Source organism: Chelonia mydas, chromosome 20, assembly GCF_015237465.2.
Source record: "Chelonia mydas isolate rCheMyd1 chromosome 20, rCheMyd1.pri.v2, whole genome shotgun sequence".
NCBI classification, from domain to species: domain Eukaryota; kingdom Metazoa; phylum Chordata; order Testudines; family Cheloniidae; genus Chelonia; species Chelonia mydas.
Window position 1 is genome coordinate 13,322,985 of NC_051260.2, and position 71,070 is coordinate 13,394,054.

The 71,070-nt window shown below is 57.2% G+C and overlaps 1 long non-coding RNA gene across 1 annotated transcript; it reads right to left on the reverse strand.

Moving 5' to 3' along the window:
• Positions 1–31,027: 31,027 nt before the first annotated feature.
• Positions 31,028–52,231, reverse strand: LOC122463369. Its single transcript, XR_006286646.1, has 3 exons — positions 52,083–52,231; positions 47,461–47,468; positions 31,028–31,037 (listed from the first exon to the last, which is right to left on the reverse strand). It is a non-coding gene; the product is annotated as an uncharacterized LOC122463369 (long non-coding RNA).
• Between the last annotated feature and the right edge of the window lie 18,839 nt (positions 52,232–71,070).

Consider the following 71,070-nt stretch of genomic DNA (forward strand, 5'->3'; position numbering starts at 1 on the left):
CAACCAATCTTAAATTTGGCCTTCTCCAGCCTTAACTCTGGAAACATTTGAAAATGGCTTTAAAAGTCATGCCCAACTACCTTGGGCCCACAACAGGGAAGCGTTCAGGTTGGTGAAGGGCAATGTCTGGGTACTGTATGGCACCACTAGTGGGCAGACGGCACGCCTTTATCTATCCTTCCCCACTTGCGACCATGCCGGCACCACTAAGAAGGCCCAGCACTTGGAGCTGCTCAGCGTCTGGATGAGGAATAGCGGGCTGAAGCTGAAGCTGAGCCAAATAGAGGTGATGGTGATGGACAGAGGAAAGTATTCAGGGGAGTTTGCAGCCATGGGGCAAAGGTTCCTGTCCACAACTGGGCAATTCAGCCCATAGTCCAGGAGCACTTTCGGATTCCTTGATGATGCAGATCTCTCGCATCGCAATGGCCACGGGTGACGTCTTCCGCCGTCGCCAGCTGGCTCGCACATCCCATCCTGGCGGAGGATGGGCTCGCTCCAGTTACCTGTGCCTTCGTCCGCCTTCGGCTGCCTTCCTGCAGCGGGGTTGTGGCTCCGCTCCTGTCCCTTTCCACACAGACAACGAGCCGGAGACCTGCAGGTAAAACACCCGGCGCTTTAATGACGTTCGTTGCCTTCCTGGATGGCGCAGCCTTGGCACTGCCCCCTTGCTCCCTCCCATTTCCCATGTCCTGCCTGTGCCTTGCACCCTCGGCGGTGAGCAGCGTTTTCCTCTCGCCAGCCTCCCCTCAATCGGTCGGTTCAGCCCAGCTCCCACGCCCAGGTGCGCACAGGGCAAGGAGCTGCAGTAGCAGCGATTGGAGCTTAGGATCAGCTGCTGGGCTCCAGAGCTCAGGCACAGTGACAGACCTGGGCACCAACCCTTCTGCCCCCGGGGAATGCCAGCCAGCGTGACTGCCGTGGCGTGGCTCCTCCGCAGTGCTGGCTGCCCTTCCTCTGCGCCCTGCGCTGGCTGCCTAGCGAATTTCACACCCAGGGGACAATCGCCAAAGCCTCCATGAGCTAAAACTCCGGGATGAAGGCCGTGATCCTCGATAACGGCCCAGTGGGAGTCGCAACGACAAGAGTAAAGCTGGTCTGGGCAGGAGACTGACTTTCTCGGGGGCTGGGTCCAGGCTGGAGAATGAACCCATCCCCCAAGAACTAAGGATCATTCTAAACCTCCCCACCTCCTGCCGGCCCAGAGCAATAGGTAGATGTACTATATAAATGAACAGATACAAACCCCACCAAAACATGCTGCTCCACTGCCCAAGGCTTCTCCCTCTGGGGCGAGGGTGCAGGAACAAACGCCACGTGACCAAATGCGCTGACATGTTGCTTGCTGCCCAGCTGGATGGCGCTCAGATGCCACGGGGAGGAGCGTGGTGTGAAATCCTCTGTGGACATGACAGGCTGGAGTTCAGACCGTGCCCTAGGTGCATTTCCATAGCAGAATCGGGCTGGGTTTCCGTTTAATCTTGATGCTGAATTCCTGGGGTTTCTAACACCTGGTTTGAGGGCTCATGACGACACCCCTGAGGGTTTGTTACCCCAGGGGTGCTCACAACCTTCACTTCATGTCAACATAGTTTGTAAATTGGGACTAGAGGCCAGGAGTCCTGACGCCCAGTCCTCTGCTCTAACCACTAAACCCCACTCCCCTCCCAGAGCTAGAGAGAGAACCCAGGAGTCCTGATTCCCAGCCCTCTGCTCTAACCACTAGACCCCACTCCCCTCCCAGAGCTAGAGGTATAATCCAAGAGTTCTGATTCCCAGCCATCTGCTCTAACTACTAGAGCTCCCTCCCCTCCCCTCCCCAAGTTGGAGAGAACCCAGGAGTCCCGATGCCCATCCCCCCTGCTCTAACCACTGGACCCCAGACACAGATCCCAACTCCAGCCCAGCCTGTGCCCTGCGAGTAACCTGCTCCTGCTCCTTCTCTTTGGCTTGGGTGGGTTTGGCACCAGGCCTCCTGCCAGCTCTGCTCATACCCTGGCTTCTGACCTGTCTCAGCTGTACCCCAGAAGAGGAGGGGAAACCCAGGACCACAGCGACCCCCTCCCCTGAAACCTGGCAGGCACTGACTCAGCGGGATCAAACCGGAGATATGGGTCAATGAAAACAGGGACTGGATGGTTCAGGGAGGCGAGGAATGGGACATGGGGTCTCTCCCCTCCAGGGGGCACCAGCAATCCAGGCCCAGGCAGGGGACTGGCTGGCTCAGGGTGTGGGGAATGGGAAACAGAAGCTGAATCCCCCCATGTACAGATGGGGAAACTGAGGCACAGAGCGATGCTGTGACTTGCCCATGGTCACATAGAGCACAGCCAGCTCTAAAACCCAGGCATGCTGTATCCCAGCACTGCACTGTACCCACTAGGCAATGCTGCCGCTGTGCCATACCAACACTTCATCAATAACCCAGATGTAGCGAGAACCTTTCAGGAGCCTTCCAGATAGAACAAACTGGACAGAGCAAAAGCACTCTGTGCTGAGATGCAGCCACCTCTGGGGTGGGACACAGGGGCTGTTTACACAGGGACTGTTACGCCAGTGCTGAGATGCAGCCGCCTCTGGGGTGGGACACAGGGGCTGTTTACACAGGGACTGTTACCCCAGTGCTGAGATGCAGTCGCCTCTGGGGTGGGACACAGGAGCTGTTTACACAGGGACTGTTACCCCAGTGCTGAGATGCAGCCACCTCTGGGGTGGGACACAGGGGCTGTTTACACAGGGACTGTTACCCCAGTGCTGAGATGCAGCCGCCTCTGGGGTGGGACACAGGGGCTGTTTACACAGGGACTGTTACCCCAGTGCTGAGATGCAGCCGCCTCTGGGGTGGGACACTGCCTGCCCATTTACTAGCCAACCACCAAGAGAAAAAATGAACCCCCCCATGACACGCCCTGCCCGGCTCCTTCTCAGGCCCTGCTGGGAAGCGACATAAAAGTCCTTGGTGGCAGGTGGGGAGAGGACAGCCGAGAGCATCCCATGACACCCCCGCCCCGGCTCGTCCACTCTCCGGCTCCATGGGGGCTGCTCTGAATATTTCACAACCCTCCTGAATTATTAACCACACGTCACTGACTTAATAGACCAGGGAGCAGCCGGGGCCTCTGGAGGGTCGCAAGGGAGCTAATGGGGGGGAGCCTGGCACTAGGCAGAGACGCACGAATAAAGGCTGACAGCAGGGATGTAGCGGGATGGCGGGGGGGGAGGGTATGGGACAGGGGCGGGGAGAAGGTCAGAGCTATTTAAAGCCACCTGCCTCCTTGTGCTTATTTGGTCCATGGCTGGGGGTGGGGTGTTGAATATTTGAAGGGCCAGGCTGGCTGCTGGGGAGAGGCTGGAGACGTCTGTCCTCTCGTTCAACTTTCGTACCTTGGTTCACCGTGCGGTCACACGCAGTCGGGGGGATGCGGCGCCCGGGTTTTCTCTTGCTGGAGTGCAGCCCAGCTGTGCAGCCTGGCTGGCTTTGTCCATCTAAACGCATCGGGGTGCGTGTGTGTGAATTAAACCCTACCCCTCCGCGGTGTGTGCCCTCATCAGTTCATCCTTCCCCCGGCACTGAGATGCAGCTGCTTCTGGGGTGAGACATCAGAGCCCAAGTTCCCCAGAGCCAACAGCTCATCAGGTCATTGGGTTAAGGCACATCAGTGGCCAAGCCAACTGTAGCTGAGGGAGTGAGGTGGCCGGGCTCATGTCCCACCTCCTTTGGCTGCCCTAACCAGATGGATCAAGTCTCCATTGTGCACCTGGGTGAACTGGGGCGGAGAGGGGCGGGGGCTTCAACCCCCACCCACCCTTCGGGACTGTAGCGAAGTGCTTTAACCACTCAGTCACTGCACCACGGGCATGTGGTCACTGCATATCCAGGGATCTGTTGTCCGGCGCTGTGATGCAGCCACCTCTGGGGTGGGGGGCATGGCAGCTGTTTATACAGGTATTAGCCAACTGATGCTGAGATGCAACCACCTCTGGGGTGGGCTGTTTATACAGGGATCCCTCATCCGGCGCTGAGATGCAGCTGCCTCTCAGGTGGGGCGTAGGATGCCATTGACTGTGCGGTGCCGGATGTCAAGGCAAGGATTCCTTGCGTCTCACTGAAAAACCACTAATTCTAGGGACCCGGTAGTGTTTACAGGGATACATTGCCTGGTGCTGAGATGCGGCCACTTCTGGGGTAGGATGTGGCAACTGTCTGCACAGGGTTCTTGCATCCAGTGCTAAGATGCAGCTGACTCAGGGGTGGAACCCTGCCAGCCTATTCACGGGCCAATCGCCCTGAGAAACTCCTCTGCTGTGGGGAACAGTGGACTACATCCACCCTGATCGCATTGGCCCTGTCAACACTGGTCCTCCACTTGTGAGGTAGACCCCTTCTCTTCATATGTCAGTATAACAATGCCTGCAGCCGTAATTTTCACTCCACGCATCTGATGAAGTGGGTTCTAGCCCACGAAAGCTTATGCCCAAATAAATCTGTTCGTCTTTAAGGTGCCACCGGACTCCTTGTTGTTTTTGTGGAGACAGACTAACACGGCTACCCCCTGATACGTGACAGAGCAGGGAAGTAATTTGGCCAAGGTCACCCGGCAGGGCCAGGAGGAGAAACCAGGTCTCCTGAGTCCCAATCGCTTGCTCTCTCCACTAGGCCATGCTGCTGGGGAGGCCACCAGCTGATCAGAGCCCAGCAGCACGGCTGGGATTCAGACTCTTCTGCTTCAAAACTGCCGGCCACCGGAGCTAAAAGGCAGCTTCCTGTGGCAGTGCAGGGCCTATGACACACAGATGAGCCTCAAGGTTGCTCTAGTTAATGCTCTGCTCCCCGTAAACCCCTATGGGCCCTGGGGGGCAGAGAATAGCCACAGCACAGGGTTCCCCAGCCCCGCCCTGTCCCGTCCACCTCCCAATGGGCCCTGGGGGGGCAGAGAATAGCCACAGCACAGGACACCCCACCCACGCCCCCCCGTCCACCCTTCTATGGGCCCGGGCTGGGGGGGCAGAGACTAGCCATAACACAGGGCACTGCGGCCACATCTCCAATCTACGCTGTGGGCAGGGAGCACAGAGCCACACCAGCTGGGGAGGCCCAGTGAGGGGCTGGGGGGGACATTTTCACCCCATATATGCTGCCCGAGAAGCGGGGCTGATTGAATCACCAGAACATGCCCCAGATACGGGCCAGTGTGTGTGTGTGTGTGTGTGAACAGGGGAGGGGCCTGGCTGCCTTTTCCATACGGCACCTGCTTCTTCGCCTCCTTTCTCCCGTCCCTTTCTTTCCAGCCTCAGCGGCTAGCTGTGGAATGGCACGGTGCGGGGCCTGGAGAGGCAGGGGTTAATGACAAGCCGTCTCAGTCGCTGTGGAACAGGGAAAATTGGGCAGTTAATATGCAATAAAGCTGCCCTGGGAAACTTCATTAAAAGCTGGTTAGGGCTGCAGCCCTGCGCTGGAGCGAGAGATCTCCAGGGAGCCAGCATTCACGCACACGCACTCCACACGCTCGGCTCTGGCCATGGGCCCCAGCTGCCCCCTCACCTCCACTGCCTCTGGGCCCTGGGCGTCTCCAGCCTCGGCCCAGCGAAGCCTGAGCCCTGCTTGGCAAAGCACCTCATCACCTGGGAGAGACGAATTCTTCTTTGTATCATCGTAGCACCTGGATACCCTGACTGAGATCAGGGCCCCGCCAGGCGCTGCACAGGCCCCCGACCGAGATCAGGGCCCCGTTGTGCCAAGCTCTGCACAGACCCCCGACCGAGATCAGGGCCCCGTTGTACCAGGCGCTGCACAGACCCAACTGAGATCAGGGCCCCATTTTGCTGGGCACTGCAGAGACCTCCGACCAAGATCAGGGCCCTGTTGTGCCAGGCGCTGCACAGACCCCAACCAAGATCAGGGGCCCGCTGGGGCACTGCACAGACCCTGACCGAGATCAGGGTTCCCTTGCCCTGCAGCATTGCCAACAAGAAAGGGGCCGCATCGCCCTCAGGTGAGGTCCTCAGGGACCCCCCAGGACCTGCGCAGGGGATGCTCTCGGTGACCATCCTGGGTGTGCCCAGATTGATGCCCATGGTGATCTCCTTGCACAACAGGGGCTCTGATCTCAGTCAGGGTCTGTATAGCACCTGGCACAACGGGGCTCTGATCTCAGTCGGGGTCTATACAGCGCCTGGCACAACGGGGCTCTGATCTCAGTCAGGGTCTGTACAGCGCCTGGCACAACGGGGCTCTGATCTCGGTCGGGGTCTGTGCAGTGCCCGGCACAAGGGGGCCCTGATCTGGGTCAGGGTCTGTACAGCACCTGGCACAAAGGGGCCCTGATCTCGGTCGGGGACTGTGCAGCGCCTGGCACAATGTCTGAGGAACTCCTGGGTATGTTTGGATGGTGTATAGATTTCCTGCATGGCTGATCGCGGTGCAGCTGAGCGTGCTGTGTGAATGGGTGTGTCATGCCCAGGAGTTGGGCAGGTCAAAGGGCAGTCCCAGGGTTTCGCCAGGAGATCCAAGCCAAGCAGGAGGCACAGTGCGGCGGCTGGATAAGTCAGGGTGAGAAGAACCATGAGAAGAAGAGAGCCCAGAGCCATTGTTGTTGATTCAAGGTTTCAGCAGAGTGCCAATGCTCCAGTTTATTAGGACATACCTGCACAGGGCATTTTGCCCCGTCCAGGTATTGCCTCCAGGTTTTGAAAGCCACCTTGATAGCCAGCAGCTCCTTGTCCAAAATCTCATACTCACGCTCAGCAGGGGAGAGTTTTCACAAGAAATGTGGACGGGGCGGATGCTCTCTTTGGGACAACCCTGCTCCGATACCAGCGTCAGGGGCATCGGGTTCCTAGCTGAAGGGCAGACCTGGGTTGAGGTGCACGAGGACGGGCACGGCGATGAATGTCTCTTTCAGGCTTTCGGAAGCACTTTGGGCTTTTGATGGCCAGATGAATTTGGTGAGTTTGCGAAGCAAGGAGGTGATCGGAGCCAGAATGTTAGACGAACCCTGTATAAAGTGCCTGTAGACGTTGGCAAACCCAGTACAGAGTTGGATTTCCCAAATGCTTCGCTTCTACCTTATGAGGATCCACGGGGATCCCTTCGGGGACAGTACATACCTGAGGAAATCTACGGGGTTGTTTGAAGATACATTTTCCTGTTGGCGAAGTCTTCCTAGTATTTTGTGCACATGCTGCTTGTGTGGGGCTGATCCTCAGAATAGATCATGTTATATAGTTAGGCGACCACATAGTGCTCCAACGTACCCTCAAAACATCACTGATCAGGTGCTGAAAGGGGGCAGGTGCCTTGGTAAAGCCCAACGGCATCACATGGTATTCAACATGGCCATATCGTGTACGAAACATGGTCTTCCACTTGTCCCCTGGCTGGATCCTGACCAGACTGTAGGCCTCCTGCCCTGAGATCCAGATTAGTGAATATCTGGGCTGTTCTTCCTCAGTCTAGAAGCTCCAGGATCAGGGGTAGTGGGTATCAATTTCACGTGGTGATTTTGTTTAGGACACGGTAGTCCATGCACAGCCTCAAAGATCCATCGTTCTCGTTGAGAAAGTGGATGGGGGTCCCAGCTGGAGAGGTGGACTGGCAGATGAAATCATTTTTTAGATCTAGCCATCAGTTCAGACTCAGACCTGGAGCATATTCACATAAACGGGATCTTGGCGCCAAGCTGCAAGTTGATTGGGCAGTCAGAGTCAGGATACAGGGCAAGGTGTATGCATTCCCTTTTACAAACATGTCTGCGAAATCTTGGTATACCTCATGGGGAGAGACACAGCTGACCCTAGAAGTAAGAGAGCCCATCCTGCTGCTGGACCCTGGGCACCCCGCACCATACCCAAGCCTGGGTGGGAAGTCTGGCCGGGAACTCTGTGAACTTAGGCCGGGGAGCCAAAGGCAGTGGTTCAGCCATACTCTGAGCTACACGTCATGATGGGCCACTGCTGGGAGATACCTGGGTCATGCTTGGCCAACCAAGTATCGCAGGAAAGCGTGGGGACCGGAATAGGCTGGACCGAAGGAGCTCATGATGTTCCACAATTACTGCTTCCAGAACCGTGGTTTCCTGACTGAGGGGAACAGAGGCAAGCACTGAATGTCAACTGTCTTGACGGTCAAGGTGGCCTTGGCTGTATGGGGAGACCAAGTACTTGGCATCCATGAAATTATTCCATCCCCGGAGTCAATCAAAGCCCACTGGAGGGGAACAGCTTGTCCGGAGTCCTGAAGTCAGAGGTGTAGGAGAGGAGGGATTTGAGAAGGTGGGTGGATCCCTGGAAGGGCTTGCCCAGTAGGGTTCAACTCCCTCATGGGGGCTAAGCGTATCTGCTGCCAGGTGTCGGAAGTGGCCCACATAGGACGCTGCTGACCCTGGAGCCTGATGGAGCCTCTGTCAGGCCGCCTCCGAGGTGCAGGCCCAACGTGAGTCATCGAAAATTGTTGCAAAAGCCCCCAGGAAGGAGTCCCAGGGAGCCATTGCAGGATGAACCTGTTCTAACAGAGCAGATACCCAATCTAGGGCTTCGCCAGTGAGAGGCTAATGACCAGGCCTAGGTGGCCTGGTCTGTCACGTAGACATGAGGCCAAAATATACATAGGAGTCTACACTGATTTATGAAACCACAAAACTTGCTGCAAGTATCATCATAACGCTCCTGTAAAGGCACCATGGGCTCGGATACCGAGGGAGCTGTGGGCCATGGGACTGGGGAAGGTGGCCCCATCTGCAGCCCTGTAATCCATGTCTGAAGGGTGCAGGTTTCCATCTGGAGCCGGTCCATGTTGGCCGGTAGGACTTGGTTTTCCACTTGTAGGAGGCGACCTTCTCCTGGGGACTCACTGTTCTCGAGGGAACCGGTGACGCTACCCCTGCAGGTTCCATGCCGCTTCCATGGAGCAGGGGCGAGGCCAGGAGGAGACCGAAGGGTGGTCTGAGCAAACCATAATGCCCGGGAGGCAGGTGAGCCAAAGGCCGGTCCTGGTCAGTGGTCAGAGTTCCCGCAAGGGAGCCGATGGCCAGGCGACGCAGCCCAAGCTGGAGGTACAGCGAGCGAGGCAGCTGGCGGGATCAGGTGGGTTCGAGCAGCCACTAGCGGACAACAGCTCATTGCTCAGACAAGGCCAGAGGGGAGCAGGATGTTTATATATAGTCTCCAGCCAATCAGGGTCAAGGCCATGTGGCCAATCAGGAAGCGGGTTTGGAACCCTGGAAGCTGGCCCAGGCCCATCCACACCTCTAATTCCCTGAGAATCAAGGCAGTGCTGCTGGAAAACCCCAGGGGCCTGTCCTGACTTGTGTGTGTGTGTGTGTGTGTGTGTGTGTGTGTGTGTGTAAACCCCGGGGTGGCCTGTCCAGACTCTGTGTGTGTGTGAAAACCTAGGGGTCTGTCCTGACTCTGGGTGTGTCTGGGTGCAGAGAGTGCATATGTGAATGTGTGTTGGTGGAGCAGCCATGTTGGCACATATCCCTGAGGAGGGAGGACGCATGTGGATCTGTGGAAGGGGCGGTGTGTGGGTGAGTGGGTATGAATGTGAACGGGGGTGTGTGTGTATTTAGCCCCTTGTTAGACCCTGAGCGCTGTGTCTGTCTGTGGGGGTCTCCTGTGGGTGTGATACTCACAATACCCCCAGTTACTCCATGCAGTATTCCATCAATCCCCGCCAGTTACTCCAGATGATACGCATCATTCCTCAGCCCAATACTCCCAGTTATTCCACATAATACTCGCTGTTACTTCACACAATATTCACCATTATTCAGCCAATACCACCAGTTACTCCATGCAATATTCATAGTTATCCAGCCAATCCTCCCAATTACTCCAGGTGATACTCCGCCAGTTCCCCCAGTTATTCCAGGTGATACTCAACCATCCCCGCAGTTACTCCAGGCGATACTCTGCCAGTCCCCCGTTACTCTATGCAATACTGTGCCAATCCCCCCCCCAGTTATTGCAGGTGATACTCAATCCAATACTCCCAGTTAGTCCACGTGATACTCGCTGTTACTCCACACGATGCTCAGTGTTACTCAGCCAATCCCCCCAGTTACCCCACATGATACTCACCGTTACCCAGCGCCGTACAAACACACCATGTAAATCAGCTCTGAAGGCAGTTGAATGACACCGATTCCTGCCCGTGGGGACCCCGCTCCCTGGCTTGGGCTGTCCCGTGTCCTCAGTGGCTGATGGACAGGATCCCACAGGGAGCAAGACACAACAAGCCCCCGGGTTGCCTGGCCACCTCCTCCCTCTAGGCCATCACCCGCCCAGCGCAACCAGGAGCTGCCCTGGCTCCCTCCCCACACCGGCCTCTGGGTGGCGCCACAGAGCCAAGGGGCGGGGGATAGACGTCAAACCCAGGCCAAAGCCAGGTATAATGGAGAGGCAGGAATTCTCCCACCACCCCAGAGCCACCCCTCTTCCGCTATTGACATATTTATGAGGCTCGCTCCAGAGTGAGCGGCTTAACCCGCCATCGACCTCCCACAATGCACTGTCCTTTACCTTCCCTGGCTAGGCTGTAATGAGATATTCATGAGCCAGCCTCGTCCCAGCCCGGTGCTGTTTGCTTAATTCTGTCTGGCCGGGAGCGGATGTTTTATTAATGGCTGCACGCCCCAACCCACTAGATCTTCGAGCAGGAGACAAACACACACACTGTGCGCCGACACTGATGGGCACACAGCCGAGAGCCACGCAACACACACAAACGCACCGATGCAGACCCATGTGTGCACGCACACCCATGCACACAAACACACACATCCATAGCCACACAACGCGCAGACACACACGCACACACACGCAGGGAAAATGTAAGGCAGCAGAAAATGTCTCCTGCGTTTGGACTGTTACCAAACACCAGCCCCTCGCCCTAAAGCGGTGTCGAGCCGAGGCTCCGAAGGTGCGACATTACCGCGTGTTAACTGACATGCGTGACACATCCGGCGCAGATCTGGGGCCCTCCCTGCCTTCACCCGGGCTGGGCCAGCTCAGGCCAAGGGTTCCGCGCGCCGCGTCTACACTGGGCTTTTCCAACGCTCGTTAGAAAGTGTTCGCTAAATTCCGCGATCGATTAGGTCTGACCCTGGCCCTGCATTCAACCCGGGTGGCAGCCTAACGCTAGCTCCAGCCCTCAGGTCATCCCGAACGCCAGCTTCGGATCGCCAGCCCATTGCTGCAGCTCGGCTTTCGGCACCGAACTAGGCCAGGACACCCCCTCTCATGGGTGCCCCCCGCTGGCTAGTGAAGGCAGCTCCCCGCTTAGCGCGCTGTCTTTTGTGGATCCTGTTCTCAAACGCCGTCTCTCCCAGTCAGTGTATTGGGAGCACAGGGACCTAACTCAGCTTTGTGGCTTGCGGTGGTTTTCTAGGCACTGTGGGGCCTTGGTTGCTCTGTGCCTCGGTTTCCCCATCTGTAAAGTGGGGTTCATGACTCTTGCCCTCCTGTGTAAAGTGCTTTGAGATCTATGGGGGAAAAGCACTAGAACAGGGCTTAATTTCAGACTTAATAATAGCATTAATTAGTGCTAATTATTGATGCTATTGCTTATTAATTACTCCTAATCTTATCAATTAGCATTAGTATAAATAATTATTGTTCTTAACCAATGTTGTCATCAATTCTCAATGTCATGGCTCATAATTAATTAGAAAAGTTAGTAATTATCGCAATGAGTGTGAATATTTATGAGCAGTGCTAGTAATTATAATTCGTATTAATCATGGTTATTATTGGTTCTTGTTATGGATTGTGATAATTAATTAGGGGTGTTAGGAGGGGTTAAAGCATTGCCATTCGTATGGATATTTATTGTCAGTATTAGTAATTACTGTCATGATTGTTAATCATTTGTAACCTCAATTAATTACTAATTATTATTAGGACCCTTCTGATTGTTCATTATAATTATTACTATCCTCATTATTATTTGACATAATTATAATTATTGCCATCCTTGTAATTAGCCATTATAGGGATTAGCATATGTATTGTCGTTCATTACAATTTCAATGATAAGCAACATTATTATTTGCTTTCATTCTAATTACTAGCCTCTTTATTATCATAATTCTTTCTAATTATAATGATTTTCATCCTTATTATTAGAATCCTTATTGTTCATTATATTTACTAGCCTTCTTCTTTCTTAAAAGTCTAATGACTGACATCATTAGTCATTATAATTATTAGCATCATTATCATAATTCTTTCTATTTATAATTATTTGCACCCTTTATTTATTATTGTTTGAACCTTTTATTTATGATTATTAATTATTATTCTTTAGTATCAATTATAGTCATGGGCAGCATTATTATTCTCTATTATTCCTATTAATAATAATAATTATAATTATTAGCCTTATTATTCATTATATTTTTGTGTCAGGATTATTCAGTATACTGTTAGTTATTAGAATCAGGATCATTATTCTAACTATAATTATTTGCATCCTTGTTATTAATAATAATTCTAATGATCAGCTTTTTTATTGCTTTTTTATTCTGTTTAATATAACTATTCTTTATTATAATTCTAATTATTAGCATTTTTATTATTTACCCTAACTATTGGGATCCTTATAATTTATTATAATGACCATTATTAGCATATTTATTGTTACTGGTCATTAGCATCATAATTATTAGCATCATTATTATTTGTTAACATCATAATTATTGGCATCCTCATTAGCAGTTATTGCCACTGCTATCCATTATTAGGACTGATTGTTTCACTCTTATATTGCTGTTAATTGTGATTATGGACAATTAATAATAACCCCACAGCTGCAAGCTCCAGAGCTGCCTTTGGGGGTTGCTTGGCTTAGTTGAAACCCCTCAGTCAAAACCCTGAGTTCTTTTTCTAGATTCTGGGGCTTTCCAGCGGATTTGGGGTTTCTCCCAAGTGTTTGATTGGCGTCTGGGCCATAACGAGCTCCCAGAGGGACATGGCCATTTCCCAACCAAAGCAGCACCCAGTGGGATCCAATCCAGCACCGGTCAAAACTGGGACCAGCCCGAGCAGTGTCCGTGTCCTCAGGGTACAGGCAGGCTCAGCCTGGAAGGGTGGTGCAGTGGCCCTGGATAGCCCGGGTTCACCCTCGCTCTACCCTCTGTGTCCCTGGCCAAGTCACTCGGGCCCAACTGTCAAAGGGGTTTAGGTGCTCAGCTCCCATCAGTGAAGCCCATGGGAGTTAGGTGTCTTTTGGAGGAGCTGGCCTGTGTGACTCAGCCAGGGAAGCCCCACGTTTAGCAGTGATTTCGGCCCCAGTATATAAAGGTGTTCGAGGTCTAATGGTGGGGCGAGGAGCCTAGCAGGATTTCCTCATTCCTGCTGAAATCAATGAGAGTTTGGCACATTGGAAATGCCCACTAGGCACCTATCTGCCTCTTTAGGCACCTAATCTGGGCCTTTGTCTTGCTGGGCCTCAGTTTCCCCAACTGTGCAATGGGGATAGTACTGGTGCCCTGGGTTGGGAGGGAAAATATGTGTGGTGCGGAGATAAACATTGTAGGGCTGGGGGCTCAGTACTGCCCTGAGAGAGCCAGACTCCCCTTGCCCATCCCACCCTGGGCCAAAGGAGCCCTTTGTGGCAAGGACCATCTCTGTTCTGTGTCTGTACAGTGGGGTCATGGGCCATGACTGGGCTCCCAGTGCTACCGTAATACACCTAATAAATATTGTACAGCGCCTAGCACAACGGGGTTGTGGGCCATGGCTGGGCTCCTAGTGCTACCCTAACACAGACCCAGCAGGTGTTTGACTTTCAGGAGGGCTCCTGGGGTGAGGGCTCAGCCCCCGGCTCTGTGCTGGGGGTCAGAGTGCTCAGCACTGGGACAGAGGGAGCCCTTGGGGGAGTTTGGCACCAGTGTCACTGCCCCAGTGTACAGGACCCCGCCTGGCAGCACCCAGTGGGCAGCGCAGCCTGTGCGGCCGGAGAGCCTGAGGGAACCGCAGGGTCTCACAGCTTCACTGGAGAATCCCCCCTAGAGTAAGCCCAGCTCAGCTCTGCCATCAGGGAACCCCTGTGATCCCCGTACACCCCTCTCCATCCATCCATCCATCCATCCATCCATCCATCTGTCCATCCATCCATCCATCCCCATCCACCCCCTCCGTTCACCCATCTGTCCCCATTTATCCCCTCCACCCATCCATTCCCATCCACCCCTGTCAGCCGTCCATCCATCCATCCCCATCCACCCCATCCATCCATCCATCCATCCATCCATCCATTCATCTGTCCATCCCCATCCACCCCTCCGTTCATCCATCTGTCCCCATCTATCCCTTCCACACATCCATCCCCATCCACCCCGCCATCTGTCCATCCATCCACATCCACCCCCTCCATCCCATCCATCCGTCCATCCCCATCCACCCCCTCCATCTGTCCATGCATTCATCCTTTATCCATCCATCCATCCCCATCCGCCCCATCTATTCATCCACCTGTCCATCCCCATCCACCCCCTCCATCTGTCCATGCGTTCATCCTTTATCCATCCATCCATCCCCATCCACCCCCTACCATCCATCCATCTCTATTCATCCCCTCAATCCATCTATCGGTATGTTGCCCATTTAGTCCATGCACTTCTCCGCCCCCATCCCCGCTGTCCCCCCACCCCCACTGTGCCCGTAGGACTGGGGCACTGGTGATGCCCCACTGGCTGTGCCCATCCTCGCCGTCAGGGCAGGTGTGTTTGCTGGAGGTAACTTCAGCTGCGACACTAATTCCCCTTGCACCTTCCTCCTTTTCTTCTTTTCTCTCCTTCGCCTCCCCCCTTCCCTCCCTTTTATCCTGCTCCCGGGGGGCAGGTAGAAGGGGTCCTCCCTTCCACCAGCAGGGCCCGGCCTGTCCCCCTCTCTGCTCCCTCCCTCCCTGTCTTTTGCCCAGCAGCAGAAATGGGGGGGATGCCGCCAGGAGAGGCCCTGGGGTGGCTCTGCCCTGTGCTCCCCTAACCAGCCCCATGGGGGGGGTCCTGGGCGGAGGGTTGGGGCTCCAGGCTTCCTTCTCTCCTCCCAGGTCCTGATGGCGGGAAGCCTGCAGGTCTGGGGGATGAACAAGGGCACCCCTGCCCTGTGCTTCACCCTCCACAGCTCTGCTGGTGCCCCTCAATCCCGACTTGCAGCCCCCTGCTAGCCCAGCACTAGAGGGGACAAGCTGTGTGTGTTAAGGGGGTGAAGGTGGAGCCCCCACAGCTCCAGGGAAAGGAGGGCCAGGTGTCCCTCTGCCGTTCCCCCCTCCACACACGCCAGGCCCCTCCCCGCCAGTGGGAAACACCCCAAAGCCCCAAGAGACCTTTAAAGGCTTTGGGGGAGGGAGGGTTTCCCAGGAGGCAGCAGGCCAGGTGGGAGGGGGCACTTAGAAAACACCCCATCTCTGCAGATTCCCTGCCCCCCAGCCTGGGCAGCTTCCCCAGCTGACACCCACTGCAAACTGCCCCCCACATGTGACTCCCCATGATGCACCTGACCTCCAGCCCTCACCTCCAGGGCTTCTAGCTCAGCTCTGGGGGGGGAGTGGGCTCTAGTGGTTAAAGTGGGGGCTGGAGGAGGGGAGGGTAGCGAGCCTGCCCGCCTTGGAGGAGCCCGGCTGGCGAGCACATGTGAAGAGCTATGGCTTTAATAACACCCCTCCACCAGCCACCCCGTTAGGCCCCAACTCCCTTCACATCAGCACCCCCCCACGGGACCCCTCCCCCACAGGCGCTTGCAGCTGGGGCGAAGCTGCATGGCTCCTGGGCCTGGCTGTGGGGGGGCTGGAGGAGATTTAGATCTTGGCCCGCAGCCCAGAAAATCCCTCCCCCAGCAGAATGCCCCCCACACGGTCCCCAGCCAGGGCTGCAGATTGGGGCAGTGGGGGGGTGGGCGTGACTCAGGGGAACAGATGGCCTCAGGAATCACAGGCTGCCAATGATTTACCCCCTCCCCTGCACACACACACGTGCTTGGGGGTGTGTGTGCGGGGGGGCTGGTGATGACTCAGCAGCAGCCGCTCATCTGGGGTCCTTCAGAGCCATAGGTGGGGGTGGGCCCAATTTGGGGGGATATCAGGGAGGAGCTGATCTCAGCAGCGGGAAGAGATCTCGTGGCTGCACCACGGTGGGGCAGAGGCATGAGAACACCCAGCCCCCTGCCGAAAGCCCCAGCTCCTGGAATCATGGGACTGCAGCAGACTCACCGCTTTCATAAAAGGGAAAAGAGAAACCCAACCCTACGTTTCTGGCCCTGGTGGGTGGGGAGAAGCCCCTGAAGACATGAGCAGCGCTTCCGAGTCTTGTGATCTTGGACACGTCGCTTCAAGCCCCAGCTCCCAGAGTCAAAGTGTTTAGTGGAGAATCCTGGCTTCTGCTACAAAAGAAAAGCGAAAGTTTCTAGCCATGGCGGGTGCAGAGAAAGGCTGGACGATGCGACCCTAAAGGGCTGGGACCCCAGGAGGCGAATCAACCGAACCCCAGGGATTGTGGTTTATTAAAAACCCCAGGATTTGGTGCGGGGGTCTGAGTCAGGATTTTTTAGTATTAGGGTGGGTGAGACTGTGAGTGTCACTGGGGCAGTGATGCTGCCTGGGTCTGCCGAGAGCCTGAGCCCATTGCCCTGTGGGGGGAGCTGCCTCGTGATCTCAGTGTGGGGTGAAGTTCGAACCCCAGGGCACAGTGGGGTCCAGCCAGATCCCTCCAGCAGGGGGTTCTGTGAAGTGAAGGGGAGAGAGAGCACGGCAGGGCCCACACCTGACACTCTGGCTGCTGGGGCAAGCGCTACCCTCCCTCCGCCCAGAAAAGGGACGAGTGCTCCGGCCTCTCTGGGAGGGGAGGGTCTAGGTGACAGGGTGGGGGTTTGGGGCAGGAGCAGCACTCTGGGGGTGAAGCCACAGGGGCTCACCTTCCATGTCCAATCCAGGAGGGGGGCAGGGCACTGATAAGGGGGCAGCGCCAGGGATGGGGCACCTGGGTCATGCGGGGGGCGATCGGGGACTTAGGGAGTGGTGGGGCCAGAGGAGGGGGGCTTGGGTCATGGGGTGGGGTGATCGGGGGCCTAGGGGGTGCCAGAATCAGGGGTGGGCGCCTGAATTACGGGGCAGGGTGATCGGTGGCCTAGAGGGTGGGGGGCCCAGGGGTGGGGGGCCTGGGTGATTGGGGGTCTAAGGGGTGCCAGGATCAGGGATGGGGGTCCTGGGTCATGGGGGGTAATCAGGGGCCTAGGGAGTGGAGGGGTCAGGGGTGTATTGGTCAGAGCGCTGGAGTCTAATAGGTGGAGGGACCGGTGGGGTGCTCCAGGCACGGGGTGGGGGGCCTGGGGGACATGGACTACGGCCCTGAGAGTGGGGTAGTTGGGGACCTAGGGGCGGGGAGAGGCCTGGTTGGGACCCAGTTACTTGGGTGGGGAGGAGCCATTTCAGGGCAGCTTGTAACTGGTGGGGGGGCAGGGGGAGGGATGAGTCAGAAGTGGGGACATAGCTGGGGCGGGCAGGAGAGAGCGAGTGATGTGGGGAGACTCCAACCCCCAGACAGGGCGAAGGAAGGAGGAGGGTTTCTCTGTTAGCCTCTCCCTCCCCAAGGGGCCTGCTGCTGAGTCTCCCCTTCCTGTTTCCCCCTCCCATCCCCACCTGGACCCCAGAGATTTCCCCCACCTTCCCCCATCCCCATCATGCTTGGTGCTGGGACAGACAGAGCCCAGCAAATGGGAACCCTCAGCAGGACAGACCTTCCACGAAGGCACTCACTGGGGAAACTGAGGCACAGAGTGGGGCAGAGTCCATCTTTCTCTCTTTTACTCCTTCTCCTCTCATCTCTCTTTCCTTCCACACACACCTGTATCATGTCTATCCCCATACACCCCCATCTGTCCATTCCCATACACCCCATCTATCTATCCCCATACACCACCCTTCTATCTATCCCCATAGACCCCATCTGTCCATCCCCATACAATCCCATCTGTCTACCCCCATACAACCCCATCTATCTATGCCTATACACCCCCCATCTGTCCATCCCCATACAAACCCATTTATCTACCCCCATCCACCCCCATCTCTCTCTCTCTCTCTTTTGTTCCCCTCTCTCTATCCCCGCATGCTCTCCACCTCACTCCCCAAAGCCCTGTACAAGCCCCTTGCTGGCAGTGCCCGGCTGACCCAGTGCCGCGGGGCACGTGCCCTCCCTGCCCTCAGCTCTGCACCCCGGGGACGGGGCTAGTCAGGGAGCAGAGAAGCCAAATGATAGTAAATGTCACTGTTTGGGGGCAGGGGTGAGAGTGGATGAAAGGCGTTGAGAGCATCACAGCCCCCAAAGGGTTAATGCCCCTGATCCCTGCTCCCTCCGCCCTCCAGGGATTGGCACTGACCCTCCAGCTGGGCTAATCCCCACAAAGAGCCTCAAAGGTTCCCCAGGCTCTGAGCCTCGAGGGAAGGGGGCGGAAGCGCTGACGGGGGATGGCACTGGGGGCTGGGCCACAGATTCTGCCATGGCTGGTGGGTGTCAGTGTCCCCCCGTCCGTCTGTCCCCCCCGCCCGGCAGGCAGGCCCAGTTCTAGGCTCAGAACCCGGGGGCGGGGTGCGGGGGAGGGCACCCTGTGACAAAGGGAAACTGAGGCTTGGAGCGGGGCCAGGGCGCTCCCCGGGGCACATGGCGCATCAGTGGGAGGGCTGGGGATAGAACCCAGGTGTCCTGGCTCCCAGTCCCTGCTCCCCCCGGCCGCTCTAACCACTAGACCCCCTACACATAGAGCAGGGCTCGTCCCTCCAGCAGGGGGCAGAAGGGACACACATGTGAGTGTGCACACCCACACACTCACACACACACACACACACACACACACACTGTATTGTGACAAGGACAGTGCAGAACTGCCAGTGTGCCCTGCAAGCCAGGCCAGGCAGAGCTGCCCATGTCCGACATGCCAGGCCCTGTGGAGCTGCCCATGTCCGACGTGCCAGGCCCTGTGGAGCTGCCATGTCCCATGTGCCAGGTGGTGAGGAGCTGCCTGTGGCCGTATGCCAGGCTGTGCGAAGCTGCCCTTTCACATGTGCCATGCCACGTGAGGCTACTCATGCCCCATGTGCCAGGCTGTGCAGAGCTGCCCGTGGCCGTTCACCAGGCCATGTAGAGCTGCCCAAGCCCCATGTGCCGGGCTGTGAGGAGCTGCTTGTGCCCATGTGCCAGGCTGTGCGGAGTTGCCCGTGGCTCCATGCCAGGCAGCATGGAGCTGCTCATGCCCTGTGTACCAGGCTGTGCGGAGCTGCCCATAGCCCATATACCAGGTGGTGAGGAGCTACCCATGGCCACGTGCCATGCCATGTGTAGTTGCCCATGTGCCATGTGCCGGGCTGTGTGGAGCTGCCCGAGGTTGTGTGCCAGGCTGCAGGGAGCTGCCCATGCCCTGTGTGCCTGGCCATGCGGAGCTGCCTGTGCCCTGTGTGCCAGGCTGCCTGGAGCTGCTCATTCCTCACGTGACAGGCTGTGTGGAGCTGCCCGTGCCCCACGTGCCAGGCCGTGCGGAGCTGCCTGTGCCCCACATGCCAGGCCGTGCGGGGCTGCCCAGGCCCCACATGCCAGGCCGTGCGGAGCTGCCCATGCCCCACGTGCCAGGCTGTGCGGGGCTGCCCGTGCCCCACGTGCCAGGCCGTGCGGAGCTGCCCGTACCCCACGTGCCAGGCCGTGAGGGGCTGCCCGTGCCCCACGTGCCAGGCCGTGCAGAGCTGCCCGTGCCCCACATGCCAGGCCATGCGGGGCTGCCTGTGGCCATGCAGGCAGATCATGGCTGGCGTGTCAGAATCGTTTGTTGGAAGTGTCGTCTGGGCGCGTGCCGTGCCAGCTGCCCTGGAGGAGAGGCTGCTGCCAGCTGCCCAGGCTGCCCGGGGGCTGAAGGGTCAGGGCAGTCGAGGAGGAGCGAGCCGGGCAGCTGTGGGGTGCCTGGGGCCAGCCAGATCCGGGAAGGGGCCGTGGGGAGGGCAAGCAGGCAGGGTGCAGCCTGCCCCCGGCCCCACGGGGGGAGAGGATGGACAAGCCCCTGCTCACTTGCTGTTCCCGGGGGAGGGGCTGGCCCTGGTGGTTCTGACTGAGGAAGAACCGTCCTGGATCCCCCCAGAGCCAGGCCCCAGCCCTTGAGTTGGGTTTTTGGGTGGGTTTGTTCCCAGCCTGGCTCCTGAGCCTGGTCCCAGCTCGGGTCAGGGCAGAGTGTGTGCGAGGGGCTGGGGGATTCAGGACGCCTGGGTTCTAGCTCCAGCCTCCAGCTCTGGGGGGGGAGTGGAGTCCAATGGTTAGAGTGGGAGGGGAGGGCTGGGGGGCTCAGGACTCCCTGGGGATCTGCGTGAACATTTTTCTGGGAGCCTGAGGGGTGTCACCCCCACCCCCCGGTGGAGGCGGCTGGACTGGGCTGGGGGGCGCATGGAAGGGGCTGATGGTCACAAGGTGCTGGGCCCCGGTGGAGCAAGAACAGACCAAGCTAGTGGGCTGGAAAATTGTGATTTATGGCTTGATCTGCCCAAGCTCCAACTCAGGCTCTGGGGGGCGTCCCCCCGCCACAGCCAGCTCCTTGCCCAGCTCCCCAGAGTCCTTTTGTCGCCCCCCCCAGTTCCCCCCATTAGCTTGCAGCGGGAGTGCCCTATTGACCCTCCCCAGGGCTCAGCTTCATTATCCCTCCCCCACCCCAGGGGCTGGAGCTCCAGCAGCGTTAGGATCCCCAGGGGTTAGGGCCTGTCTCCACCCTCGTGGTGTAGCTCCGGCTGCAGGGATCGAACCTGCGGCCTCCCCCTTGTCACGGGGCCCTGCGAAGCCCTGAGCTGTGGGCGCAGCTCCGCCGGGCTCTAGAGCAACGTATGTGGCCCGGCCGCTGGGGGCTGGGTGGGGGACACCGCGGTGCTGTGCGGGCCTCCTGCGCGGGACTGCCATCGCTGTCAACACCCAGCCCCCCTCCGGAGTGTCCCTTTGCCAAGCAGGAGTCGGGGGAAGAGACGCAGCTGGGTGAGCCCACACTGGTGCCCAGGTGGGGGCCGGAGGCCAGGGTGACAGGCTCTGTGGGGGCGAGTGTTTCGAGTTACCATTGCACCACGCACCACTTGCTGGTTTGCTGCCCCGCAGCATCCCTTGTAGGTACCTATAGACTGGAATTGAGTCACCCCCAACCTTCTCCGTTAAACTAAACAACCCGAGCCCCCGGGGTCTCCACGGCCGGCCCCTTTTCCAGCCCTTTCCCCGTTCTTGTGGCTCTCCCGTGACCCCTCCCCAGCTGAGCGACTCGCGCCAGGCGCTGTACAGACCCACTGCACATAAAGCACATGGCTGGCCCTGGGGCTGCCGGAAGAGATGGAAAATGTGGCCGGAGGCCAAGGACAAGAAGCCAGTGGCAATGATCCTGTTAAATGTCCGGAGTTTTAAGCCAGTCTAAGGGAGAGCCGCACCTTCCCCTTAGCGACGGCCAAATGCTCCTGCCTCAGTGACCCCTGACATGAAGACCCCCCCTCCCCCCACCCTGCTCCCCCAAACTGCCTTCCCATCAGCCTCCGGACTCAGCATCATGCTTGATGGTGTGTGTGCATCTGCCCTGGCCCAAGGGTTACAAGGTGGACTTGCCCCTCCCCCTGCAAGCCATGGGGCAGCAAGCCAAGTGCATATGAGGGGAGAGGTGGTCCTGGGTTCAAATCCCGCTGGGGCTGGGCAGATCTCAGCACTCGAAACGACTCAGTTATTATGACTTCATTCTCTCAAGGCCCAACCCCAAGCCGGAGCGAGTCAAATGCTCCTGAGCTCTTGGGAGCAGGGCTGAATGATCATAATTAATAATTGATAGTTAATAGCCCGCCCTGGGTGGGGCTGGTCTGACTGGGGCTGGTCAGGACTGGGCCATACAGCCAATGATTCTGTAATTAACACCCAACTATTGATTCTTGCTCGTTCACAAGACTCTCCCCAGAAGTAGACGGCATTTGGGCCTGGTTGCTGTTGGCTGGGCAATAAGAGCACTAATTATTAATTAATAACCAATCATCACAATAATTAACAGCCCATAATTAATAAACTCCTCTCCCCACTACTCAAGAGCCTCTGGCTCAGTCTGCTGGGCGTTTGGCAATAAGGAAGCCCATTAATCATAAATGATCACCAACAATTAGCATAATTAACACCCTCTAATCTGCAGGGTGTTGTCCCTGGGTCTGACCCTTGGGTTCAGGCCACTCGCTCCGGACCCCATAGGGACCCCCCGCAAGGGCCAGGGTGCACAGCTGCTGCTCTCTGGCTGCCAAAGTCAGTGGGCAGGGGTTGTGTGCTGCGGTAGGGGTTAGGCACCAGGCTGAGAGCTGGCAAACTCATTTCACTCAACAGTTTGCAACACGCCCTCCCGAAGGTCACCCCAGAGGGCTGAGAACTGAACCCCAAGCTCCTGAAGCCCAGCCTGGGATGGCAGCTGGGGAACCCCCAGAAGTTTGGGGGTTCATTGAGGCTCCCCGGGTCCTGCTCTCAGGTACAGACGTGCCATCCCTCCCTCCCCCGGGCAATCCTCCCGCTCCACCCACTCCAGGCAGGAGATATTTGAACAGCCCCTGGAGGCTCTGCCTCCCTGCCCTCCGGCAGCACTGGTCCGCCGCAGCCGCGGGGGAGGGGAGAAGGGGAGGGGAGGGGAGGGGGATTGGGGCAATTGGCTCTACATGGCTCTTTGGGGGGCAGCAGCAAGCTGTGCCTGCCTGCCAAGGCCGAGCCTCTTGCAATGCCCCCTGTGGGTGAGCAGGGCTGGGATCCACCTGTCACAGATCGAACAGGATTCTCCCTCCAGGCTGTGGGCCCAGGCCCTAGATAAACCCTGCGGTTCCCATGGGCTGCCCAGCCTGCTCTCCAGGGACTCTCCCTGACTTCACCCAGACAGCGGCAGCTCTGGCTGAGCTGTCCCCACCCCAGTTCCCCCGGCCCCCCAGTGCTGGGGGTTGGGGGCTGCAGGTGTCTAGGGCCAGCCCTGAGCGAGGCCCCAGCCAGGTTCCAGGGAGCTGGGGGGCTCAGGAGCCCTAGAGCTCCTGGGGTCCCAAGGTTCAGGGAGGCTGCTGGAGCACACACAACCTGCTTTCCATCCCGCCCCCTGGGATCAGATCCTGGGGCCTGATCAGAGCTGGCGCCCCCTGGAGGGGAAAGGCCCCGTGGCTCATTCCCAGCCCCCTAGCAGGCAGGGGATGGGCCTCGTCTGCTCCCTGACGCCCAGTGCTGTTCCCCCCACTCCATCGGCCTCCTCTCAGCGCCAGCCCCACGCGGGACCCACAAGCGCTGCCCACATCGCACTGGCCAGTGTAATCTGCTCGGCAGCAGGGCGGGGTGGGGGGGAGTTGGGTATGGGACCAGTCCCCTCCATCCCCCGCTCTGGGAGGGGAGTGGGGTCGAGTGGCTGGGGGGCCGTGGAGAGAATCCCTCCCCTATCCGGGAACAGATCCCTGGAGTACGGATCCCACCTGACACACCTTCTACCCCTGGGCTCCCCCACACTCCCCCCAGCTTTGCTGGTGCCCCTCAATCCCGACCTGCAGCCCCCGCCCTGGGTTCCCCCGGCCCAGCTCTGGCAGTGCCCCTCAGCACCCCCGCTCCCCATTCACCCCCTGCACCCCTCTGCTCCATCCCTCCCCCCCATCCTCCCTGCACCCCTCCACTCCATCCCTCCCCCCTGCACCATCCCTCCACCTCCCTCCTCTCCATCCCCCTCCACTTCATCCCTCCCCACTCTTCCCATCCCCCCCAGCACCCCTCCGCTCCATCCCTCCCCCATCATCCCTGCACCCCTCCACTCCATCCCTCCGCTCCCCCCGCTCCCCATACCCCCTGCACCCCTCTGCTCCATCCCTCCCCCCATCCCCGGTGCACCCCTCCACTCCATCCCTCCCCCCCATCCTCCCTGCACCCCTCCACTCCATCCCTCCGCTCCCCCCGCTCCCCATACCCCCTGCACCCCTCTGCTCCATCCCTCCCCCATCTCCCGTGCACCCCTCCGCTCCATCCCTCCCCCCTGCACCATCCCTCCACCTCCCTCCTCTCCATCCCCCTCCACTTCATCCCTCCCCACTCTTCCCATCCCCCCAGCACCCCTCCGCTCCATCCCTCCCCCATCATCCCTGCACCCCTCCACTCCATCCCTCCGCTCCCCCCGCTCCCCATACCCCCTGCACCCCTCTGCTCCATCCCTCCCCCCATCCCCGGTGCACCCCTCCACTCCATCCCTCCCCCCCATCCTCCCTGCACCCCTCCACTCCATCCCTCCGCTCCCCCCGCTCCCCATACCCCCTGCACCCCTCTGCTCCATCCCTCCCCCATCTCCCGTGCACCCCTCCGCTCCATCCCTCCCCCCTGCACCATCCCTCCACCTCCCTCCTCTCCATCCCCCTCCACTTCATCCCTCCCCACTCTTCCCATCCCCCCAGCACCCCTCCGCTCCATCCCTCCACTCATCCCCCTTGCAACCCTCCACCTATCCATCCCCTACACAATCCTTTATCCCTCCATCCTCCGGCATGACCTGCAACAACACAGTATGCAGGTTTCACATTCCCATTCCCCTGGGATCTGTACCCCATGGCACCCCCCCCCCCCAGGATTCACATTCAGCCCCTTTGCAGAGGCCAGCGTCCCCTCCCCACATCCCTCTGTCCCACCTATGGCCTTGCGCACTAGCTGGGGAGCATGGAGGGACGACGACACACAGGGGCTCCCCTCCACCCCGATCTCCTGGAAAGAGCAGCCCAGCCCTTCTCCATGCAGGGGGCTACTGCCAGGCTTGGTGCCCCAGGGTTGCCTCAGAGGCTTCTCTGGGGGGAGCTGGCCCTGCCTTGCCCTCCCCCCCCCTGCATTGCTGGGACTTCTGGGCTCTGTCCCAGCTCTGGGAGGGGGGTGGAGTCTAGTGGTCAGAGAAGGGTGGCTGTGAGCTAGGACTCCTGGGTTCTATCCCAGCTCTGGCAGGATCTTCTACTCTTTTCCTCACCATCCCAGGGTCTTTAATCCTGACCTACAGATACTTAAGGGCCTTAATTCGCTGCCCCTTTAAGAGAGCAGCCCCCCCCCATCATTCCCCTCCCCGTCCTCACTGCAGCCTGTGCAGGAGTCCTGGGGGGTGGGATCTGACCCTCTGCCCTGGCAGCCCACAGGCAGGCGCCCTGCCAGCTGAGCCCTGGCGACTCGGCGCCCGCCAGCCTCCTGGCCAAGGAGACAGGCTCAGTGCAAGCGTCGGCCATGGAGACCCAGAGCCCCCCCTCTTGGGCCCAATAGCCCCCTCCCACTTTGTGCACCTCACAGCCCCCTGTGCTCCCCACAGCCCCCCTCCCATCCTGTGCACCCCAGAGCTCCCCATGCACCCCACAGACCCCGTGCATCCCACAGCCCCCCTGTGCACCTCACAGCCCCCCTCCCACCCTGCGCACCCCACAGACCCCCCAGCTTGTGCACCTCACAGCCCCCTGTGCACCCCACAGCCCCCCTCCCACCCTGTGCATCCCACAGCCCCCCGTGTACCTCACAGCCCTCCTCCCACCCTGTGCACCTCACAGACCCCCCACCTTGTGCACCCCACAGCCCCCCATGCTCCCCACAGCCCCCCTCCCACCCTGTGAACCCCACAGACCCCCCCACCTTGTGCACCTCACAGCCCCCATGCACCCCACAACTCCCCTCCTACCCTGTGCATCCCACAGCCCCCTGTGCACCTCACAGCCCCCCCGTGCTCCTCACAGCCCCCTCCCACCGTGTGCACCTCACAGCCCCTCTCCCACCCTGTGCACCCCAGAGCTCCCCGTGCACCCCACAGCCCTCCTCCCAGCCCGTGCGCCTCCCAGACCCTCCGTGCACCCCACAGTCCCCTCCCACCCTGTGGACCTCATAACTCCCTATGCGCCTCTCAGCCCTCTCCACTCTGTGCACCTCATAGTGCCCCCATGCACCCCACAGCCCTCTCCCACTCTGTGCACGTCACAGCCCCCCCCCCACTGCACTGTGCACCCCATAGCCCTCTCCCACTCTGTGTATCCCACAGAAGCCAGGGCAGAGACCCCCAGCGTCAGTTGTGCCCCAATGCAGCTGGGACAACCCCCAAACGCCATGCTGATGTTCTGGGGCGGGGGAGCGGGGAGGCATGGGCCGAGATGGGGCAGGGATCAGAGGCAATGGGAGTATCACATCAGCGCCCCATAGAATAGACGCTAAGAGCTCGTCTACATGGGGATGTTATAGCTGATTCACTTTAGCATCCACACAAGGCTTTGGCGTCTCAGGAGGAGGAAGCCCCCACACCTGGGACTTTGTGGCTGTGGCCTAAGTACCCCACTTCTGGCAGGCCGCTCGCGCCCCTCCTAGCAGCTACAGCCCTGGCCTGGGTTCTATCCCCCGCTCTGCTGCCAGGTGACCTCAAGCCAATCTCCACCGGGCTCTGTGCCTCAGTTTTCCCCATCTGTAGAATGCTCCGGATTTTTAGTCTGTAGGTGAAGAGTGTCTCAGAAGAGCTAGGGATGAGGACGGTGATTCTCATACAACCCCCGACTTCACACCCGGGTCGGCCTTCCTGCGTTCCCCAAGTCCCTCCCAGCTGGGTGAAGCCCAGATTTTTCGGTTCTCTGGCAATTCGGAAAAAAAACAAAGCAGGGAAGGGGGGAGTTCCCTACCCCTTAGGCTGTCGTGGAGCCCTGCAGAGCTGCCGGACTCACCCTCCTCAGAGATCTCCGCCGGGCCCTGAACCCGCACGCTGAATTTCACGGCTAGATGCAAATGAGCTCATTAAATAATGGCCCATTAATCAGCTTTCACACAAAAGCACCCCTAGTTGCTCTCCCCACTCCTTGAAAACTTGCAGTGTGGCTGCTGCCCCCTGCTGGCTGGGATCAGAACTGCCGTGCTGTGTGTCATGACACCCAGACCGCGGATGGAGATTGTCCAGCCCTAGAGGGGCTGGGCTTTGGGGCAGGGGGCATCTCAGTGGAGAAGTGTCCCTGGCAGTAGGTGGCTGGCGCTGCCTTGGGGACAAGCAGCTGGCACTGTTCTGGGCTGGCACAGCAGACACTAGAGCCGTGGCTTCCCACCCCAGCCCTGAGCCGGTTTGGAGCTTGGTTTTCCTTTTCCAGGGAGGGTGGGCACCAGCCCCAGCTGGAATGGGCTGTGGAGCCCCCAGCGGGCCAAGCATTGATCAAGGCCGGGTGCTGGGTTGGCGTCGGCAGGGAGCTCATTGCCCAGATTGGAGCAAATGAAAGCTCATCTGGTGGCCATCGATCCCTCTCCCCACCACCCCGTGCCGCAGTCTCCAGGGACGATTCACCACACAGCGGCTGCCACAGCTCCCATTCACCATTGCTAGCGCTTGCGGGGATTTCGGGGCCTCACACTTTGGGCGCTGGTTCTGGCCTCACAGCCGTGGTGGGAAATCCTGGGGGAGGGAGCGAGGCAGGGCCCCCCCCCTCCCAGCTGGGATGTCCTTGTGCAGCCCACCCCGTTTGCTCAGTGATCTCTGAATCCTGCCCTGGCCTGGCCCAGTCACCTATGGTCCAATCACGGTTGTACTGCAAGAGGAGAATGCTCCGTTTCATCCCACAGGCATCAGGCTGAACCAGGGGCCTTCCCCCTCTAGCACTGGGGCAGGGAATGGGGAGGGGGGGCAAGGACATCCCAGGATGCACTTCCCACTCAGATATCCCTCCATGGAACAGAGATGGACCTGTCATGTGACAGCAAATGGGACTGGACTGGAATTGCCCAATCTGACCCATGGGGATCTTAATGAGTGCAAAGATGTGCCTATTTCACCCCAATCCCCTTAACTGCCTCTGGAGTATAAATGCAGAGATGAGTATTTCACCCCGATCCCCTTAACTCTGCCCCTGGAGTATAAATGCAGAGATGAAAATTTCACCCCGATCCCTTTAAACTCTGCTCCTGCATTGTTTATTCACGTTTCCATGTTCTTTTTGTTACCTTAAGGTCGGTATCAAGATATTTCCTGTCACAGCCCATCGCTAAGGGGCGAAATTGTGGCAATTTGTATATTTATCAGCTGGAAGGAGCCTTTGGGAGTGAAGCTCTCGTGCGTGCTGTGATTCGGGGATGACATTGTCTGCGTGGGCTACCAGGAAAAGTGACAATTCCTGCGTCTGTTGCTTGCGTTTGAAGATGCTCAACATGTAACATGCACGACAGTCAGTGTTTGTATTATGGCAGCTGTGAGGCACCAAGCAAAATCAGGACCTCATTTTGCCTGGCACTGCACAGACCCTGACCGAGATCAGGGCCCCCCTTGTGCCAGGCGCTGCACAGACCCTGACCGAGATCAGGGCCCCCCTTGTGCCAGGCGCTGCACAGACCCTGACTGAGATCAGGGTCCCCTTGTGCCAGGTGCTGCACAGACCCTGACTGTGATCAGGGTCCCCTTGTGCCAGGTGCTGCACAGAACCTGACTATGATCAGGGCCCCCATTGTGCCAGGCGCTGCACAGACCCTGACCGAGATCAGGGCCCCCTTGTGCCAAGCGCTGCACAGACCCCTAATACGAGAATCCGAGCCCCAAAGGCTCACAGGGTTAACTGACAAAGGAAGGGTTATTTATTATCCCCTTTAACAGATGGGGAAACTGAGGCTCAGAGACAGCCAGGGTCATCCAGGGAGTCAGTGGCAGAGCTGGGACTCAAACCCAGAGCTCCCCAGGCCCAACCTCCTGCCTCTCTGAGGGGTACTCAGCCCGCATTAGTCCCTCCCTGATGCTCTGACCAGCCACGGCTGGTGCTGTCCCCTCCGTGGAGAGAGCTGTGGGATGGGGGGGTTGGGAGGGCCAGCACCCTGCAATGCAGATAGGGAGGGGGTGGGGCTGCTGGATTTTAGCCCCTCCCTGTAGTGAAAACATGGAGCAGGGCTGAGAACTTCACACGCTCAGAAGCTGCCTTTATAGGCCCCCACCCCAGCTTTGGGGGTGCAGGGGCAGCTCCCCACCCCCACCCGAGACCAGCCCCATCCCAGCACCCCACCCTGGGGCCCAAGCTGAGGGAGCCAGGAGCTGGTCGACCTGGATGTGCAAAGGGGCCTGTGGCCTGGGAAACGGGAAGCCTGTAACGTGTTTTCCAGCCTCTCCTCACCCCTACCCCTTGCCCCTGGGGGGGTGGGGAGGGGTCTAATTAGCTGGAGCCCCTGGCTGTGTGGGGAAGGAGAGTCGGGAAGGGGTTCCGAGTTCCGTGGCAGAGACAGGAAGGGGGTGGGGAGGGTCTGGCTGATTTTATTTAGAAGGTAAGAAATTACTGTGGAGGGGGCAGGAACATAACAGCCCTGGCTGCCGCGCCAAGGTCCCCCACCAAGGAGCTGGGGGGGGATCTAACTCGCCTTTACTGCTCCAGCCCCCGGCAGGGCTGGGCCTCGAACCTTTGACCCCAGAGCATCCCGGGCTCTGCTACGCGCCACTGCTGGGCAGGGCCCCGGCAGCAGGGGGTGCTGCAGCCCAGCACTGCCCACCAATCCCTATGGCCAGCGCCCAGCCGGGTCCCCGCTGCCTGCAGCTGCCTGAGGGGCATGACGATGCAGGTCGGGTGCGATCGGTGGCTGGAATCAAGGCTGGGCGCCCGGGGCAGCTGAGATGGGGGCGGAGTAAAGGTGGATGCTGTCACTCTCACGCTGATGGCCCCCCTGCACCTCCCCTTTCTCTCTTCCCCCCTTCACTGTCTCCTCCCCCCAGGCTCTCCAGTTCCAGGAGCCATCAAATGTGACTGGCGGCCGAAGTGATCTGGGATCCCCACCCCGCACACGGTGCTGGGGCCTGGTGGGAGTCATCCAACCTGTCACTCCTTGTCACAGTCACTCCACTGGCCCAGGGCGCTTTCCCCCACCCATCAGCACCCAGGGAGCTTGTGTCGCAGCTGAGCCCCCTGCCCAAGAGGGCTGCGAGGGGCTGCAGTAGCAGCAGGGGGCGTTGGAAGGGCTGGGATGAAGCCACCTCTGGAATGGGGTGCAGTGGCGGTTTCTACAGGGATCCCTCCCCCAGTGCTGAGATGCAGCCACCTCTGGGGTGGAGAGCATGGCAGCTGTTTAACCATCACGCCTCTGGGTCGCCTGTCCGGTTAGGCCATGCAGCGGTGGGGCGTTGTGATGAAGTGCAGGCCATTTGGCTAGGGGCTGGCTCTGTGGACAGTCCTCCCGCCCCTGCCTGAGCTGCCAGGATTATTTTTAAGAGGGTAGAGAGAAAACCTCGAGTGGCTTCATTTTCTTCTCTTCTCCCTGTGGAAGCGCCAGCCCCGGTGCCTGAGCAGCGCTGCCTAATGAGCCACACGCCGGTACCGCAATGGGCTGTGTCCCCGGCTGCCGCCAGGCAATGGCAGCAGCCAGATCGCAGCCCTGGCCTCCGAGGGACAGAAACAAGTCCCCAAAGCCCAGCACCAAGTCCCACGGGGGCGGGGGGGGAATGAGCCGAGGGGCGGGAGGGGGGTGCTGGATTGGAGGGAGAGCTCCGGGATGGGGGGAAGAGGAGCAGGGATTGTCTATGTGACCCCCACCCCAATAACGCCCCCCACCCTGGAGCCCCCCCAGGACAGGGGAGCTCAGCTGTGTCTCATTCAGCCTCAGCATGTCTTGAGGAGCTGCTCGGGGTAGAGAGATACCGGGCTAGATGGGCCCTGGGCTCTGATCTGGGGGGCCGTGAAGTGGGACATCAGGTTAGATGGGCCCATGGCTCTGATCCAGGCTGGTGCGGGGGGGAAGATATGGGGCTGGTGAGGCTTGTACATCTGATCCAGAGCAGCAACCCCACCATTCAGTCCCACCTCATTCCCCGAAGCAGGATCCGAGCCCACGTCACCCACACAGCACAGAGAAGCTACTTTCAGGACCCGCCATCTAGCTCCCCCCAATGCTGCGAAATGATCCTCACAGTCCCCCCACTGCGGGATCCCTGCATTTACCAGCCACAGCTCCATGGGGGGGGGCACGGTTTCCCTGGGCTCAGCTCATACCCACACACCCTCCTGCCCGCTGGCAGGCGGCGTCTGATGATGGATGAGATGAGCAGACATCTCTCCCCTTTGCTGGTTCTCCCTTCCCCCCAACTTCGGGGGGGGAGGGGGAGAAATTGCAGCTGAAGCAACACCCCCCGCCCCCCCAGCCCTGGGGGCTGCAGCGCTGGCTTAGCTGTAATTTCTTTTTGGATTTGATTTGATTTTGTTATTGGGTTTGGGAAGCAAAAACTCTGGCGTGAACGGAGGGAACCCCTCCCCCTTCCCCTATTGTTGGACTGCGCCGGTGAGAAAGCCTTAATACCCCAGCTCCCTCCAGGGCAGTGCAGGCTAGCAGGCAGGGGTCTGGGCCGGGAGACCGGACACCTGGCTTCTGTTCCTGGCTCTGTCCCGGATCCTAGCTGAATTGCTCCCCCTCTGTGCCTCAGTTTCCCCTCCCACCAGTTGTCTCTTGAGACTGGAAGCTCTTTGAGGCAGAGGACTGTCCCACGCGCTGTCTCTGTGCAGCACCCAGCACAAGGGGGCCTTGATCTCAGTCGTGGTCTGTGCAGCACCCGGCACGACGGGGCCCTGATCTTGGCTGAGGTCCCTAGATGCATAATAACTGTTATTATGGCAGCACCTGGAGGCCCCACAAGGTCATGACTCCGGGGGGGGCTGGGCAGCGGCCCAGGCGGCAGGGGCAAGGAGGAGTGCGGGGGGTGTGCAGGGCAGGGGGGGAGGGGTGGGCTGGATAGAGACAGACACCGACAGATGGATCGGCAGATAAGAGACTGCACAGGGTTAACTCAGCAGCGCTTTCCCTGCCCGCTGATGGGGGAGAGATGGCCTGGAGGCATTTTCTCTCTCTCTCTTTAGTAATAAACGAGGCTTTTTTTCCTCTTGCTGTTTTCTAACCATCCCTATTTGCCAAGGCTGCTCCAGCCAGTTTTGCTGGGGCCCAGTGGGGGACCCGGGGTGGGACTGGGGCCTAGTGGGACACCCACGGTCAGACTGGGCTCTAGTGGGGCACCCAGGGTGGGACTGGGGCCTAGTGGGAGCACCCAGGGTGGGACTGGGACCTAGTGGGAGCACCCAGGGTGGGATTGGGGCCTAGTGGGAGCATCTGGCATGGCCTGGAGCCTAGTGGGGCACCCAGGGTGGGACTGGGCCTAGTGGGGCACCCGGGGTGGGACGGGGGCCTAGTGCGAGCACCCAGGGTGGGACTGGGGCCTAGTGGGACACCCATGATGGGACTGGGGCCTAGTAGGAGCATCTGGCAAGGCCTGGAGCCTAGTGGGGGACCCAGGGTGGGACTGGGGCCTAGTGGGGCACCCGGGGTGGGACCTGGCCTAGTTTGGCACCCAGGGTGGGACTGGGGCCTAGTGGGGCACCCGGGGTGGGACTGGGGCCTAGTGGGGCACCCAGGGTGGGACTGGGACCTAGTGGGAGCATCTGGAGAGGCCTGGAGCCTAGTGGGGGACCCAGGGTGGGACTGGGGCCTAGTGGGGCACCCGGGGTGGGACCTGGCCTAGTTTGGCACCCAGGGTGGGACTGGGGCCTAGTGGGGCACCCAGGGTGGGACTGGGGCCTAGTGGGAGCATCTGGCGTGGCCTGGAGCCTAGTGGGGCACCCAGGGTGGGACTGGGCCTGGTGGGGCACCCGGGGTGGGACCTGGCCTAGTTTGGCACCCAGGGTGGGACTGGGGCCTAGTGGGGCACCCGGGGTGGGACTGGGGCCTAGTGGGGCACCCAGGGTGGGACTGGGACCTAGTGGGAGCATCTGGAGAGGCCTGGAGCCTAGTGGGGGATCCAGGGTGGGACTGGGGCCTAGTGGGGCATCCGGGGTGGGACCTGGCCTAGTTTGGCACCCAGGGTGGGACTGGGGCCTAGTGGGACACCCATGATGGGACTGGGGCCTAGTGGGAGCATCTGGCGAGGCCTGGAGCCTAGTGGGGCACCCGGGCTGGGACTGGGCCTAGTGGGGCACCCGGGGTGGGACTGGGCCTAGTTTGGCACCTGGGGTGTCCCTGGGTTGTCTCGGGGCCCCTAGCAGGCCAGATCGAGTTGTCACCACTTTCACAGGGAGAGCTACCAGCAGGCCACGTGTGGGGCAGTTGTTATTAGGTGTATTGAAGTTGTGCCCAGAGGCCCCACTTGAGATCAGAGCCCTGTTGCGCCAGGCGCTGCCCAGACACAGCAAGAGCCAGTCCCTGCCCCAAAGAGCCCCCAGTCTGAACAGGCACAGGGTAGAGAGGAAACTGAGGTGGGGGGGAGTATTCGACTCTCTCTGTGGGGGTGACAGTGACCGCCTTATCTATATTTATGTGGGGCGCAGAAGGGAGGGGGAGGGGTAAAGGAAAGGGAGGGCAGAAGGAGGGAGGGGGAGGCCAGGGGCCAGAGGAGGGGAGGGAAGGGAGAGAGGATGGTGGGGGTGGGGGAAGGATGGGGGAGGAAGGGGGAATGGAGTCTTTTTGTGGGGGGAAGGATGGCCAGCGGTGGGGGGAATGGCAGAGGGGAGGTGCGGGGAAGGGAAGGGGAGGTTGGTGGAGCGGGATGGGAGGACAGGGGATGGGGAAGGGGAGGTGGGGGATGGGAGGAGAGGGATGGAGGGAGGAGGGGGATAGTGGGGGGATGGGGAAAGGGGGATAGTGAGGGGATGGGAAAGAGAGGGATGAGGGAGGAGGGGGATAGTGGGGGAAGGAGGAGGAGAGGGATGGAGGGAGGAGGGGGATAGTGGGGGAGGAGGGGGTTAGTGGGGGGATGGGGAGGAGAGGGATGGAGGGAGGAGGGGGATAGTGGGGGGAGGAGGAGGAGAGGGATGGAGGGAGGAGGGGGATAGTGGGGAGATGGGGAGGAGAGGGATGGAGGGAGGAGGGAGATAGTGGGGGGAGGAGCGGGATAATGGGGGATGGGGGAGGAGAGGGTTGGGGGGAGGGGGACAGTGGAGGGGTGGGGGAGGAGTGGGATAGTGGGAGGAGGAGCGGGATAGTGGGGAGATGAGGAAAGGGGGATAGTGGGGGCATGGGGGGAGGAGAGGGATGGAGGGAGGAGGGGGATAGTGGGGGGAGGAGGAGAGGGATGGAGGGAGGAGGGGGATAGTGGGAGGAGGAGTGGGATAGTGGGGGGATGGGGAAAGGGGGATAGTGGGGGGTGGGGGGGAGGAGGGGGGCTGTCCCAGTACAGCACAGCAGTGCGGAGGCGGTGGTGGCATGTCCAGGTGATGGATGGTTTAATATCGCTCCTTGCAACCCCCTCCCCCGCATGGCACTGCTGCTCCCTGAACGGGGTGGGAGGGGAGGGGGTTACGAGAGAGAAACGCCCCACAACCATGAGCCCGCCAGCCCCTCCCAGAGCCAGGAAGAGAACCCAGGAGTCCTGGCCCCAAGCAAGAAGGTGATCATGACAGGAAGGGTGAAGCAGCTGCAAAAGGCAGCCCCTGAGCCAGATCCTGGGGGAGGGGGTGTTGGGAACGACCAGAGTCCCTGCCTCTCCCACACTGCACCCCACACACTTCCCCACACCAACGCCACCCCCAGACACACCATGCCCCACTCCCACCCAGAGACTGCCTTCCTAAACTGCATCCCCCACCTCTCCACACATTCGGCACCCCTTAGACACCTCCCCACCTTGGACACACACGGCACTTCCACCCTCACACCAACTGCACCCCCAGACACCCCACTTCACCTCCCACCCCTCCACACACATGGCACCCTCACACCGTCTGCACCCCTCAGACAACCCCCCACATCGCCCCCTCCCTTCACACCATTTGCACCCCCACCCTGACTGCGCCCACACACCCATGGCTGCCTGCACCTGTCCGTATGTTCTGCTCTGCATGTGCCCTTGGCAGGGGCAGAGCCAACACCACGGCCCCTCTGTCACGATGGCAGGAGGGGGTGAGTGAAATTTGACCCGCCATGGAGAGAGGTCGTGGGACCACCCCTGAGCGGGCACAGAAGGCCATGGGGCCTCCCCTGGGCGGGCACACAGGTTGTGGGGTGGTATCTGCACCAGAGCTCCCCTGGGGCTGGCCTGCCTGCCTCTCCAGCCGAATGCGTCCCTGGTCTCTGCCCATGGGTCTGGCTCAGGCACCGCTGTGAGGGGTGGGGCTGGGAGAGGGGCTGGGGGTCTCACGTGGGATGCCGGGTTGCAGGCGTTTTTGGGCTGGAACCTCTGGAGTAGCCGAGCCAGAAACTGGGGCACCCTGTCCTCCCCAACTGCACCACCCCACCCCTACCACACCCCCAAATCCCCACTGCAGCCACCCCACCCCACCCCTACCTCATCCACCCCACCCCAATCTTACACCTCCCACTGCACCCACCCCCACCCCGATCATACCGCCCCACTGCACACACCCCACCTCCTCTGCACCCACACACCCCAACACCCACACGGCACTTCCCCACATCTGTACCTGCTGTGCACACATTGCACCTCCCCCACAGACCCACCAGCGCATGCGCGCACACACTCCAGGCCCATGAACACACACTTATATTCCTGTGAACACAGGTACACACACACACACACACAGAATGTTCCCAGCCCCAGCAAAAGAGTGTGTCTGGGTGTGTGTGTGTCCGTCCGGGTGTGTTTGTGTATCGTTGTGTGTCTGTGGGAGCGGTCTATGCACTTCCTGACTAACCATCAATTTTGTGTTTGGGGTCACGTTTTCAGACAACCTGTGAGAGGCAGCTAAACAAATACACCCCCATGAACACACCCAGAGAGTCCCAGACATTCACACTCACACACACACACCCAGGTAGTCCCAGACTTTCACACCCATTCAGTCCCAGACATGCACACCCTCACACAGACATTCACACTGACACACACACCCAGATGTTCACACTGACACACACACCCAGACATTCACACTGACACCCCCCAGACAGTCCCAGATGTCACACACAGAGACGTTCACATGCTCACACACAGACATTCACACTCACACACACACATTCACACTAATACAAACACTCAGTGTTCACACTGACATACAACCCCAGACAGTCCATCTTCACTCACAGACATTCACACTCATATTCCCAATCACCCTCCAGATGTTCGCACACACCCAGATGTTCACACACACACAGTCCCCTCCAGATATTTGCACCCCCGCAGATGTTCACACACCTCCATACGTTCACACACACATACAGACATTCACACACTCACACACACACACACTCTTCCCCTCGCTCCCTGGCATCACTGGCACTGAGCTTCAGGGCCCGTTTCTGTTGAGCCCCCACCCTCCAGTCCCACCAGCTGCAGCAGGATCAGGGCGCGTACTCTGGTGGGGGGGGGCAGCAGGGGGCAGCCAGGCCCAGCAGGGGCAGCGGGTACTGGAGGAGCTGGGCACTCTCAGGGTTGGGGTCAGTGCAGGAGGGGTCCCCCATGTCTTTGTGGCTCTGCCAGGCTTAGTGGCCCCTCCAGTGCCCCTCCACAGTGCCAGAGGTCTGGAGGGGGGGTGCTGCCAGGGAGCAGTCAGACGCCTCCCCACACATGCCACTGCATCGTGCCTGCCTGCGGCGTCCCTGGCACCTGATTGACGGGGTGAGTGACGGGCAGCGCCGCCCCCAGGCCCTGGGCGCACAGGCTGGGGGAGCCCTCCCGGTGCTGCTCAGACATGCAGCCCCAGTCGCCCGCCCTCACTCTGTCCATCACTGCCCGCCCGGCTGCCAGCGAGGGGAGGGGGGCAAGCTGGAGAGAGGGCTGTGGGTGGGGACGGACAGACAGAGGGGTGCAGGGGGCGGGTAGCTGGCCAGGGTCAGTCCAGGTTCCAGATTGCAGTCCAGGTGGGACGGCGCTGTGTGGGGGTCGGGGGCCAGGTATGTGAGTGGGGCGGGAGGGGGAGGGGTGCATGCAGGCAGAGCCCTGCCAGCACTGGTGGCCCCAGGCTGGATGGGCCCTTGCTCAGGGGCGGCGGGAGGGGGAGGGGGAGGGCAGCCCTTCCTGCCCACTCCCCACTGGTGTAAATGACACTGATGGGGCAGGAGGGGGAGCACCCAGCCCCCCTCTCCACCGCCCAGGCCCCTCTCCCCCAGGAATCCCAGCTGGGGAGGAGGGATGGTGGGAGATGGGAGAAAGGGCAACTGAGCAGCACCCTCCCCTCCACACCAGCCCCCCACCCCAGGGGGAGCCGGGCCCTGGGGCACAGTGCCAGGATTAACCCCCCAGCCCCCCATACCAGGGGGAGCCGGGCCCCGGGACACAGCGCCAGGATTCACCCCCGAGTCCCCAGCCCAGGGGGAGCCGGGCCCCGGGGCACAGCGCCAGGATTCACCCCCGAGTCCCCAGCCCAGGGGGAGCTGGGCCCCGGGGCACAGTGCCAGGATTCACCCCCAGCCCCCCACCCCAGGGGGAGCCAGGCCCCGGGGCACAGCGCCAGGATTCACCCCCAGCCCCCCACCCTAGGGGGAGCCGGGCCCCAGGGCACAGCACCAGGATTCACCCCCAGCCCCCTACCCCAGGGGGAGCCGGGCCCCGGGGCACAGCGCCAGGAGTCCCGGCCTGTCAGTTCTTCTCCCAAGATCTCCGAAGCCAGGGGCTGTAACTCCCCAGCGGGTGGCCCCCAGAGAGTGACAGATCCACAATCCCCGTGGGCTCCAGATGTGGGCTCCCGAAATAACTCCCGCCCCCCAGCCCCCTGCAGCCCTGCCACTGAGTCAGCCAGGTGAGATGGGGGCATCTGAGCCACCTCCAAATCACCTCATCGCAGGCCAGTCCTATCTCTGCTGCACCCCACAGGCCGTGCTGCTCAGAACTTATTTCCCTGGGCTCGGGACAGAACCCCGGAGTCCTGGTGCCCAGCCCCCTGCTATAGACCCCTCTCCCCTCCCAGAGCAGGGGACAGAACTCCGGAGTCCTAGCTCCCAGGCCCCGCCCCCCCCCACTCTAACTACTGGACCCCACTCCCCTCTCAGGGTTCTAGTGCTGGGTCGCCTTTCTATGCCTCAGTTTCCCCTCTGTCAGATTATGATGGGGTGTCTGATCTCATTTGGCCAAAGCAAACACCCCTCACCCTGTGATTTTTCCTGCTGGGTTAAAGAAAACATCATCCAGGTCCTTGAACTCTCAGCCCCAATTGGGGTGCCCAGGACACGGACAGGCATGGGGACTGGGGGTGGGGATCCCAACTTTGTTCATCCCCAAACTCCTACTCTCCCTGGAACAGGCCCAGGTCCCAGCCTCGGGGCTGCTGTAATAATGGCAGCCTGTGATCAACCCCTCCCCGGGGCATGACTTCTATCTACGGGCTGTGAGGGGGGCCGCGGGTAGGGATTGAGGGGCACCAGCAGAGCTGGGTGGGGGGAGCCAGAGCTGAGATATCAGGGGCTGTAGGTCAGGATTGAGGGGCACCAGAGCTGGGGTGCGAGCTCAGGGTTGGGATAGTTGGACGCTCCAGCCTGGGGGGCCCTCCACAAATGCATTGCTCCAGCCACTCACAGTGTAACATTGGTCATTGGCCGCTTGTGTCACATGGAGCCATTTTTGTCCCCTGATTAGAAGAAGAAAAGGGAAGGGCTGCCAATCGCACACGTCCCCCGAGGAATTTTCTATGAATTAGTTCTTAGAACTGGTGCAGCTCTGGGGATCTGTGAATCATGGTATCACTTGGGCTGCTGTTATTGTCCCCGGAGTAAATCCTGCACCTCCCCACTCCAAACTCCAGCTCCCTCCCCATGGCGCTCGGAGTCCCACTAGACACCAGTGGCCACAAAGCCCAGGAACTCAGAAGGAAATGATGGTCAGAACTAAGGGCATTTTGGGGCAGAGCTAAGGGCATTTCAGGGGTGGAATTAAGGGCATTTCAGGAGTGGAATTAAGGGCATTTTGGGGAGGAGTTAAGGGCATTTCAGGAATGGAGTTAAGGGTGTTTTGGGGAGGAGTTAAGGGCATTTGGGGGCAGAGTTAAGGACGTTTTAGGACAGAGCTAAGGGCATTTCAGGGTAACCTCGATTATGCTTTTCTGGATGACCTAAAGGGAAGGGATAGGATTCCCAGCCTTTATGCTTCCCACAGGGAATTTTGACGTGCTCCTTGGGGCTGGTTTCCCTTAAGTAAATCACTGATATTTACAACCCCAGCATTGGCTTAATTAAGATTTTTTGCCTGGGAATTAATTAGCACTCATGGCCCCCAGGGGCCGGCGTTCCTGGAGCAGGAGGAAATGAAAACACTTTGGTACCTGTGTAGCTGTAATGTGAGCTCCTGGAGTGTAGGTGCCTCAGCAGAGCCGTGGTTCGGGGGGTGCCCAAGGCCGGGATCACAGCGGGCTGCATGTCGGGATTGAGGGGCCCTGGCAGAGCTGCGGGGAGCCCAGAGCTGGGGTAGCAGCCTGGCCCATTCGAGGTGGCCAGGGTGCGGAGGGAATCCCCCATCCCCACATCCCTCCCTCCCCCTAGGCTGGCAGCTTCTGACACCGATTGCTGGGAATCAGGCACAGCCTGGGCAGGTTCAGGGCTGCATCTGCCCATCAGCCCCACAGACTCCCCAAGTTTCCCCTCCGCCAGCTCTGCTCTCGCCATCTCCCCTGTTGCCCCACGGGGAGGTGGCTGGAGTTCAGAGCTTGCACCCCAGGGGCTCTGCTGGCACCTGACCCCTCTCCAGGCCAGATTCCCAGCCACAGGTGCTGGAGCTAGGGGTGTGGCAGCACCCCCTGGCTTTCAGAGGCTTCCATCATATCCGGGGTTTACAGTTTGGTTCGATGACTCTCAGCACCCCAGCTATAGAAATTGTTCCCCACTTCCCTCTCTGAGCGAGGGATAGAACCCAGGAGTCCTGGCTCCCAGGCTGGTGTCTTTCTGTCCCTACATTTCATGCCCGTCAACTCTACTCCGGCCCGGATGGCCTGGCCTGCCTTTGAACCCCAGGCAGGGCAGGTGAGTGAGGGGGTGAGGCATATGAGCCTAGCGCTGTCTGTGCCCGGTGCTGACACGGGGGCACACAGGTGCCCCCTTTCCCTGCCTGGCCTGGCACACACGCCCTGGCACAGCCCCGGCCAGCGGGGCTCTCCCCAGCAGCAGGAGCCGGGCTTGGGCTGGCAGAGAGGAGCTGGAACAGCTGTGACCCCAACTCCCTCCCGTGGAGCTTCTGGCCAGCAGGAAATGTATCGTCCTGCTTCCCAGCCCTGCTGGTGCCCCTCACTCCCGACCCACAGCCCCCTGATATTCCCACCCTGGGCTTTCCCCCTCTCCCAACTCTGCCAGTGCCCCTCAATCTAGACCCACAGCCCCCTGGGACTTTGACCCTGGGCTCCCTCCCCCGCCCACTGCCAGTGCCTAGCATTGATGTGATGAGTGCCCTCTGTGCCCTTCAAATCCGCTCCCCCCTCAGGGCGAATGCCAGCGTGAAGGCAACCGCAGTGCCAGCGCGGCATCGGCTGTGGTCTCTGTGCCCCATGTGCTGCCCATAGTGCCAGCCTCCATGCACGGCCTGTCCCAACCTGCCGCTCCCTTCGCCCTGCAGCTGGGGCTGCGGGCACGTGGGGGGCAACACGCAGCTCCTGCTGGGAAGTGGCCAGACAGGCCCGGGGGGGAACGAGTTGGGGGGGGGATGCAGAGTGGGGAGAGGCTGTCTGTCCCCACACACCCCGTCTGTCTGTCTGTCTGGTAGCTAGAGAAGCAGGGGGAGGGGGACAGACAGCTAGGAAGGAGCCCGTCTCGCTGCCTGGCAATGTCACCATGGTTACCTCTGTGCGAGCTGCAGGGTTTGGCATTACATGGTGCCATCATGAGCTGCCCTGTGCACGGGGGTCCAGCGGCCTGAGGCCCAGCTCTGGCCCCACACCCACCCAGCGGGATGGGCACCAGCGACCAGGGCTGTAGGAAGTGGGATAAGATGTAATGCCCCCGTGCAGCATTAGGGGGCACTGTGCTTCAGGGAGTGGGGTGGGGGCCCAGCAGGGGCTGCTGTCCCCTGGGTCAGTGCTAGCCCCAATGCAGCGCTAGGGGGTGCTGTGCTGCAGGGAGCGGGGCGGGTATGCTCCCCTGGGTCAGTGCTGTCATGAGGGGGGACTGTGTTGTTTCCTTTATAACATGCAGAACTCAGGCCCCCATGGCAATGAAAAGATCCCTAGGAACATTCAAAGTGGGCGCGGGTTCCCCCAACTCCAGCAGGAGGTGCTGCTGGTTCAGGCCCTGGGCTGGGACTCAGGAGATCTGGTTTGAATGCCCACCTCTGCCACTGCCTCCCTGGGTGACCTTGGACAAGTCACTGCATCTGTCTGTGCCTCAGTTTCCCCAACTGTAAGATAGGGGTGATAATCCTTGGGCTATAAACTGTGAGCTCTTTGGGGGCAGGGACTGAGTCTCTTGGGTGTCTGTGCAGTGCCCAGCAGAAGGGGGCCCTGATCTCAGTGGGGATCTGTGCAGCGCCTGGCACAGTTGGGGATCAGACACCCCCAAGATATAGCCCTGCCCCTCTCTGGAGCAGAAACCCCCTGTCTATAGCCCTGCCCCACCACTGAGCAGACACCCCCTTTCTATAGTCCTGCCCCCCACTGGAGCAGACACCCCTTGTCTATAGCCCTGCCCCCCACATGGGAGCTGACACCCCCTAGCTATAGCCCTACCCCCTGATGGGAGCAGACACCCCTCTCTCCCAGCACAGGTTATTCCCCCGTCAAGCTTTTTATCTCAGAGGTCTCCCATCCAGGGCCAGACCTGGCTTAGCCAGAGCCCAGTGCTGCTGCCCCCTGCCCACACCCCGGGGGCAGCCTGCCTCTCTGGCCTGCATCTGCCCCTTTAAGGCGAGGTGCTGGGTTCTAGATATCGCTATTTTCTCCCCTTTTCTCTCTCTCTTTTTTTTGGCGGAAACAAGGTATCGAGCGGGCTCCTGGGGGCCTCCCAGCCGCGGTTACTCTGGCAACCAGACTTGCGAACCCCTGTAATTGGGCTGGAAAAGCAACCTGGTTTCAAGTTATTACAATGAAGGCGGACGAGATTTCAGGGTGATTACAAACCTCCCCAGGTGACAGTATAAATAGAACTGTGGCAAGACCGGGACAGGTAGGATCCAGGGCCAGGCAGGTGGAGGGAGCGGGCACATGCCCCTGGCAGGATGCTGGCCCCACTGCCCCAGTGTGACACTAGGGGGTGCTGTGCTGCAGGGCACGGGATGGGGGGACAAGGGAGCGTGAGCTGTACGCACCTTTCCCTGGTCTCCAAGCTGGATTGTCCAACAGCCAGAAGCAGCAACAGTCCTGGCCTGCGACCCTCCCCAAGCCGGTGAATCCATGCAGGGGTTTGCCTCCAAACCGGCACTGGGCAGGAATCTGCAGGGCAGGGCTAATGGGGAAGTGGTCACTGCTGGCTGGGTGCCCCACACAGGGCAGATGAAGCTCAGAGCCGGGCACCGCAGCGGTTATGGCCGGCTGCTTTACTCAGAAGGGGAATCTCCCTCACCTATTTGCAGTGTAGGGCCTATGATACAGCTCCAACCGCAGCCAGTAGAGGGCACTATGGGAAGACCAACTCACCCACAGCCAGTAGAGGGTGTGGGGACAGGTTCCACGTGGGAGGGGAAAAGACGGGCCCATGGGCATTCAGAGTCAGCAACAGAGCTTGGGAGAGAACCCAGGTGTCCTGGTTCCCAGCTCAGGGCCATCTCTTTGTTCTGTGTTTGCCCAGCACCTAGCACAGGCCAGGGGGAGACACGACCGTAATACACCTAATAATGTGCTGGGCCCAGCATAATGGGGCCCCTGGTCCATGGTCTGGGCTCCTCGCAGTTACTGTAATACACCTTCATAGGAATAATAATATGGCCACACACATGGTGCCAGTAGAGGGCGCTGTGGCATCTCCTGCACACCCCACATATCAGAAGGGACCCTGGAAGGGATGGGAGGGTTGAGGGGTGTGGAGGGGTGAGCATTTAACCCCCCAGAGGCTCAGTACCTGGGCCCCACTCCAGGTTGAGATGGGAGAGGCAGAGCTGCCCAGCCACCCACCCCAGCCACTGCCTCCAGCCACCCCACTGCTGCTGGGGGGCATCCCGCCCCAACCCCTCCCCAACCCATCAGATGCCCCATCTCCCCACCCCCGACATGGGTCTCCAGCTGGCAGCGTCAGGCCCTTACAGGACCCGCTGGAGATGGGCTGCCCCTCACTCCGGGCTGCCCCCTCCCACTCGGCTCTTGCCCCATCTCTGCTCCCCACCCCCCATCTGGTCTAATCCACTTCCCCTCTCTCTTCTGCCCCAGCAGCCCCTGCTGGGCCGGACGGGGCTGCTGCATCAGTTCCAGGTCAGGACGCGGGCCGTGATGTGTCCAGTGACGGACAGGACTCACACCTGGGCCCGTGGGCATTCAGAGCCAGCCACAGAGCTGGGGAGAGAACCTAGGCGTCCCGACTCCCAGCCCCCCTGTTTGTGTCCACTGCTCTGACCTGGATGGGGGGAGATCCAGCTGACTGAGTTGTTACTAAATGTTTCCCTTCCACAGCCCACCGAGCTGGGCATGAGACCCCACTTCCTGCACTGGCTACAGCCCCGGCTGGCTCCATCACCTCCCGCTTCAGAGCCCCCCGTGGGCATCTGGATTCCACTGCTGGGCGGCGGTGCCATGATTAGCCGGGGCCGGCTTGGGCATAAGGTGCCAGGGCAGAGCTGCTCAAAAGGACTCAGTGCAGACGCCCCCGAAGGGATCCACAGGCCCAAATCATCTGGGCAAGGTCCCAGCTGGCGTTCAAAGGGACTGGGTTCAGCTGGCACAAATAATTCCGGGGTAGATCAAAAATCACTGGCCACAGTGGGCACAGAGGCTGCCATCCCCTCTTGGTTCAGCCTCTCCTCCATTGCACTCGTCTTGAGGAGCGGCCTTAAAAGATCATCCCATTTTCATTGATTTTTCCTAAAGGAAATATTGGGTCGCTGCTAAGATCGTAAAATAATAACGACTAATAGCGTTATGGCCGGCACCACCCGGGGGCGCCATGCCACGCTCTCACGAGTTCTTCGCGTGCGAGCAAGTGGTCAGCCTCGGCACCCGTGCTGCCTTGCTGCTGGTGGCGCCATCGGGTCCACGCTTTGCAGGGGAGCTGTTGCAAGCAGCAGGGCCTGGGTCTCTCCAGCGAGAGTCAGTGGTTGGGGCTGAGTTGCTCCCTGGGCACTGGGCGTCGGTCTGGGTCTGAGCTCCTGGGTTGCCCTGCGTGCTGTTGTGCCCACCTCTGCCCCGGGACTGGGGCAGCATCAACAAAGAAGTTACACAGAGAGACACTGATTTCTCTCCCCGCAGGCCCGGATTCCTGCTCCTGCTCAGCAGAGGGGAGCAAACACATTGCTGAGCAAAGGAGTTTTCCACCCAGCTTCCTTCCTTTCTGCCCCCAGTCAGAGGGGGGACGAACTAACACCCTCCCCACTGTTATTCTCATTCTCCCAGTAAGGCCGACATTCCCCAGCTGAGGTCCGGCTGGTGCTGCCCCGAATCGGAGGCGATCTGGCAGGAGGGTGGCTCGGAAATGGGCAAGGAAAGGAAAGCGAGAGACAGACACGGGGAAGGGTGAAATACACCCCAAGGGGGAGGCAGGAGATGGAGCGGCGTTCCCTCCTCTGTCTTGGCCATCCTCATTCCCCCTCTCCGTCTGTGCGTCCCTGTCCAGGTTCCTTCGCCGTAACACCCCTGCATCCCTCCTAGAATAGATGCGGTGTTCTTCTCTGCCCCCTCCATGGGCTCCTCGCTCTCCCTGCCTGCCCTGGGTGAAGGCAGCACCTCTAGCTTCCTCTTCTTGGCCCAGAGAGGGGAGAGCAGGCAGCTCCAGTGCTGGGGAGTGTTCATTCAATGCTATGTATCATATGCCCTGTACAGTTAGCTGCTCAGGTGGATTCTCGTTTGTGCAGTTGGGGAGGCTGGGTGTTAGGGAGGCTGGGTGGGTTTTGTCCCCACAGATGCTGTGAAGTTTGACAGTGCCAGGTGCACAGTATTGGAATAACCCACTGTCCTGAGCAACCCTACAATAACAAAGCACCACACGTGGCCCTACAATAAACAACTGCCACACGCAGCCCTACGATAACAAACCGCCACACATGGCCCTACGGCAAGAAACTGCCACACGCAGCCCTATGATAACAAACCTCCACACGTGGCCCTACAACAACAAACCGCCACACGCAGCCCTACGCTAACAAACCAACACACACGGCCCTACAATAACAAACCACCACAGGTGGCCCTACAACAACAAACCACCACACACAGCCCTACGATAACAAACCAACACACACGGCCCTACGATTACAAACCACCAGGCACGGTGGTACAATAACAAACCACCACACGTCGCCCTACAATAACAAACTGCCATGCACGGCCCTCTCTGGCTCGCCCAAGGCAGGGCTGCCAGGGCCTGTGAACAAAGCACCCAGGAGCAATGGCTGGAAGCTGATCCACAGCGGCCATCTCCTCCCTGCGCCCCTGTGCCACCGGCGCCAGCTGTTCGCTCTTTGCACCTGGCACCGGGAGACCGATCAGCCCCGGAGCGCCAGTGAGGTAATTTTGCTGGTAGCCAAATTCAGGAAGAAGAGAAGCTGTCCCCGCACCTGCCTCCAGCACCTCTGCCTCTGGTGCCGGCGAGAGCAGAGACCCGGAGGCGCTAATTAAATCCCATCACACTCAGGGACCAGCGAGACACTGATGACAGCCTCAGACAGAATTGCTGCTCCCAGGGAAACTGAGGCAGGGAGCAGGGAAGGGACTTGGCCCAGGTCCCACAGTGAGACTGTAGCAGAACCAAAAACAGGACCCCGATGCCCAGCTCTCCCCCACTCCCCAGCTCTAACCACTAGACATCACTGCTCTCCCTCAGCTGGGAATAGAACCCAGGAGTCCTGGCTCCTACTTTCCTCCGTACCTCCTTTTCTGTAATCTCTGAACCTCTCTCCACTAGAGTCACAACTCAAATGCCCCCAGCCACTCACCCAAATCCAACACTAGCCCATCCCCCATCCTAAAACACACCCACCCACCCACCCATCCCCTACACACACACACACACACACACACACACAGACACATGCAAGCACGCACATTCATGTATGCACACCCACACACACAGGCCCCCCACAGACACCCCCCCCGACACACACAGAGACGCATGCAAGCACATACATTTATGTACACGCACCCACCCACACCCACACACGCTCACACAGAGACGCATACGCACACCCACACACACAGGCAGATACACACAGAGAGACACCCCCTCCCCCCCCACACACAGCTGGGGCCAGTTCTGACTGGATCTCAGGCTGTGGCAGGAGCAGGAGACTTAAGGCAGGACAGCTGGGTTCTCTCTCTGCTCTGGGAGGGGAGTGGGGTCTAGTGGTTAGAGTGGAGGGAGGCTGGGAGCCAGGACACCTGGGTTCTCTCCCTGCTCCAGGAAGGGAGGGGAGGGTCCAGAGGCTAGAGCAGGGAGTGGGGGTTGGCTGGGAGCCCACTCAGGGGCTGGCTGAAGGATAATGGTCCCAGCTAGGAGAGGTTTCGAGGCTCCAGCCAGACTGGGCTGCTCCAGGGTAGGGCAGTGGGGGATGTGCCAAGGCCAGCTGAGAGCAGGGAGCCAGCTACCCCCTCTGCCCCGCTGGCTTAGTCTGATTAGCACCTGCCAGCCCCATCCTACCGCAGGGGCCTAATCGGTGCGGGCAGAGCGGCACGCCGAGTCCTGATAAGAGCCTGGCAGTGGATGAGCTCTGGGCAGCATTGTCATCAGGGCCGGGGCTGCTTGGCATCTGCCCGCCTGCGGGACAGCTGCCCGCCTTCTAGCCCGTCTCGTGTGCCACAGCTTGACTGGGGAGCTGGCAGAGAGCGAGAGGCGGGTGGGGGAGCGTTGGCTCATGGCTGCCCTGCTGCTGACCCCACAGAGCATACGGAGACAGCTCGACAGGACTTCTGGGGGGGGGAGCGGGGTCTAGTGGTTAGAGCAAGCAGGGCCTGGGAGCCAGGACACCTGTGTTCTATCCCCAGCTATGGGGGGGAGTGGGGTCTAATGGTTAGAGTGGAGGGGGTTCTAGGAGTCAGGGCTCTTCCCACCCAGCCCTGGGCCCCTCCAACTCTTCTGGGAAGGAAGAAGCAGGATATTCTGTTATCCAACCTGGGGAGCTGCCGATGCCCCTCAATCCCAACCCACAGCCCCCTGCTATCCAAGCTCTGGGCTCCCTCTCCAGCTCTGCTGGTGCCCCTCAATCCTGACTTGCAGCCCCCTGCCAGCCCTGTGCTTCCGATGCCTCTCAATGGGGATCAGCGATTTAACACCGCACCCCTCTGGGGCGTGGAAGCAGCCGGCGCACCCCAGCCCCTGCACCGGCTTCCTGCTGTCTAGAAGATTCACTTTTGTTTCAAAAAGCCCGATTGGCCTGGAGCCGACCTGGTGGCAACGAAAATCTCCAAGCCGTGACCCCCAAATGTGACTGATGCAGACATGAGGCTGCAGACAGCCTGGGACGATGGGCTAGGAGAGGTGTGAACACACCTTGGGGAGCCTCCCAACATGTGTCTCGCACCCTTGTCCCTTTCATCAAATTACTCGGGTTGGAAACATTTAAAACACCAAAGAAAAAACCCGCAGAAAAATGGACCGATTGGAATTCATCGGTTCAAATCCACTCGGTCCTTCCAAACCGCCTTCGCTTTCATTAAAGAATCGCTCGGTAGCGTCAAGAAATACTCACAAGGGGCAGGAAAGGCCAGAGGTCGCTGTGCTCCTCCCGGGGGAGCCCCGTGCCCGGTCTGGGGCGACACACCTTGAGAAAGATGGGGGCAAATTGCAGAGGCCAGAGGAGAGTGACAAAAACGCTGAAGGGTTGGAAAACCCGCCCTGTGAGGAAAGATGGAAAGATCTGTCACAGCCAGTGCAGAGCAGAGACGGCGGGAGGAGCTGGAGGGGGGCCGGGGGACAAAATCAATTTCGGTTGAATATCAGGCAAACCTCTCAAACTCGTTCAGCTCCGGACGGGGTGGCCCAGGGCGGTTGTGGAGTTCCCGTCACTGGGGGTTTTAAGAACAGGTTAGACAAAGCCCTGTGAGGGAGGGTTTGGGTTTGCTGGGCCCTGCCGGGCCGGAGGCTGGCCTAGGTGACCTCTCGGGGCCCGCCAGCCCCTTGTTTCTAGGACTCTGTTACAAAAAAGATTTCCTTTGACCTGACATTTTTTCCCGACTTTTTGATTCACCAAAAACATCGACAAATTTTGTTTGTTTTTCTCAGCCTTGCCAGAGCACTGAAAACACTGTGATTTGCCGGCTCCACCCAACAGAGCCAACGGGCCCCCCCACGCGGGACCCCGGTGCAGCCCAGAGCGGCACAATCCCGCTTGGAACATCGGCGTGATCTCCTGTGAGTGGCTTTTCTTCGTGTGGGTGGAGTCTGTTTTGTGGGTGGAGCTCAAAAGAGCCCCACCCCTTTGGATCCCACTCACACCCCTATAAAGTTGGGAGCTGCCAGAGGTGTGAATGCCAGGAATGGTGCCAACATTGGGCACAGCAGGGGCCTGGCGTATGACCGGTGCCCCCATGACCATGGCCCCAGAGTGAGAGCTTTGCACTTGAGGCTGGTACTCTGACTTGCCTTCCCAGGCCAGCTGGGCCCCACTCGGGGGGATCCCAGGGGCTCAGGTCGGAGCTGGGAGCCGTGCTGTAGCTGGGAGGTCCTTGGGATCCAGAAGCCCAGGCCAGTTGCTCCTTGAGGCCTTGGCTGGGGTCTCTGCTCCCATTCCAGTGGCAACCATCACAACCAAGGCACATCCTGGACACGAAGAACTAGCCGGAGCTGGGTCACCAATCCCTCCCCAACAGGGCCCACCCGGCCAGAGCCTGATGGCTGGTACCATGGGTCACAGCTTCTCCCTGTCCCCGCTATCCCACCAGGCACCGAGACAGAGCCCTCCCTGCCCCCAGCATCCCCACTCTGCTGGGCACCATTGCAGAGAGCCACCCTGCTCCCAGGCCCCCACCCACATGGCCTGGCCATTGTCCCTGGCGCTCAGTCACTCCATCTGCCGGAGCCAGCTCCGTGCTTGGCAGCATCACGCGGGATTTGTGTGGAGTCAGCACGCCCCAGCCCCATCCTCACGGCGAAGGGCGGGGGGATGGCTGTCTGGTTTTGCTCCTCTCGCCCCTGTCGGGGGCTCGTTACATCTCCCATCCCCTGGACAGCATCGGTGCTGGCATCTGGGACCGGTCTGAGAAATGAGGGCGTGGAGAGGCTGTTAGGAGAACGAGAGCCTTGGCCTAGTGGTTAGAGCTGGGACTCTGGACTCCTGGGTTCTATCCCCGGTGCCAGGAGGGGTATGGGGTCTCGTGGTTAGAGCAGGGGGCTGGGAGCCGGGGGCAGTTAGGAGCCAGGACTGCTGAGTTCTCTTGCCAGCCTCATGAGATCAAAAACCATGTGTCAGACTCTAAAAAACCCGGAGACTTTTTTCAGGCTATATTTTGTTGCTGGTCTGGCTTTTGCTTGGTGACCTCCCCTGCCCATCCCTGGGGTGTGGGGGACTATTAGTGGTGCCCACTTACCCCAATTTATTGGGGATCTGACCCCAGCTGTAAGAACTCCCACCCCCATGTCTGCCCGGCCCCTGCCCAGGAGTTAATCCTGCCCTCATCTAGCCCCCAGCTTCTTAAAGGGCAGATTGGACAAACCCCTGTCAGGGATGGTCTAGATAACCCTTAGTCCTGCCATGAGTGCAGAGGACTGGACTAGACCTCTCGAGGTCCCTTCCCATGCCCATTGCTGAGATGCAGCCACCTCTGGGGTGGGGTGCCGGGCTCTTGATACAGGGATTTACACCAGGGTGCCAGTGATGAGAATCAGGCCTGATGCCTTTACAAGGGGCTCATGGACGCTTGTGTGAAGAGGGAGGCCAGGAAGATCCTCCCCGTTTTCTATGATTCTATGGTTCCCCTCTGCTCCTCCTGGGGCCACTTCTCTCTCCACCCCCGAGGCCTGCAGCAGGTTCTCCCCGTCCGCTTCCAGGCTGAGGGGTCAGTTCCGGGGGCTCCTCACCCCCACCACCCCATTGCAGGTGGGTGCTGTGTGGGGGGAGGAGCAGAGATCCCATCCTGTCCCCCTTGCTCACAGGAGGGGAGGGGGAAGTGGGGGGCAGCTGTCCTGAGCTGTGAAGCTCCGTAGCTCCCTCCTGGGAGAACGGGTTGGGGTTGCTGAGGGGAGGGGGAAGCAGGAAGAGAGTTGCCCAGGTTGGCTGCTCAGCCCCAGAAGACCTGCAGGTGATCTTCTGAAGCCACTCCCCAGAGGCTGCTGCACCTCAGTGGCCTCAGAGTATAAACAGCCCCCGCACCTCACCCCAGAGGTGGCTGCAACTCACCGTAGGACGAGGGATCCCTGTGTAAACAGCCCCTGCGCCCCACCCCAGAGGTGACTGGATCTCAGCCTGGAGGAGTGCTGCACACTGCCAGTGTGGCTTGAATATAAGTGTGGGGGGGGAAGAGATTTTCTCTCCTTAGCCTACAAGTCCACCCTTTTAACTGCCCCTCCCTCCCTCGATAAATGGCAAACAAAGGATGGGGGGACTAATAGCTCAGAGCATCTTGGAACCGGGTTCCCCGTAATTCCCCTCCCCCCCTTGATGAAAGCCCAGGATTCCTTTGCCAAGCTCACCCCATTAGGCAGCTTCATCACAGTATTGGCAGCTTGTGCTGTAAATTTTTAATGCAAATAGCAAGCTCTGATCCCGGGAGAGACCCCGTCCATTACCCCCTCGGCAAACCAGCGGGGCTAGCCCCGAGCCGGAGACTCCGTCGAGAGGGCAGAAACCTGAGGCCTAGACAGCGTGGGACTCAGGGGGCGTGGGGATGCGCTGAGGGGAGTGTTGGGGTGGAAGGTAGGAGCTATTTATCCAGGGGTTCCTTCACCTGGTGCTAAAATGCAGTCAGTTCTGGGGTGGGGCACAGGGGCTGTTTATGCAGGGATCCCTCGCCCCGTGCTGACATGCACCCACCTCTGTGGTGGGGGATGGGGGCTAGGATCACTTGCCCATTGCTGAGATGCAGACACCTCTGGGGTGGGGAAGAGGGGCTGTTTATGCAGGGATTTACACCAGGGTGCCTGTGATGAGAATCAGGCCGAATGCCTTTACAAAGGGGTCGTGGACGCTTGTGCAAGGAGGGGGCCAGGAAGAGCCTCCTGTGGAGCCGGGAGTGGCACATCCGGGGAACAGATCGTGGCGGGACCTGACAGAATCCCGGCTTCGCCGCGACTGGCTGATTTGTGCGTCCAAAATTGCATCACCTGAGCTTCTGCTATTATGGGGCATTTGACTGAGCAAAGTGGGGCGGGGGGCAGCCATGGCGGATGGGGCAGGTCAGGGTGATGCTCCAGAGGCCCTACAAGAGACACAGTGTGACGACGTGGGGTTCCCTTCTTACGCTGTACGTGAGTCTTACTGTTTTGCATGAGTGCTGTGTGCCTCAGTTTCCCTGTGTATTGCACCAGTCTCTAGGTGGTGGGAATAAGCGTGTGTGACTTTTGTGGGGGTTGCTTCAGCTGGCTGCATGGATGCTACAGCCACCCCTTTGTAACCTGAGACCCAGGAGGGGGATGCGACCAGGTGACTCTTGGTCTGGGAAGCGAGACAAAGACCGGTGGAGGAGCAATGGGCAGGGCAGGGGCCAGGCAGCTGGAAGCGACTCAGTCTCGGCTGGCTTGGGGCTCAGGGGGAGCCTGAGCCAAGATGGTCTTGGCTGAAAGACACTGATTTCTGTGCTAACAAGTTCTGCCCTACGCCGTGTTCCTGTTGACTAATAAACCTTCTGTTTTACCAGCTGGCTGAGAGTCACATCTTCCTGTGGGGTTGGGGTGCCAGGCCCTCTGGCTTCTCCCGGAGCCCCAGCTGGGGAGACTCGCTGCAGGAAGCGCACGGAGGGGCAGAGGATGCTGAATGCTCTGAGGTGAGACCCAGGAAGGTTGAAGCTGTGTGAGCTTCATGCCCTGGAGACAGTCTGCTTGGAGAGAGGAGGCTCCCCCAGAGTCCTGACTGGCTTCGTACGGAGTAGTTCCAGAGCATCGCCCCGGTGACTCTGTGACAACTGGTGGCAACGGTGGGATAAACTCCACCCCGTGGACAGAGCATCCTGAAGTAAGTGACTGGGGTGCAGGTTACGAAGGGGCGGCCACAGCATCCAAACAGGCAACTGGAGCAACCCCCACAAAAGTCACACATGCTTATTCCCACCACCTAGACATTGGTGCAATACACAGGGAAACCGAGGCACACACAGCATTCATCCAAAACAGTAAGACTCACATACAACATACCAAGGGAAAATCCCACTTCGTCACACACGGCCAAGAGACGCTTGCGCACTGTTCGGTGTCTGTACAGCGCCCAGCACAACAGGGTCCTGGGCTGTGGCTGGGCTGCCAGTGCTACCATAATACACCTAATAAGTAATGGACAGCACCTAGCACAATGGGGGCCTGGTCCCAGGCACTGTGGTAATACACATAAATAATAATAATTAATATAGTAGCCATGGGGGAAAGGCTCCCCTACAGCCCTATAGGTGTCCTGTCCCCTGCTCACTCAGAGGGAGTTGTCCTAGGGCGAGGGCGGTACTTACACATTCCTAAGTTCCCCGGCCAGAAGGGCCCACTGTGATCATCTTAGCCTGACCTGCTGCATAACACAGGCCACAGGACTTCCCCCAAATAATCCTGACCGCAGATTTTACAGAAAACCATCCAATCTTGTTTTAAAAATGGTCAGTGATGGAGAATCCACCACAACCCTTGGCAAATTGTTCTGTAAGGTGTCAAAGTGGGAAATTGAGTCAGGAGTCCACCCAGTTTAGGCTTAATCAGGTTCCATTTTTATTTAGAAAGTTTCAGACCGAATCATCATCACTTATAATTTCTGAGCATATGTTTATGCCGGACAATAAACAGAAGACAGAACAGGTAGGGACCCAAGTTCCAGCGTACCGAGAAACTCGCCTGCATCTCATGATGGTCGTCTCCATCTCTGGCTTCTGGTGGCTCCTTCAGCCTCGTTCCACCTAGTCTAGTATTTCTCCAGCTTGGGGCCTCGTCACTTGATTTTGATACCTTTTCACTTTCCATATTCATTAGCTTTCCTCCCATCAGCGTTAAGCCTGGTGTCTTGCCTAATGCCGCATAAAATGCCCACACAAGCTTCAGTGTACATCCCTTTTGCTCTTTGCTTATGTCATAACATCTTCATGTCATCTGACTCCTCCTCCTACCTTCTCTGCATGGGGACTTTCACCGTTATGTTTTGTGTGTTTGATCGGGTTGGTTAACTTCCTTTTCTCTAAATCCTCCAACATTAGGGTTGCCAGGTGTCCGGTTTCCAGCCGGAATGCCCGGTCGAAAAGGGAGCCTGGCGGCTCAGATTGGCACTGCCGACCAGGCCGTTAAAAGTCCAGTCGGTGGCACAGCGAGGACCCGGGGCTAAGGCAGGCTCCCTGCCTGCCCTGGCTCCGCGCAGCTCCTGGAAGCGGCCACCAGGTCCCTGCAGCCCCTAGACGCATGGGCAACCAGGGAAGCTCTGTGCGCTGCCTCCGCCCCGAGGGCCGGCTCCGCAGCTCCCATTGGCCGGGAACCCGCGACCAGTGGGAGCTGCCAGGGTGGCTCCTGCAGGTGTGAAGGCAGCGTGCGGAGCCTCCCTGACCGCCCATGTGTCTAGGGGCTGCAGGGACCTGGCGGCCACTTCCTGGGAAAGTGCCGCTGGGAACCTGCATCCTGAACCCCCCCCTGCTCCCCACCACTCTGCCCCAGCCCAGAGCCCCCTCCTATACCCCAACTCTTCAGCCCTGGCCCCACCCCAGAGCCCACACCCCCAGCCGGAGCCCTCACCCCCCCTGCACCCCAACCCCCTACCCCCGCCTCCTCCTGTACCCCAAACCCCTCATCCCCAGTCCCACCCCAGAGTCCACACCCCCAGCAAAGCCCACATCCCCTCCCGCATTCTGAACCCCTTGGCCACAACCTGGAGCCCGCTGCTGTACCCCAAACCCCTCATCCCCAGCTCTACCCCGGAACCTGCACCTCCAGCCCAAGTCCTCACTCCCCCCAGAACCCCAACTCCCTGCCCTAGCCTGGAGCCCTCTCCTGTACCCTGAACCCCTCATTTCTGACCCCACCCGGAACCCACACCTCCCCAGCCCAGAGCCCATACCCCGCCCCGCACCTCAATCCCCTGCCCCATCCTGAAGCCCTCTCCTACTCCCCAAACCCCTCATCCCCAGCCTCACCCCAAAGCCCTCACCCACAGCCAGAGCCCTCACCCTCCTCCCGCACCCCAACCCCCTGGCCCAGCCCGGTGAAAGTGAGTGAGGGTGGGGGAGAGCGAGCGACAGAGGGAGGGGGGATGGAGAGCGCAGGGGCAGGGCCTCAGAGAAGGGGCTGGGCAGGGGTGGGGCCTCAGGGAAGGGGCGAGGCAGAGGTGCTCGGTTTTGTGCGATTAGAAAGTTGGCAACCCTCTCCAACACAATAACAGACGTCCCCTTTGTCCTGTCAGCTGTAAGCATGATCTAAACCCGGCTAAGGAAGAGAAAGAGATTGGTACAACAAAGCATATGTCAAAGCTAGACCAAGGCTGGGCATAAGTATTCCCCCTCCAAACTCATTTATTATCCATATTTATAACCGAGTAGGTTAAACGAATAAAGCACGGCCACTCCAAACTGGTCCTTCACCCTTATTTTTTATTTGAATAAGAGAGATAACGGGGAACACGGTGACCTTTAATGTCAACATTTCTCATCTTCTCCAAACCTGGGTTTTCAGGGTTTTGCTGGGTTTTGGGTTTTGCTCCAAGTTCTAAGGTCACACTTGTAAATGACTGAAAGGCCTCGTTAGTCATTTTGCCTGTTGCATTTGGGGGACTGCTTTTTCAGCTTAGGGCCTTCTGGAAAGGGGAGTCATGCCTCACCAATCTATTAGAAATAGGGTGACCAGATGTCCCGATTTTATAGGGACAGTCCCGATATTTGGGGCTTTGTCTTATATAGGCGCCTATTACCCCCCACCCCCGTCCCGATTTTTCACACTTGCTGTCTGGTCACGCTAATTGGAAATTATCTGAGGGTGTCAACAAGCATGCGGACAAGCGTGATCCAGTGGATACAATGTACTTGGACTTTGAGAAAGCCTTTGCCAAGGTCTCTCCCCAAAGTCTGTTAAGCAAAGTAAGCCGTCATGGGATAAGAGGGGAGGTGCTCTCATGGATCAGCAACTGATTAAAAGAAGGAAACAAAGGGTAGGAAGAAATGGTCAGCTTTCACAATGAAAAGTGGTAAATAAATGACCCCATCCAAGGATCTGTACTGGGACTTGTGCTATACAGCATAGTCACAAATGATCTGGAAAAAGGGGTAAACTGTAAGGTGGCAAAGTTTGCAGACAATATTAAATTACGCAAGATAGTTAAGTCCAACACTGAGTGTGAAGAGCTACAAAGGGATCTCACAAACCTGAGTGCCTGAGCAACAAAATGGCAGCTGAAATTCAGTGTTCATCAGTGCAAAGCAAAGCACAGGGGAAAACATCATCCCAACTGTTCATACAAAGTGAGGGGGTCTAAATTAGCTGTTCCCACTCCAGGAAGAGATCGTGGAGGCGTTGTGGAGAGTTCTCTGAAAACATCCACTCAACGTGCAGCGGCCCTCAAAGAAGCAGAGAGAATGTTGGGAATCATTAAGAAAGGGATAGAAAAGAAGACAGGAAACATCGTAATGCTGCTATATAAATCCATGGTGCGCCCACATCTTGAATACTGGGTGCAGTTCTATTGGCCCCCATCTCCAAAAAGATATATTAGAATTGGAAAAAGTGCAGAGAAGGGCAACAAAAATGATCAGGACATGGAACTGCTTCCGTGTGAGGAGAGAGTAGAAAGACTGAGACAGTTCGCTTAGAAAAGAGATGTCTAAGGGGGGCTCTGACAGAGGCCTATAAAACCATGACTGGTGCGGAGAAAGTGACTCGGGAAGTGTTACTGACCTCTTCACATAACGCCAGAACCGGGGTCACCCAATGAAATTAACAGGCAGCAGGTTCAAAACAAACATAAGGAAGTATTTCTTCACACAACACTCAGCCAACCTGTGGAACTCATTGCCAGGGGATGTTGTGAAGGTTACAAGCATAATTGGGGTCAAGAAAGAATTAGGTAAGTTCCTGGAGGATAGGTCTATCGATGGCTATTAGCCAAGATGGTCAGGGACCCAACCCCATGCTCTGGGTGTCCCTAAACCTGCAACTACCAGAAGCTGCAACTGGACGACAGGGAATGGATCACTCGATAACTGCCCTGTTCTGTTCATTCCCTCTGAAGCATCTGGCACCGGCCACTGTCAGAAGGCAGGATACTGGACTGGATGGCCCAATGGGCTGACCCAGTGTGGCCAGTCTTATGTTCTTATAATCAATTGTTCCCCAACAATTCCAATGGCTAACTATTCTCACTGTTAAAAATGTTCACCTAATTTCCAGTCTGAATTTGTCTGGCTTCAACATTCAGCCACTGGATCGTGTTAAACCTTTCTCTGCTGCACTGAAGAACACATTGTTAAATATTTCTCCCCCATGTAGGTACTTACAGACGGGGATCAAGTCACTCCTTAATTTTCTCATTGTTAAGATGAATAGATTGAGCTCCTATCACTATGACGCATATTTTCCAGTCCTTTCATCATTCTTGTGGCTCTTCGGTGACCCCTCTCCAATTTATCAGCATCCTTCTTGAATTGTGGGTGCAGAACTGGACACAGGAATTCAGCAGTGGTTGCACCAGCGCCAAAATCAGAGGTAAAATAACCTCTCAACTCCTTGAGATTCCCCTGTTTATGTATCCCCGGATTGCATTAGCCCTTTTGGCCACAGCATCACATTGGGAGTCATGTTCAGCTGATTGTCCACCATGACCCCCAAATCTTTTTCAGAGTCCCTGCTTCCCAGGGTAGAGTCCCCCGTCCTGTAAGTACAGCCGACAGTCTGTGTTCCTAGATGTACATTTACATTTAGCCATATTAAAACACAGATTGTTTTGTTTGATCCCAGCTTCCCAATGAACCAGATAACTTTGTATCCGTGACCAGTTCTCTTTGTTATTTACCATTCCCTCAATTTTTGTGTCATCTGCAAATTTCATCAGTGATGATTTTATATTTTCTTCCATGTCATTAATAAAAACGTTAAATAGCATAGGGCCAAGAACAGATCCCTGTGGGACCCCCTAGAAACACACCCACTGGATGATTATTCCCCAATTACAGTTACATTTTGAGACCTATCAGTTAGCCAGCTTTTAGTACGTTTAATGTGTGCCATGTTAATTTTACATCATTCTAGCTTTTAACCATGTCATGCATTACGAAGTCACCTGGCTTACAGAGGTCTATTACGTCAACACTATTACCTTTATCAACCAAATGTGTAATCTCGTCAAAAAAGATACCAAGTTAGTTTGACAGGATCTATTTTCCATAAACTTATGTTGATTGACATTAATTATATTACCCTCCTTTATTTGTTTATTAATCGAATCCTGTATCAGCTGTTCCATTATCTTGCCTGGGATCCATGTCAGGCTGACAGGTCTGTAATTACTGAGGTCATTCCATTCACCCTTTTTAAATACTGGCACAACACTAGCTTTTTTTCAGCCTTCTGGAACTTCTCCAGGGTTCCAAGACTTACTGAAAATCAACTTTACCTGTTCAGCAAGCTCCTCAGCCAGCTCTTTTAAAACTCTTGGATGCAAGTTATCCACCTCTGCTGATTTAAAAATGTCTAACTTTAGTAGGTTCTGTTTAACATCCTCCTGAGATACTAGTGCAAAGGAAAGAGTGTTATCATATGATATGACTATATCTTCTATTTTTCCCAAATATGGAACAGAAATATTTAGTGAACGTTTCAGCCTTTTCTGCATTATTATTGACAATTCTACCATGTCCATCTAGTAATGGACCAATACCATTGTTAGGATTCTTTTTGTTCCTAATATATTTTTTTTTAAACTTTTTGTTATTGTCCTTAACACTGCTGGCCATAGAGTGAGTCCCTTTGCTTCCCTTATCACTTTTCTACAATTCCTAGTTTCTGATTTATATTCATTACTAGCAACTTTCCCTTTCTTCTACTTGGTATATATTATTTTTATAGCTGCCTTTACCTTCCTGCTAAACCAGGTCTTTTTTTTTTAACCAACACAACCATCTTCCTCAACTGTGGGATTCAGAGTAGCAGCCATGTCAGTCTGTATCCACAAAAAGAACAGGAGTACTTGTGGCACCTTAGAGACTAACAAATTTATTTGAACATAAGGTTTCGTGAGCTGTAGCTCATGAAAGCTTATGCTCAAATAAATTTTTTAGTCTCTAACATGCCAATTGTGGGATTGTGGCTTTTGGGGCATTTCATAAACAATTTCCTATTATCATTCAAAATTTTCTGACTAAATTCTTCCCCCCAACTGATTTGGCTCATTTGTCTTCAGCTTTGTGAAATTGGCCTTTTAAAAGCACCATGTCTGGATATCATATAAATGTGATCAAGTCAAGCTTGTACCTAAGATATCATTAATTTTTAGTTCTGCGAGCCATTCCTCTTCGTCCGCGAGGACAAGGCCTAATACAGAATTCATCCGTGTTGGCTGGAACACTTTTTGAGTTAGGAAATTGTCATCTGTAACGTTTAGAAATTCCAAGGATGGTCTAGTACTGGCAGCATGAGACTTCCAGCATGTGTCCCTCAAACTGAAGTCCCCCAGGATCACATAGCCTTTTCCCTACACCTTGTAGGTGTGGAAGGAGACGGTGTGAACTGGTCTGTAGCAGACACCAACTAATGCCCCCTCTTGTGTGCTGTTAGGACATTGAGCCATAAGCCTTCGGGAGCATTTTCTTCCGAGTTATCGGTGACGTAGAACCAGGTAATGCCGGTTTTGCCAGAGAGTGCCTCTCCCCCTCCCCTTTCGCCCCCTCGATCCTTCCTAAATCGGCTGATTTTAACATTCCCACCCTGGGACTCGCCCCTAGAGGTTTCAGTAATAGGAACTAGATCGACTGTATGCTAATAAATGAGCAATTCTCATTCCTCTTGTTTGTTACCCAGGCTCCTAGCCTTGGTGCACAGGCAAGTCAAGAACTGCGTCACTTCATGTCCTTTGGTTCCTTTGGTACCGATGATTCAGCAGTATATAAGTCTCCCCCCCCACACACACACACCCCCAGGGCACTGCGTTATCAGCACCTCCTGGATTCACTACACAGAAAGTTCCCGCACCTCTGCCCAGCCAGGCAGCCAGACTGAGATACTGAGCTAAGCCCAAAGGGTAATTAATTAAGTGGGGGCCGTGGTGGAACCCTGGAGCTGACCCTGTCCTGGCTCAGTAGTGAGGGGCCTGCCTGATGCAGGGACTGGTGATCTCCAATGTCACTTCCCCAGGCAGGCAGTAGGGGGCGCTGTGCTATGCAGAGGGGGGTGTCAGTTGGCACTAGGGGGTGCTGTGATGCAGGAAGTGGAGTGGGGACTCCATAGGGGGTGCTGTCATGGCCTCACCCCACCCACCTCGCACCGCCCCACTGCTGTCTGTAGCTTCAAATCCAGACTCCAGCCGACAGACTGTTGATTTGGAATTCATTTGCAAATTGGATACAATTAACTTAGGCTTGAATAGAGACTGGGAGTGGCTAAGTCATTATGCAAAGTAACCTATTTCCCCTTGTTTTTTCCTACCCTGGCCCTCCCCCAGACGTTCTTGTTAAACCCTGGATTTGTGCTGGAAATGGCCCACCTTGATTATCATACACATTGTAAGGAGAGTGGTCACTTTAGATAAGCTATTACCAACAGCAGAGTGGGTTTGTGGGGGAGTGGGGGGGGAGAAAACCTGGATTTGTGCTGAAAATGGCCCAACTTGATTATCATACACATTGTAAGGAGAGTGATCACTTTAGATAAGCTATTAACAGCAGGAGAGTGGGGTGGGGGGAGGTATTTTTTCATGCTTTGTGTGTATAAAAAGATCTTCTACACTTTCCACAGTATGCATCCGATGAAGTGAGCTGTAGCTCACGAAAGCTTATGCTCAAATAAATTGGTTAGTCTCTAAGGTGCCACAAGTACTCCTTTTCTTTTTGCGAATACAGACTAACACGGCTGTTACTCTGAAACCTGTAGCTGAGATGCAATCCCTGGGCACTGATGGTTATTAATGATCCCATGCAAAATTCAGGGACCTGCCACTCCAGGTAGACCCTCCTGTAAGATGGTTCCCTCCTGTAGGATGCAGGATTGTCCCTTGCTTTCTGTCTGAAGCTGTGTATCTGTTAATCAGCTGCTGCACTCCACTCCAGAGGTGGCTGCACATCAGCGCCAGGCAAACAGTCCTGCTCTACACATATTTTATTATGTCTGAGGGGGGCTAGTTCCTCTGTTCACCATTGGAGTAGAGAGATCAGAAAAGGATAGATAAATATATACAAGGGTGTGAATAGATGGTGGGGGGCAGGGACGGATGGATGGGTGTGTAGGAGGTGGACGGGGGCGTGTTGGATGGGTGCAGATTTGGATCTGGCTCCCTCTTTGCCCAGCCCCCCAGCTCAGAGATGGTGGGGGTGCAGATAAGCTCTTCCTCCCCCCCCCCCACACACATATGGATCAGAGCCAGGCCCAATGCTCCCCCTTCCCATCTCTGCCTGGCAGGCCCCTCTCCCCCCTTCCCCCCAGCCAAACCAGCCTGCCTTTCTGGGAAATCGGCTAGGCCAGCAGCGCCCTCAGCAGCCCCCCCACCAGCTGGCTCCAGTGCAGCGTCCCCAGGCAGATCTAATATCTAATCCGCCGCCCCCCCCCCCTGCTTCCCGTAAATCACTCGTCTCTGGACAGCGTGGGGTTTTACAATGCAATACAGCGGGGGGAGAGGGCAGCCCCATGCTGGGGAGGGGGCTTGATGGATGGGGCTATTACTCCACTAGCGACAAGGGGGGAGGCTCCTGGGGGGGTGGCTTGATTGAAGGGTTTAATTAAAAATAATAGAGACATCTCCTGGAGCTTTCAGCTCCCCCCACCCCCCTGCCCACTGCTTCCTCGACCACCGACTCTCCTCTTCCCCCAGCCACTAACCCCCCCCCAGCAACTAGCCCCCCTGCTTCTTCCTTGGCCACTGACCCTCCCCCAGAGACTAACCCTCCCCCCAAACTCTTCCAGCCATAAACCTTCCTCCCACTCCACCGACACCCCACCCCCCATCCCCACCCACTAACACCCCTGCTCTCTTAGGCCCTAACCCTCCTCCTCCCCCCATGACTCTCCCAGCCATTAACCCTCCTCACCACTGCTCCCTTGGCCACCGACCCTCCCCCATCCCCATCCCCAGCCCCTAACCCCCTTCCCCCATTCGCACCACTTTGGTTTTGGGGGTTTTCTTATTATGGGCTTGTTACTAGGCTGGAAGCCCAACAAATGCTGACGCGCGTGTACCTGGGACTGCTGCCGTCACGTGGGCACCGAAAGCTCTGGTGGTGCGAGATCGCCAGTGCCAGCCATAAACTGGATAGACCATCAGATCCCCCTAAGCACCTGGCCAGAGACCGAGCCAGGTGGTGCTCAGCTTGCCAGGGGGCCATGTCTCTTGGGGGTTTGCCAGGATGATGCCACAGGCTATAGGATTTCATCCAGTTACCCCTGTATTGAGCCCCACAATTTGTATTTGACTAATGCACCTGCCGGAGGAGCAGCCACTCTGGATTTGAAGACGCAAGCGATGGCGAATCCACCCTTTCCCTGGGCGTTTTGACCCATCGGCCACGACACAGACAGACCACACCCGCCTGGCATTGGTCAGGCAAGCGATGTGACTTCTGCTTTTGTGCTAGACTGTTTGTTTCATTCCCTCATCCTCCCTTCCACACCGGGTTTGTTGTGTCCTGTCTGACACCGAGATTGGGAGTTCTCTGGGGCAGGGACCCTGTCCATATAGCACTTGGCATCTTGGGGCCCCAATCCTTGACGGGCTCATTTTTAAAGACTTGTGCTGCAAACGCATCCAGAGAACACCCTATGAGGTGCAGTCTCAGGTGCCGTGGGACAGTGTTTCTCAAAAGGTGGGTCACGACCCCAGGGGGGGCATGAAAGGCAATCGAGGGGGTCGTGAGGGGTTGAAAATGTTATCACAATCTGAAGCAAACACAGTCTGGCTACCTGTGACGGGGTGTACGAACCCCATGCGGGTGGGCAAGGGTTAAGGAGTTGCTCTGGATGCAGGAAGCCATGCCCTCTCCCTCTGCTGAGCATGCTCCCCATGGAGGGAGGGTTCAAAAGGGCTCAGCTCAGTCTGGGCAGACTGAGCAGGGGAGCAGTTGGGTGCTGCAACCTTCTGCAGAGAAGCCACCGGGGCTCCAAGAAGCCAGGACTGGGCCTTAGAGCAGGTCTCTCAATTGTGGGAGGCAGAGCCAAGGATGAGGAATCACTGAAGAGAGAGGAAGATGCTCCGGGGAGTGACCCAAGAGGGCTCCAAGGGGAACCCCAAGACAGACCCTTGGTGCAGACAGAGGAACAGAAGTGGGATAGGAAGTGACCCAGAGAACGGGCTTAAGGGTGCACGCCCCTAGGCCACGTATTGGGACCATTGTTTGAAGGACCCTAGGTTGGAACCTGATGGAGCAGGGTGGGCCCAGGCTCCCCTACTCCCAGCCATGGACTCCAGCTGCTAGGCGAGACAGCCACAGATTCTTGCTACTGGGTGACACTGTCACTGATTCTAGCCACTAGGCAAGGCGGCCACTGACTCTCACCACAGGGCGACATACCCCGGAGTGTCACCACCATGCAGTACTATCGGCCTTGGACACAAAACCCTGTGACACTCCCCCACTTCCTACACACCCTGACCCTTCAAGGTAAGTATTGTCCATCAATGTCTCAAAACACCCACAAAGAAATTATCCAGGCTGATCATTGTTACTCTGTTAATACACTTTTTTCCTCTTACTTCTATAGTAAATGTATGGGCAGGTCATGAAAATTCTTAACTTTGAATAAGAGAGAACACTGGTCTAGGGTGTCTGTAAGGAGAACATTATGTTAAGATAGACAAATCAGTAAGGCCAGTTGTTGTGTTGGCCCTAGAAGATAAACGGGAAGAAATGAAACTTGATCATATGGGAAGCCCAGGAGTTATTAGAAAGTCAGAGCAACTTACATTGGGCTAATTGTTATTGCAGAGTGCGGATGTGCATTGATCAATGCCATTTAAATGAAGCCACCAGGCATGAATATCGTCTGACGAAGACCCTTGAAGGAGCAGCAGGTCAAAACCACTCTCCGTTACTAGCTGTCTTTTGGCAAGTGGGTGGAGATAAGGCAATCTCTGAGTGAGTGGCTTTGAATGCCCCATTTGGCTGGCATTGATGGATGTGAGTGCCATTTGGTGTGAGCTGTGCTCTGGCGGCATTTCAGAGAGTGATGGTGGGGGTCATGTAAGGATTTACAAGGTGAAGGAGTTAGAAAGGGAGGTGTTTTCATTTGGGTTAAGGATCTCAAAGAAAATGATGTTATGGACATTTTCTTTTCCAGCTGGCAAAGGGAACTTCAAAAAAATGAACCATAAAGGTCTAATCCAGCTTTTCCAAAAAGTTTAGAAACCAGGAAAATGAAACCACTAGTCCAAGCCCAGTACATGTTTTTAAAGACCTACTCATCCTAATTTATACATCTCTCGTGACCTCTCCCCCCATGGCACCCCCTTCACACCTCACCTTTTGAAGTACATCTTTCTGCAGGCGATCCATTCCATTCTTTCCATCAAGAGTGAAATAGTTAACAGTGCTGAGATGTACAGTATCACAATGACAGGTTTCAGAGTAGCAGCCATGTTAGTCTGTATTCGCAGAAAGAACAGGAGGACTTGTGGCACCTTAGAGACTAACCAATTTATTTGAGCATAAGCTTTCGTGAGCTACAGCTCACTTCATCGGATGCATTCAGTTAACACCCACTGAAATGAATGGAGAAATTCATTCCTTAGTGTTGTTGTTTCAGGCTCTCTTCAAATGCAGGCAGTCAATGCACCAGTCACATTCCCTTCACATTTTGAAGGTTTTCTTCTCAACTATAACAGCTAGAGACTTTTTAAAAACGAAAGCTGAAATTCTGGAGAATATTCGAGAGGTCTGTCTGCTCCAAACCCTCCTCTCCCTTCCGAGAGGGCTCCCCACACGTTGAGCAGTGCTGGTCCAGCCAAAGCAGTCTTATACTGGGCATGAATTGAGCAAAGATGGCCTAGTTACTGAATGAGATTAAACAGGCAATAGCTGAAATGCCCACTTCATATTGCAAAGTCAAGCTACAAAGATTTGTAATATTGATAAGCTAGTTGGAAAAATCCATTCCAAATCTAATTCCCTTAAGTGAATTGATAAACAGTGATAAGTCTCTTGGAGGACAAAATATTTTCTTTCTTTCTTTCTTTCTTTCTTTCTTTCTTTCTTTCTTTCTTTCTTTCTTTCTTCAGTTAATTAGAATTTAGAAAATTTCGTTTTCAAAACTAACTTTTCTTACTTCAAAATGTTTTTTTAAACATCTAGTGGAAAATTTGGAAAGTGAAGATCAGATGATTGCAATAAGTAAATAAATAAATAAATAAACCCCCCAAACAAAGAAACAAAAATATCCAATGGACTGAAAATCTCATTTGAATTGGTTAAAAATTCCTGGAGATTTTTTGGGGGGGGATGAGGGGAGTTGGTTTGCTATTTTCCAGCCAGATGCTGAAACACCATCCAACCCATCAGTAACATATGATCCAACCATCTCTCATGATTGTATCATCAGTCTCACAATATTTGGTGCTTGGTGGAAGTACACTTGGTGGAATTATATAAGACTCTCAGCGAGGAAGGACGGTCCAGTGGTTAGAGTGTTAGAGTTAGGAAGCCCAGATTCAGTTCCCTGCACGGGTGCTGACTTTCCAAAGTGCTTGGGGGTGGTAGACCCTGCCCTGCCCTGCCTCTTCCCTCCCAGTTCCACATCCTCCTTCCCAGCCTCCTGCATGCTGCAAAATAGCTAACCGCGAGAGACGCTGATCCATGGGGCCTTCCAGCAAGTGTGAGGTGCTCGGGGGAGGGAGACCTGAGAGGGGGGCTGCTGGTGAGTGCTCAGTACCCACCATTTTCCCCTGTGGGTGCTCCAGCCCCGGTTCCCTGCTCTGCCACAGACTTCCTGTGTGACTTTGGGCAAGTCACTTAGCCTCTCTGTGCCTCAGTTTCCCAACTGGACAATGGGGATAATAGCATTGCCCTGGCTCACAGCAATGTTATGAGGTTAAATGCATTAAAGACTATGGGTGCGCCTGATCCCTGGAGAGAGCTCTGATCTGAGGGCTGTGGTTTAAATGCAGCCATGTGGATGTTTGGCTGGGGATGACTCAGAGTGTGTGGCCAGAAGGGACCGTGGTAATCATCTAGCCTGGTCTCCTGCACGTCACAGGTCACACAACCTCACCTCCCACTCCTGGAATAGACCCAGAACCTCTGGCGGAGTTACTGATGTCCTCAAATCCTGATTTAAAGACTTCCAGTTACAGAGAATCCACCATTTACACTAGTTCAAACCAGCAAGTGCTCCCTGCCCCCCACCACTGCAGAGGAAGTGAAAAGCCCCCAGGGTCTCTGCCAGTCTGACCTGGGGGGAAATCCCTTCCCAACCCCAGAGTTAGACCCTGAGCACATGGGTAAGACCCCCCAGCAAGACACCTGGGAAAGAATACTCTGTAGTAACTCAGAGCCCTCCCCAGCTAGTGTCCCATCTCTGGGCATTGGAGACACTTGTTCATAGCAGCTGCAGATGGGCCACGTGCCATCGTAGGCCATCCCACCATCCCATCCCCTCCAGAAACTTCTCAAGCTCAGACTTGAAGTCAGTTTGGTTTTTTGCCCCCAACGGCTTCCCTTGGGAGGCTGCTCCAGAACTTCCCTCCTCCGCTGGTTAGAAACTTTCATCTCATTTCAAGCCTAAACTTGTTGCTGGCCAATTTCTAGCCATTTGTTCTTGTGCCAAGATTGGCCCTTAACTGAAATAACTTCTCCCCCGCCCCGGTGTTCGTCTCTCTGATGTATTTATAGAGAGCAATCAGATCGCCTCAGCCTTCGTGATAGGGACTTTGTGACTCAGTTCTGGGCAGGGAAAGATTCCTGGATCTAAGCCCCACAGAGCCAGAAATGAATTTGGATCTCGACACGGAGCTAGGACCCCCCACCCCCACCCCCAGATCTGAACGCCCAACAACTTGCGGTGGAGGGGAAGGCTTGGCTCTCGGCTGGGACTTTGGGAACTGGTCTGTCCAGACGTAGAGCCAGACTCTGAAGTACCAAGGATTTGGACGCTCATTTACCTACGGATCTGTGCCCCAAAACAGAACACCCCAGAAATTGGGGGGTGGGGGGAGAGAATTTATAGATTCTAACCCCAGAGCTAGTCTGAGCCCAGTTTAGTACCAGCCACCAGGGTGCCCTGAATTGATTCCTGTCTGACCTAGAGCAGATCTTTGAGGAAAAGAGCCCGTCTGCATTTAGAAATTGTCCAGGATGGGGAACCCACTGAGGCCCTTAGAAAATTGTTCCACCGTGTGGCTGGGGATCTGGACTTTGCAGCTTGGTTCCAACCTCTGAAGCAGAGGTGAGAGTTGGAACCAGAACCTCAGAACCCAGCATGGGTTGGGTCTGAAGTCAGCCGCTCAAGCCCTTCTGTGAATGGGACAGACGCTTCCCCACCCCGCCCTCGGTGACATGAAATGAAATTAGCCACTTCCCCCCATGCCCAACACCCTGCTCTGATCTCGCTTTTCTGAGCTAACCTTTCCCCAGCATCACCAGTTATTACAGCCGCCCCCATGCAAAGCATCCCCAAAGCCCACCCCCTGGTGGCAGAGCTGGGAACTTAACTGCAGTCTCCTGGGTCCCAACCCATTGCCTTAACCTCAAGGCAGGCCAGCCAGCCACCTACTCCTGCTGGGAGCTGACCTGAGAACTCACCAATTCACTGACCAGCCAAACCCATCAGGTCAGATACATCCCTGGAGTCCCTGTGGCCACCATGCAGGAGCAGGGAGCTGGGGCTGGGATTCAGCACTCCTGGGTTCTGTCCCCAACTCGGGGTGGCGAATGGGAGTCAGGATTCCTGGGCTCTCTTCCTGCCTCTGTGCCTTGACCAAGTCGCTCCCCCGTGCCTCAGTTTTCCCCACACTGAGCTCCTCCTGGTGCTGAGGGACTTGTGAGTTATCATTTGTCAAGTGCTTTGGGACTCATGTGGAGCCCCTGGCATTGCGTGCTGACTCCCCATTAGCACTTTGCTGGTCTGATTCCCTCCAGTAGGGGGGCAGCAATCACACACACACACACACACACACACACACACACACACACACACACACGGGGATGGCTTTTCTCTGCTGTCTCTTTCGCCTACTGACAAACCAGATCCCCATCAGGACTCACAGCAGCGCTGACCAGGCCTGGGATCGGGGCCCTGGCCTCTGGGTGCCAGGGACGGCCCCCCAGGCATGGCCACTGGCGGGTGGCCCTGAATTCCCAGCAGCGAAGGATAAGGAGGGATGGGCTGGGAGCAGAACCGTAGCTTAGCTTCAGGGCACCAATAAACCTGACCCTGCAACTGACCTTTCCCTTCCCCAGCATGGGAACCTCTGGCTCTGCTGAATGGGCTCATTTTAGCCCAGTTTACAGTGGCCGGGACCAGCTGCTTTGGAGGCAGGAGCTTTGCAGGGATCTGCACAGCCTGCCCTGAAGGGAAATTTCCACCCAAGCCCCAGGAGTTAGAGGAAGACTCAGGTTCCTCCAGGACTCTCTGGATCCTACTTTTAAACTGTTCTGAGTCTGGACGAGCCCCAGAGAAATGGCCCAAGTTTTTCAGAATCTGTCTCAGCCTTTGTGCTCCAGAGAGAGAACAGAGGGGCCAGTGTTTAGAGCAATAACCTCACGCTTGGGAGACCTGGAGTCGATTCCTTGCTTTGCTGCAGCCTGCCTGGGCAAGTCAATTAATCTCTCTGGGCCTCAGTTTCCTCCGCTGGGGTGGAGGTGGTTTCCCCACTGTGTACGCGGTGGGGAGAGCAAGACTGGAGATCTGCATCCAGTTCTGGTGTCTGCCTTTTAAAAAGGCTGTTTCCAAACAGGGTGAGGGAGCAGAAAAGAGCCACCAAACTGATCCCAGGGCTGGAAAACAGGCCTGCCTGGGAGAGACTTTAAAGAGCTCAAGCTGTTTAGCTGCTCAGAAAGAAGCTGGAGAGGTGACTTGATTACAGCGGCTAAGTACTTTCATGGGGAGAAAATACCTGGTGCTAAAGGGCTCTTGAATCCAGCTGAGAATGGCAGAACGAGAACCAGCAGCCGGAAGCTGAAGCCAGACTCCTTCCAATTGGAAATAAAGCGCCGGTTTTTCACAGGGTGGGTGATTAACCATTGGAACAACCCCTGCAAGGGAGAGGGGTGGCTTCTCCGTCCCTTCAAGTCTCCAAATCCAGATGGACTGCCTTTCTGGGAGGTTGGGTTAGCCACACACAAGCCACTGGGCTCAGGACAGAGGACTGGGGGCCCTTCCTTGGCCTGTGATAGACAGGGGGTCAGGCCTTGGAATCTACAGCTCCCCCCACCCCCACAAATCTGTCCAAAGGGGCTGAGACCCCTGGCCACCAGGGGCTGCTGGGAGGGTAAATGCATTATGGGTGCTTTGCTACTATGGTATGAGGAAGGAGTTCCCAGTGGTTAGGGCACCAGCCAGAGACTGGGGTTCATTTCCCTGCTCTGCCACAGTCTTGCTGCATGACGTTGGACCAGTCATTTAGCCTCTCCGTGCCTCAGTTTCCCCACCTGAGCTAGAGGGATAACAGCCCTGCCCTGGCTCATGGGGGAGGGGTAAATATGCTGAAGATTGCATGAAGTGCTTGAATACTATTCAGTCATAGATTGCAAGGTCCCTGAGAACATCCAGCTGGGGCCATGTGCAGAAGGCAGGTCCTCACACTTCCTGGGATTCCTTCCCCTTTGACCCGGAGCAGAGCTTTAGAAAAACCATCCCAGGGATGGAGGAGCCACCACAGGCCTTGGTAGATTGTTCCTGGGGTCAAGTACAAAAATTGCGGTTGCCATAATTTTCATTCCCCCTGCTGAGAGTCCTGGTGAGATCTGCGTCCAGGCCCAGGGGCACTATAAACAAGAGCCGTTCTCCTAGACATCTAGTGGTGGCGAGTTCCACCGGAGCCCCAAAGTATCGCCCCCGATTCAGTTTCGAATCTCCAACCTTTCAAGTTAGTTCAACGTTATACCACGATTCAGGGCAACTAGAAGAGCACCAAGCCCATCATTATTCTGCAGCCCTTTATCCCATCCCCTCCTCTCCAGAGTAAACAGCCCGGATCTCTCTCTTCTTCCTTGTCAGCCCCTGTCTCTCCACCACCCTCTAGTTCTGCTGCATTTGGTAAGATTTGTGCTGACAGCTTTCTGATCCCGTGAGCGGCGTGTGGCGCCGGAGCTGATGCGCCGCCCCTTTAAAGGCGAGTGGCAGTGAAACAAGAAAATGAATTTCTGCTCTGGGTTTTAGACGTCCTTTCAGACGGGAAATGTCTCCCCCCAGTCCCAAATGGTATTAAGAGTAGAAATAGCGGCTGTCTGATTTTGCTGGTGGAGTGGAGTGGGAGGTTCCCTGTATCTTCCCTGCTTCTTTTCCATCAGTAGAGCTCAAAGTGTTGTACAGGGGAAGCCAATATCATTAGCCCCATTTTACAGTTGGGGAAACTGAGGAAGGGGGCTGGGAAGTGACTTGCCCCTGGTCACCCAGCAGAGCAGACCCGGGCACAGTACTCAGATCTCCCACATCCTAGTCCTGTGCTCTTGCCACTAGGCCAGGCGGCCTCTCTGCTCGCTTAGCCAAGAGGGCTTTTCCCCCAAGCGTGTGCCCGACGCTTCAGTGCAACGAGCTGCAGTGATAACAACCAGAGGGTTTTGCAGAGTCTGGGGAAATAAATAAACAGCTTTGGTCCGTAATGACCCAACCCTACGTCCCAAGAGGGGAGTGGATTTCCTAAGGTACCGCTTTAGACTGGGAGCTCTTGTCATTAGCCTGAAGGCCAGGGCTCGTTTCTCATGACCTCAGCTTCACTTCGGTAGGAATGAGCTCCTGGAAGCTCCTCTCGGAGTCCTGTCTCTCCAGACTCCAGTGCTCTGAGCTGCTGCAGCCTGGTCTCCCTTGTGCGGCGCAAAGAATTACGAGCACAAGACCCCCACCTCCGCCTCCTGCTCCCCCTGCATCGCGGGCTCCAGCTGCCTTTAGTTTCCAAATCTTGATTCAGCCAGCTAAGTTCCCTGGCATCCAGCCGCCTTTCTCCACCATTGGTCTGCGGCTCCTGCCGCTCGGCCTCCATCTCTTAGCTGAAAACGTATCTTTTCCCCCTTGTTCTCCCGCCCCGGCTCTGGTGACCCAAGTTAGAAGCATGTGGGCCTTTGTCCCCAGTTAATATCTGCTCCCTGTAAGAGGATGAAAACCTACTGTTATGACAAGTGAATGGAGTTAATCCCTTAGCTCAAGGGGCCTTCAGAGCACTTGGTCCCAAGGCCCATCCCTGCTGATAATCCACAAGTCAGGAGGGGAGGCATTAGAGATTTTTGACTTGTCAGCTTTATTACATTAAAAAAAAACAACAACCCAGGACACTATGTTAAAAGGACATTGAGGTGGCAAAATCAAGGGCTCCAGTGTTGGGAAATGCCACAGTTAAGGCTGCCTGGGTAACCTTAACTCTGCCCCTGGTGCATGTACATTGTGAGACACTTTCACTGGTCCCATGCTATTCTTTTCACAGGGCCTTGTGTCATTCATGGAACAGGATGGGCAGGGCTAACTGAATAATTGGCTATTCCAGATTTCTTTTTATCCTCATTTAGTACGTGGCCCAACTGGAGTTTACCATCTCCGTGCAAACCCTGCTCTGAGGACAGAGTGACTAATGTCCTCCTGGGCTTCTCTGTGGCCTTTCTCATCATTGTGCTTCACAACCTGTACGGCCCTGCCACTAGCGGGAGCTAAGACCCACACTTTGCCAAGGGGTTTCACAGCTATTCGCTAGGCAGCA